This window comes from Suncus etruscus (genome assembly GCF_024139225.1).
Source record: "Suncus etruscus isolate mSunEtr1 chromosome 15 unlocalized genomic scaffold, mSunEtr1.pri.cur SUPER_15_unloc_1, whole genome shotgun sequence".
In the NCBI taxonomy this organism is placed as follows: Eukaryota; Metazoa; Chordata; class Mammalia; order Eulipotyphla; family Soricidae; genus Suncus; species Suncus etruscus.
This window is the reverse complement of record NW_026060286.1, coordinates 556,959-627,431: the sequence shown is the minus strand read 5'-3', so window position 1 is coordinate 627,431 and position 70,473 is coordinate 556,959. Positions and strand designations below refer to the sequence as shown.

At 47.1% G+C, this 70,473-nt stretch overlaps 2 protein-coding genes and 1 non-coding gene across 4 annotated transcripts; 1 reads left to right on the top strand and 2 right to left on the bottom strand.

The window, feature by feature from the left end:
- Positions 1 to 13,311: 13,311 nt before the first annotated feature.
- On the bottom strand, positions 13,312 to 69,193 carry LOC126000433 (zinc finger protein 345-like). 2 transcript variants are annotated; one of them, XM_049767723.1, is made up of 6 exons: positions 69,079 to 69,193; positions 66,486 to 66,570; positions 65,440 to 65,566; positions 27,542 to 27,622; positions 17,477 to 17,553; positions 13,312 to 15,476 (listed from the first exon to the last, which is right to left on the bottom strand). In XM_049767723.1, the coding sequence occupies exons 2-6, from the start codon at positions 66,516 to 66,518 to the stop codon at positions 13,641 to 13,643; spliced, it is 2,154 nt and encodes a 717-aa protein (XP_049623680.1). In that variant the 5' UTR covers positions 66,519 to 66,570; positions 69,079 to 69,193; the 3' UTR covers positions 13,312 to 13,640. The 2 variants fall into 2 exon arrangements, with proteins under 2 accessions (XP_049623680.1, XP_049623679.1); XM_049767722.1 differs by lacking the exons at positions 65,440 to 65,566; positions 66,486 to 66,570; positions 69,079 to 69,193 and adding exons at positions 30,869 to 30,995; positions 34,246 to 34,336.
- On the bottom strand, positions 25,947 to 26,110 carry LOC126000450 (U1 spliceosomal RNA). The gene has a single exon (XR_007492747.1). It is a non-coding gene; the product is annotated as a U1 spliceosomal RNA (small nuclear RNA).
- On the top strand, positions 39,809 to 46,788 carry LOC126000438 (zinc finger protein GLI4-like). Its single transcript, XM_049767728.1, has 4 exons — positions 39,809 to 39,981; positions 40,722 to 40,848; positions 44,633 to 44,715; positions 45,508 to 46,788. The coding sequence occupies exons 1-4, from the start codon at positions 39,856 to 39,858 to the stop codon at positions 46,759 to 46,761; spliced, it is 1,590 nt and encodes a 529-aa protein (XP_049623685.1). The 5' UTR covers positions 39,809 to 39,855; the 3' UTR covers positions 46,762 to 46,788.
- Positions 69,194 to 70,473: the final 1,280 nt, after the last annotated feature.

Here is a 70,473-nt window from a genome sequence, read left to right as displayed (position 1 = left end):
TATTTTATTTATTTATCTTACAGCATTGTCAAAGCACATACAAATTAAAATTTAAGATATGCCTTATGATATAGTCATTTATTACAAAGTAGATTAAAGTGTCCTAAGCAGGGCTCCCTGCATTGCCCTTTGATTGTGAGGTGAAAGGAGAGGACGCTCCACATCCTGACTTCAATGTAGGATATGCAGATTCCAGGATCTTTAATACAGAAACATGATACCAACAACAGAGACTGTGTGAAAAATAAAAGTGTGTTGGCACTACAGACAATGTCTTGGATTGGACGATCTAGCTTGCCTGGAGCCTAGAGTTGGTCTTGTGCCAGGAGACTTCAGGGGTCTGGTCTCTTTGTATTTAGGCCAAGGTTATTCCTTTTGATGTCCCTCATATTTTGGTGGGCCTATGCAAACAACAATTGCCACTCTAACACCATTTTTACTGTGCTCCTTTGACTCTAATCCTTAAAAAGCACCCACTTAAAATTTGAGGTTAACATAAGCTAATATGCATGTACATGGAAATGTAGAAAAATACTATGCCTGTAATGTTTAAGGAGTTATGTAAGTTTTATGGCTTTAGAGTGCCTTGTGTGCTGTTAAGAAATATTATAATGTGTTACAATCTGGGGACTTGAGGGACAAAGTAATTGTACATGGATTCTGTCTTATTTATCTTAATGTTCTTTGGCTGAAATTTCAAAGTTAAGATATCAGCAAGGGGACTTCTGAGAATTATGTTATGGGTGATTGTTCTTCCACTGTAACTTTACCTTGTCCTCTTTCTTTGCATCTTTGTTCTCAGAATTAAAAATTAAAAATTAAAAAAAAAATAAAGTGTCCTAAGAACTTAATTGCTATTTAGGAAGAAATATTCACTCATCAAATTTAAATGAAGAAAAAAAATTAAGTATTTTTTGTGGCAGCAAATGTCTGCCAGTACTGTAGTTATAGAAATAAAATTAGATGGAATAAAATAAAATAAAACAAAATTATTTTTACATCTCATTTTCAAAATGGCTTTTTACTGACTGCTGAGTTTTTTTTCTCTCTTTTTTTTTGTCTCAGATCTTCTACCTCTTGCTTAAAAAAATAACCTGGGCTAAAGAGCAATAGCATACAGGTAGGGCACTTGCCTTGCACAAACTGGGTTCAATATTCGGCAACCTGAGCCTGCTAGGAGTAGTTTCTGAGTGCAGAGCCAAAAACCAAAAACCCAAACAAAAATTAAAAACCCTATAGTTTCTAAAATCTTCTGTATTTCTATGAAATTAGTTCCATTCAATACCAATGTACTATATCTTTGAATTGTTAATTCTAGTGAGGGAAATATTCAAGGGTAGAGTACTACATGTAGTACCTTCTAAAGTTGCACTCAGATTTCAGTGAATCAAATCATAATTTTATAACAATATGTAATGGGACCTTTTCAATGGTCTTTTTTTCTGGTCATTCTTTTATTATTTTTTTCCTATGGTCAATTTTTGTTTATAGAAGAAGACAATAGTTCTTTGTTTCAATTTTTAAAGACCACATGTGCAATTCAAATATACATATTCAGTAGCCCTTAAACAAATGATTAAACATGTACATGTTATATTTGGATACTCAAGAACAATATTTAATTATTGAAATAAATAGCCTGTTTTTGCTTTGAAAATAATTTGTTTACATTTGATATTTAAGGTCCATATTTTTGCGCCTGAAAGGGTTAAGAGAAATTGTAAGTGAAATCGCAAATGTAAAGATGAATTATGTGTCCTGTTTTTCTAAAGTTTCCCCCTTTCCGCACATCTTGTTCTGTTTTGCTTCTGGCCATGCCTACGTGCTTGACCTTGCATAGGCTAACTGATGTCAAAATTGTAACTCATAAAGCAGCAGAATGTTCTTTGGAAACTTTGCAAAATATTCCAGAAAATACCCTTCCTATAGCTGCTTGCTTGTTCATTGTTTGTTCAACAGAATAAAAGCTGTGCAAGACCTTAATTCTGGGCTCTCTTCCTCTACTCCATCTTTGGAGCACGAAGTTAGCCCCAGCTAGTTGGAATAAAGCCTTGCTGCCTTGAATCACTGCCTCTGCCTCTTTGTTATGTCGCACCCCGGAGTTTGGGTTCTTGGGCCCTAACATGCCTTGGTGTATTTTTTTTCTATTTACATTCCTATATAAAAATAAAGTGTACCTACTTTCCGTGAATACTGTTGTCTATTACTAATTTAAAAAAGTGTCTATTTTCTAGGCCAGAGTGATAGCACAGTGGTAGGGCGTTTGCCTTCCACGCAGCTGCCCAGGACGAACTGGATTCGATCCCCAGCATCCCACAGGAGCGATTTCTGAGAGCAGAGCCAGGAGTGACCCCTGAATGTCACCAGGTGTGGCCTCAAACATCAAATTTAAAAAAGTCTATTTTATTATTTTGTTTGTTTGGTTTTGCTTTTAGAGCCACACCTAGCTCTGCTCTCAGAAATCACTCCTGGAAGGCTTGGGGGACAATATGGGATGCCAAGGACCAAACCATGGTTGCCTGGATCCAACCAGCAAGGCTGTGCTATCGCACAGGCCCCAGGTTTCCTTGCTGAAATGTATATTTGGGTTCATGCCACAGTTGACATTTGGCAAAACTAGGTTTGGGGGCCTGCAAAGAGACATCAGTGACTGAGCATAACTTGCATGGTCATGCTATCCAAAATAGTGCTAACTGGTGACTGTGGCCTTGTTCCTTTCCATTCCTTTTCCTTTTTCTTTTCCTTTCCTTCCTTCCTTTCCCACCTTTTTTTTTTTTTTTTTATGTTTTGGCTTTTTGGCTGTTTTTGACTTTTTGGCTTTTTGGACTATACCTGGCGGTGCTCAGGGGTTACCCCTGTTTCTACATTGACTCAGGAATTACTCCTGGTAGGCTTAGGGGACCATACAGAATGCCCAGGATCAAATTCAGCTCTGCTGCTTGCAAGGCAAAAGCCCCCTACCTTTTGTTTTTTGTTTCTCGGACACACCTTGTGTGCCCAAGACTTACTCCTCTATCTGTACTCATGAATGAGGGTTCAGGGGACCTCACTGCAGAATTTCTTCTATTTTCTTCTCCTTCCCTTCTCTATTCTTCCTTCCTTCCTTTCTTTCCTTCTTTACCTTCCTTCCTTCTTTCCTTCCATCCCTTCCTTCCTTCTTTCCTTCCATCCCTTCCTTCCTTCCATCCCCTCCTTCCTTTCCTTCTTTCCTTCCATCCCTTCCTTCCTTCCTTTATCCCTTCCTTCCTTTCTTTTTCTTTCCTTCCTTCCCTCTTTCTTTTTTTTTTTTGTTTTTCTTTTTTTGTAGGGTCACACCCGGCAGCGCTCAGGAGTTACTCCTGGCCCTATGCTCAGAAGTCACTCCTGGCAGGCTTGGGGGACCATATGGGATACCTGGATTTAAACCAATGACCTTCTGCATGAAAGCCAAATGCCTTACCTCCATGCTATCTCTCCGGCCCCACCTTCCCTCTTTCTTTCGTTCCTTCCCTCTTTCTTTCCTTCCTTCCTTATTTCTTGGGATCAAATCCAGGACCTCACTAGTTCAAGGCATGGACTCTACCATTAAGCTAGATCTCAAGTCTAACTCATTGTATCTTTAAGTCCCAATACCACCTAGTCTGAAGTAGACCTAGCAGACAGGGTCAACAATAAAGATCACATGCCCAATAGACAGAGCTCAGACATCTGGACCAGAAAGATGGGACAACAGGTTAGACTCTTGCCTTGTATGCAGCCTATCTGCGTTGGATCCCCTGCACTGCCAAGGGGATCCTGAGCACCACCAGGAGTGATCCAAAGCTCTGATTTAACCCTGAGCATGCAGAGTATGGCCTCCAAACAAGCAATAATAGGGATCCAAATTTTAGGACTGGACTGTGTACTTTTTCTCTGAAACATCTGATTTTGATCTCATGGTCTCCCAGGATTATCCCAATAAGATTCCATGAGGAACATACCAGATGTGACCCCAAAATTAAAACAATAAAACCACTACACGTGAAGATTTTCTTCATCTTTTTTTGGGGGGGTCACACCCGGCAGCGCTCAGGGGTTACTCCTGGCTCTACACTCAGGAATTGCTCCTGGCAGGCTCGGGGGACCATATGGGATGCCTGAATTTGAACCACTGTCCTTCTGCATGCAAGGCAAACATCTTACCTCCATGCTATCTCTCAGGCCCGATTTTCTTCATCTTTGTTGTAAAATTTTTTCACGTTGTAGTACTATTATCACTTTGAAATTTTTATTTCTTTTGAGGTTACACCCAGCAGCGCTCAGGGGTTGGTTATTTCTGGCTCTGCACTCAAATTGCTCCTGAGAGGCTTGGAGGACCATATGGGATGCTGGGGATTGAACCCGGGTCAACCGTGTGCTAGGCAAAAACCTTACCCACTGTGCTATTGCTCCAGCCCCCTCATTTTTAATTTTTAAATTTTTGGGGGGAGGCCACACCTGTACTCAGTATGACTCTGCATTCAGGAATTAACACCCTACCTACTGTGCTATTGCTCCAGCCCCCTTATTTTTAATTTTTAAAATTTTGAGGGGGGGGCACACCTAGCTGTACTCAGTAATCATTTCTGGCTCTGCAGTCAGGAATTAACACCTGGCAGGCTAAGAGAAACCACCAATGATTCTGGGGATCAGCCACATATAAGGCAAATGCCCTATAGAAGGTAGGGTGGAGGGACTCTGGGACTACAGCTGGTAGTTTTGAGGAGCTACTTTAGCCTCTTTTCTCAGTTTGCAGTGGTATGTGTGAACCAGAATTAGTCACATACAAGCTGAATAGGTCCATTGATATCTTGCTTTGTTTTAATTTGGGATAACTACACCCCAGTTGTGCTTAGGGCCTACTTCTGGCTCTGTGCTTGGACATGATGACTGGTGGGGCTCCAAGAACTTTATGCAGTACATAGAATCTGGTCCCGCTAAAAAAAAAAAAAAAAAGGCATAAAGCCTTAACCACTTACTGTCTCAAGCTCCAAGATACTTTTATCTTTCTCGCTTGCTTTCAAAATAAAACAAAACGAGCCAGAGCAATAGCTCAGCAATACTGCATTTGTCTTGCATGCAACTGATCCAGGATAGACCTCAGTTGGATCCCTGGCATTCCATATGGTCCCCCAAGCCAGGAACTATTTCTGACACATAACCAAGAGGAACCCCTGAGAGTCACCGCATGTGGCCCAAAAACCAAAACAATAAATAAAATAAAATTTAATAAAAGTATGCACAATTCTCCTTGGCCCATCACTTCCTAGAGCTCCACCATTGATGGCCCCTCCACTGGAAGTGGAAGTGACCTAACTTGAGGGAACTCTGTATTGGGGGGGGAGTCACATTTCTTCCATAGCCATGTTTTTCCTGCCCTGAGCTTTGTCATCAGGAAGAAACAGACCTTGGAGATGACTAAATGGCATCAATGGAAACATTTGATCTAGGAACTGGGGATGACCTTCCAATGGTGGCCTGATCCAGCTGGGTCCCTCAGTCAGGTGGCCACTTTGAGGAGGTCACCGAAAGTGCCTCTCAGGGCCAGAAACTGCTTCTGCTCACGTACCCAAAAGAACGTTCCAGAAGCTTCTACACAACCGTTTTCCGCCCTCAGCCCAACAGGCATCTTTGACTTCTCCAGACTCCAGTAACTTCAGCGTTGGGACGTGAGTGAGTGTTGGCCGCAATGTTGCAAGTGACCTTTTGTCCTTTCTCTTAAAATATGTCCTGGGGACGAAGCAATATGGCACAGCGGGGACGATGTTGGCCCTTCACGTGGCCGAGCTGACCCGGTTCAAATCCCAGCATCCCATATGGTCTCTCGAGCCTGCCTGGAGTGATTCCTGAGTGCAGAGCCAAGTGTAGCCCCTGAGCGTCACCAGGTGTGGCCTCCCCCCAAATAAACAAGCTATTTCTTAGAATTTCTGGCTTTGTTTTATTTGTGCTTTGGGGGAGCCACACCCGGCTGTGTTCAGGGGCTACTCCAGGCTCTGCACTCAGAAATCACTCCTGGTAGGCTTGGGGGACCCAATGGGATGCAGGAGATGGAACCTGGGTCGGTTGCATGCAAGGCAAATGCTCTCCCTGTTGTGCTATCGCTCCAGGCCCTGTCCTCTTAGAATGTCTTTGCTTTTTGTTGTTGTTTGTTTGTTTTTTGGGTCCCATCCAGTGCTGCTCAGGGCTGGCTTCTGGACTCAGCTCAGGAATCACTTCTGGGGCCCGGAGAGATAGCACAGCGGCGTTTGCCTTGCAAGCAGCTGATCCAGGATCAAAGGTGGTTGGTTCGAATCCCGGTGTCCCTCATGGTCTCCCATGCCTGCTAGGAGCTATTTCTGAGCAGACAGCAGACAGCCAGGAGTAACCCCTGAGCACCGCAGGGTGTGGCCCAAAAACCAAAAAAAAAAAAAAAAAAAAAAAAAAAAGGAATCACTTCTGTTGGGGCTCAGGGAACCCTTTTTTAGGCATCTCTCTCTGTGTCTCTGTCTCTCCCCCCATTGTCTTTGCACTCTTTAGTTTTCTGAACAGTTTTGGGGGTCACAACCCAGCAAGAGAAATACCTTATTCTCTCTCTCTCTCTCTCTCTCTCTCTCTCTCTCTCTCTCTCTCTCTCTCTCTCTCTCTCTCTCTCTCTCTCTCTCTCTCTCTCTCTCTCTCTCCCTCTCTCCCATTGTCTTTGCATTCTTTAGTTTTCTAATTTACAGTTTAGAGGGTCACGATCCAGAAGCTAGTGGAGTACTTACATCCCAGTGGTCTAGAAATTTTGTGGAACCTTTTCAGTGTAGAGCTTGTTCTCAGCTCCGCACCATGTTTAGGTGAATGGGCCAGGGATGTGACTCAGTGGTAGAACATTTGCCTTTCAAGCATGTGGGTAAATTCCAAATCTGGCACCACCTTATTCTCACTCAGGCCTCCAAGATTACCACCAGCACTGCCAGCTCTTGAGCAGAAAACAGCACAATGTAGGTGAAACAGTTGTGCCTATTCATTTAGATGGATAAATAATAGCAGACTGTTTAAAGGGATGTGCCATTCTTTCATTTCTTTTGGAATCAGACCCAGTTGGTTTGGGGGCCAGCCTGAAAACACAGCAGGGACAGTGTTTGCTTTGCAAGTGGCTGGCTCTGGTTCGATCCCCAGCATCCCATATGGTCCCCTGAGCCTGCCAGGAGTGATTCCTGAGCATAAAACCAGGAAGTACTCCAGAGATATTATTGGTTCAGTGCTTGGGAAACAGGTGGTGCTGAAAATATGGAAAGAAAGCTCTGTCCTGGCCCTTTGCCATTTTTCTTTCTTTCTTTCTTTCTTTCTTTCTTTCTTTCTTTCTTTCTTTCTTTCTTTCTTTCTTTCTTTCTTTCTTTCTTTCTTTCTTTCTTTCTTTCTTTCTTTCTTTCTTTCTTTCTTTCTCTCTTTCTTTCTTTCTTTTCATTTCTTTTTTTCTTTCTTCTTTCTCTTTCTTTCTTTCTTTCTTTCTTTCTTTCTTTCTTTCTTTCTTTCTTTCTTTCTTTCTTTCTTTCTTTCTTTCTTTCTTCTTTCTTTCCTTCCTTCTTTCTTTTCTTCTTTCTTTCTCCTTTCCTCCCTCCCTTTCTTTTCCCTCTCTCCCTTTGTCCTGTCCTCCCTCCCTCCTTTCTTTCTTTCTTTCTCTTTCTTTCTTTCTTTCTTTCTTTCTCTCTCTTTCTTTCTTTCTTTCTCTTTCTTTCTTTCTTTCTTTCTTTGCTTTCTTCTCTTTTCTTTCTTTCTTTCTTTCTTCTTTCTTTTCTCTTTCTTTCTTTCTTTCTTTCTTTCTTTCTTTCTTTCTTTCTTTCTTTCTTTCTTCTTTCTTTCTTTCTTTCTTTCTTTCTTTCTCCTTTCCTCCCTCCCTCCTTTCTTTTTCTCTCCCTTTTTTCCTTTCGTTTCCTTCCCTCCTTTCTTCCTCCTTTCTTTCTTTCTTTCTTTCTCTTTCTTTCTTTCTTTCTTTCTTTCTCTCTCTTTCTTTCTTTCTTTCTTTCTTTCTCTTTCTTTCTTTCTCTCTTTCTTTCTCTTCTTTCTTTCTTTCTTTTCTCTCTTTCTTTCTTTCTCTTTCTTTCTTTCTTTCTTTCTTTCTCTTTCTTTCTTTCTTCTTCTTTCTTCTTTCTTTCTTCTTTCTTTTCTTTCTTTCTTTCTTTTCTTTCTTTCTTTCTCTCTCTTTCTTTCTTTCTTTCTTTCTCTTTTTTTTTCTTTCTTTCTCTCTCTCTCTTTTTCTTTCTTTCTCTTCTTTCTTTCTTCTTCTTTTTCTTTCTTTTTCTTTCTTTCTTTCTTTCTTTCTTTCTTTCTTTCTTTCTTTCTTTCTTTCTTTCTTCTTTCTCTTTCTTTCTTTCTTTCTTTCTCTTCTTCTTTCTTTCTTTCTTTCTTTCTCTTTCTTTCTTTCTTTCTCTTCTCTCTTCTTTCTTTCTCTTTCTTTCTTTCTTTCTCTTTTTTTCTTTCTTTCTTTCTTTCTTTCTTTCTTTCTTTCTTTCTTTCTTTCTTTCTTTCTTTCTTTCTTTCTTTCTTTCTTTCTTTCTTTTTCTTTCTTTCTTTCTTTCTTTCTTTCTTTCTTTCTTTCTTTCTTTCTTTCTCTCTCCCTCCCTCCTTTCTTTTTCTCTCCCTTTTTCCTTTCGTTTCCTTCCCTCCTTTCTTCCCTCCTTTCTTTCTTTCTTTCTCTTTCTTTCTTTCTTTCTTTCTTTCTCTCTCTTTCTTTCTTTCTTTCTCTTTCTTTCTTTCTTTCTCTCTTTCTTTCTTTCTTTCTTTCTTTCTTTCTCTCTCTCTTTCTTTCTTTTTCTTTCTTTCTTTCTTTCTTTCTTTCTTTCTTTCTTTCTTTCTTTCTTTCTCTCTCTATCTTTCTTTCTTTCTCTTTCTTTCTTTCTTTATCTCTCTCTTTCTTTCTTTCTCTTTCTTTCTTTCTTTCTTTCTTTCTTTTTCTTTCTTTCTTTCTTTCTTTCTTTCTTTCTTTCTTTCTTTCTTTCTTTCTTTCTTTCTTTCTTTCTTTCTTTCTTTCTTTCTTTCTTTCTTTCTTCTTTCCTCTCTTTTCTTCCTTCTTTTTCTTTTTTCTGACTTTTTTTTTGCATCCTGACTTTGCATTCAGAAGTCACTTCTGGCTGGCTTGGGAGACCATATTGAATGCAGAGGATCAAACCTGAGTCAGCCACATACAAAGCAAACACCCTCCCCACTATGCTGTTGCTCTGACCTCACCCACTTCCCCCCTATTTATTTCATACTTTCGTTTCTGTGTGTTTGTTTTTGGGTCACACACAGTGCTGTTACTCAGGCAGTCCTGGCTTCAAACTCAAGAATCACTTATGGCAGTGCTCCGAGGACCCTATGGCAAGGGTGGCGAACACAGGAATCTCGAACCACATGTGGCTCCCAGCCAAAATGAATGTGGTTCTTTGCCTCTTATCATTATTTTGTATACTGTGGCTCTTTGCCAAGTTTGAATTTTGTTCTGCTGCTTCTGAGGAGGGACCTCTGAGGAGAGATCTCCGAGTGCGTAGTCCCGAACCCAGGCTGTGTCCTCCTGTCTCCCATCCCTCGGAAACAATTGCACGGGCCATCGAGCGGGGGACCCATGTGTCACATCTTGCCGTTAGTTCTTAGTGTGGAGGATGCAGCACACCCTCACCATCACTGCAGGATTTTGACCCTCACTCAAAATGGCAAAATGCAATATGTGTTTAATATACTATTGTTAAAATTATATGCTTTGTGTGTTTGTCTGTTTTGGCAAGTCACTGTGTGGTGTGGCTCTCTGACTCTCACAGTTTAAAATTTTGGCTCTTTGTGTCAAACTTGTTCACCACCCCTGCTCTATGGGGTGCCCAGGAGAGAAACTGGGTCTGCAAAGCACAAGGCCAGCACCTTCCCTGCTATATTATCACTCCAACCCATAGTCACTTTGTTTTGGTTTTGTGCTTGTTTGGTTTGGAGGCCACACCCAGCAGTCCTCAGAACAATTATTCCTGGACATGTTCTCTCAGGAATCACTGCTGGTGATGCTCAGGGGACCTTATGGATGAAGGAAATTAGAGTCTGCTGCCTGCAAGGCAAGTGCCTTCCAAACTTCACTACCTTTCTGGCACCTGGTTCTTTTTCCCCTGGCCCCTAGTTCTTCCTTCCATGTTTCCAGAACTATCCATACTAGGTCTTGTGTATTGTCCTGTACCATATCCTGTATATTGTCCACCAGATCTGTGGACAGATTAGGACATTTCTAGATCTAGCTGGAATTCAGGTCTTTCGTGGGACTCAGGGGGCTTATCTTTGTGTGCTTCTGACTTTTCTGTGATGTTTTCTTCCTGAAAAGCTTTTCTGCTGCCTGAGAAAGAGGTTGGGAAGATGGTGACTCACAGTACCATGAGGGATTGTACTATGGTAAGTTGGAAGTTGGGAAAATGAAAGAACGTTTCCCCAGGGTGAGTCTGTCCAGATCTTTATATTTTGTTTAGTATTTGGGGTGGGGGCTACACCTGACAGTGTGACTCGGGGATTCGTCCTGACTCGGAGTTCAAGGATTACTCGTGGCAGTGCTGGGAGGAGGCTCTTGGATGACGGTGATCTAACTCGGTTCAGCCCCATTGCAAGGCCAGTGTCCTCCCCTCTGTGCTACACTCCAGCCAGTTTCTAAGTGTAAATAAATCTGCTCAAGATCTGAATTCTCTCCTCCTCTCTGCTCACCGTGAATTCTCTAATATTGGTTCTACTACCAAGTTCAGTACTTTAACTGTAATCTTCTGTTCCTATCTTGCCAGGGGAATTCTCTTTTGTTTCCTCTGGGTTGACTCCTGGCTCTGTGCTAGGGGATCATTCCTGACAGGGCTCAATGGACCAAATAGGATATTGGGAATCAAACCTGGGTCAGTCCTAGGCAAGGGAAATGCCCTCCCTGCTATACTTTCATTGCTGAAGCCAGAATATCATTTCATGCCATCCCAGCTACCTTAGACTGATGCTCAGGGCCTGTCCCCCAGGGATGCCCTTAGAGAGGATATTGAGGCTGCTTCCTCCAAAAGGGAGAGAAGATGGAGAGGCCCTGAGTCCCTTTAGTGTTTTGGGGATCTCTTCCTCACCCCCAGGGCCTGGGGTGGTACAGGACCCTGACCCCCTTCTGAGTGTGCTGGCTTAGGACTCGGTGACCTTCTCCGATGTGGCTGTAAGATTCTCCCCGGAGGAATGGCCATACCTGGATGCCTCACAGAGGAAGCTCTGCAGAGACGTGATGCTGGAGATCTACCAGCACCTGCAGGCTGTAGGTGAGAGCCACCTCCCTGGAAACAGCGGGTTGGTGGAGGATGGTGGGGGGTGGGCGCCCCTCCCCCAGCTTGCATTTGTGGGATTTCATCTGGCCTGATTTCTGGAAAATGTGGCTTGCACTTTCCCTTACGTACCTTACCTCACTGATGTGTGTTCTCAGAATTCAGCTGGAATCTGGAATGGTCACAGTGTCTTAGTAATTTTTTACTTTTCGTTTTCATTTTTTTGTTTTGTTTTGTTTTTGGGCCACACCCGGCGGTGCTCAGGGGTTACTCCTGGCTGTCTGCTCAGAAATAGCTCCTGGCAGGCGCGGGGGACCATATGGGACACCGGGATTCGAACCAACCGCCTTTGGTCCTGGATTGGCTGCTTGCAGGCAAACATGCTATCTCTCCGGGCCCCTTGTTTTCGTTTTTTTTTTGAGCCACACTCAAGATGCTGAGGACTGGGGCCAGTGAGGTGGCGCTAGAGGTAAGGTGTCTGCCTTGCAAGCGCTAGCCAAGGAAGGACTGCGGTTCCATCCCCCAGTGTCCCATATGGTCCCCCCAAGCCAGGGGCGATTTCTGAGCACATAGCCAGGAGTAACCCCTGAGTGCCAAATAGGTGTGGCCCAAAAAACAAAATAAATAAATAAATCGCTCCTGGCAGGCACGGGGGACCATATGGGATGCCGGGATTTGAACCACCATCCTTCATGGAAAGCAAACGCCTTACCTCCATGCTATCTCTCCAGCCCCTACTTAACCCTTTTTTTTTAGGGGGGATGTGTGGTTAGGCTAAAACCAACAATGTCAGAGGTTCCTCCTAGCTTTGCACTCAGAATTACTCCTGGCAGTACTCAGGGTATCCTGTTTGATATGATCCTACACTGCTGAAGTCCACAGGGCCTTGCAGGCAAGACTCTGAAAAATATCATAGTCTTATTCATTCAGGAAGCCCAGGGGCCTATGACAAACCCCTAGGCCAGGAGAGGAAGAGCTGGGTTTGGGACCAAGTAAAGTCAGATTGAGGGCCAGGATACAAAAGGATACAGCAGAAAGCTGCCAAAGGTCTGTCCAAAATCAGGGAAAAAGCATTATCAAGGGTAGAAACATTTCAATCCACTTTTCAACTTTCTTTCAACTGCCAACCAACTCTCCTCTTGCTCTTCCAACTGTCTCCTCCAACTGCCAATATTATCCTCTTGCTACTCCAACTGCCAACAAACTCTCCCCAACTCTCTTCTAACTCCCAGCAGTGGAGAGCATTTTATAGACTCAGCAGCCAATCACAATTAGGGTATTATTTAAAGAGGCGGGCTTCTTTTATGGCTGGCTGGTACTGAATTGTTGAACTACAGTAAGGCTCGAAGGACAAAGATATTTTGAGTTTTTCTCCTTTGAGCATAGTCAATCCTGCAGTATTTGGTTACTTCGGTTATTTCCATCAACCTTCTCAAACCAGAATGACAGTGCCTAGCCTTGTTAGCCCAACCTGAGGATCAGGTGTTAGTTTAGTTCACCATCACAGAACCCATCCTATATTTTAAAAAAAATCATTTATTGAATCATTGTTTAGTAACAAATTTCATTTCAGACATATAAGTAAATGTCCCAACATCTATCCATTGCACCATTATCCCCTGACCATCAGCTATGTCACCTGCTTTCCTTCAACGAGTGCCATTCTTTCTAGTTAATAGACATTAAGTTCCAAGGCAGGGATTCCAGTTTAAGTGCTGATGAGACAGTGGTTACAGAAACCTCTATAATATAATGGCTTCCAGTTTCCCTGAACATTGGTAGCCCCAGTTGTGGTAACATTTTTCTAGTTGATGTGTAGACCTTAGAGGTTTTTATTACAGGTTGATGTCACATAGAGTATGAAATCTCATGAGAAGTTCTGTGAAAACATCATATCCTATCACACCCCTGGCACTTCTTACTCAAATGATGAGGATTTCAGGGCCTAATAACCATTCCCATATTTTGAATGGGAGGTATTTCTCCCTAATGTCATTTCCCCTATGATCGAACAATTTATAGTCAATAAGGTCTGTGGTTGGAATAAAGGCTTTCCCACATTCCTTACATGCCTAAGGTTTCCCTTCAGTATGAACTGTTATATATGGAGAAAGTATGGTGGACATTTCAAAGGTTATTCCGGACTCAATATATGTAATGGTTACTTCAAGTGTGAAGTCCCTTATGTACAGTAAGGTAAGAGATAGAGAAGATCATTCCACACTCCTGACATGCAAAGTACTTTTTATCTATGTGAATTCTCATAGGGAGAATAACTGAGTTTGAGCAAAGGCTGTGCCTCTTTTGTTTCTTACAGATAAAAGGTTTCTCTGTAGCATTCATTAATGGCAAAGATCTTTTAGGTAGTAAATTGTGAGGCTCAAGCAAAGGTCTTTAACAATTCTTATATGTATGAAGTTTCTCTCTGTGGTATCTCCTATGCAGCTTAAGACTTGAGGAGTTGGTGAAGGCCTTCCCACATTCCTTACAGACATAAGGCTTCTCTCCGGTATGAAGTCTCATATGGGCTGTGAGGGAAAAGGAGTAACTGAAGGCCTTTCCACATTCCTGACAGGCATGGGGTTTTTTGCCTGTGTGAATTCTCATGTGGATACTAAGGATCGAGGATCGGGAAAAGGCCTTCCCACATTCTTTACATATATAGGGTCTCTCCCCGGTGTGAATTCTCTGATGTCTAGATAGGTAGGATTTCTCCATAAAGGCCTTTCCACATTCCTGACAAACATAACGTCTCTCTCCAGTGTGAGTTTTCTTATGTCGAGAAAGGTCAGAGGGTGAGCCAAAGGCCTTACCACATTCCTTACAGATATAAGGCTTCTCTCCAGTATGGAATATCCTATGGGCTATAAGGGATAAAGAATAACTGAAGGCCTTTCCACAATCCTGACAGACATAAGGTTTCTTGCCTGTGTGTATTCTCATATGGATACTGAGGATGGAGGCTCGAGTGAAGGTTTTCCCACACTCCTTACATACATATGGTCTCTCCCCGGTGTGAATTCTTCTATGTTTAGAAAGTGTTGACTTCTCCATAAAGGCCTTGCCACATTCTGAACATACAAAGCGTTTCTCGCCAGTGTGTATTCTTCGATGTCTCGAGAGGTCTGAAGATGAAACAAAAGCCTTCCCACATTCACTACATGCATAAGGTCGCTCCCCAGTGTGAATTTTTGTATGTTTGGAAAGATAGGATTTCTGCATAAAGGTCTTTCCACACTCCTCACACACATAAGGTCTCTCCCCGGTATGAATTCTCCTATGCTTAGATAGGTAGGATTTGTCCATAAAGGCCTTCCCACATTCCTGGCACATGTAACGTTTGTCTCCAGTATGAATTCTGCCATGCAAAAGGAGATTTGAAGAGTACGCGAAGGCCTTTCCACATTCCTTACATATAAAAGGATTCTCTCCAGTATGAATTCGCCTATGTATGGTAAGGTTTGAGGATCGAATGAAGGCCTTCCCACACTCTTTACATATAAAAGGATTCTCTCCAGTATGAATTCGCCTATGTATAGTAAGACTTGAAGTTAGGGCAAAGGCCTTCCCACAATCCATACACGTATAAGGTTTCTCTCCAGTATGAATTTTCTTGTGCATAGTAAGGCCTGATAAATATGCAAAAGCCTTCCCACACTCCAGACATGTATGAGGTTTCTCTCCCGTATGGATTTTCCTGTGCTTCGTTAAGCTTGAGGGATAAGCAAAGACCTTCCCACATTCCTCACATGTGTAAGGTTTCTCTCCTGTGCGGACATTCATAGACTCAGGCTGGTGTGAAAGTTGACTGAAAGTGTGCTCACCTTCATAAGGATTCTGTACACGAGGAGTTTCTAAGGGAACACTGTGGTGCCTAGAACATGGGAAAGCCCACACACACTGCTTACACGTGGATGGATTCATGCCGTAGTGAACTTGCTTATGAGCCTGCAGACTTGAAGAAGTCAATAAAAACAATGCTGCACTGTGAAGGTCAAAGGGCTGCCCCATCAGAGGGGTGTCTGTCCACTGAAGGAGCAGAATAGATTCATGGGGGCTTTGCCCAGGGGATGGCTTCTTCAGAACAAGGGATCTCTCTTCATTCGGTTTCCCTTCTGAACAGATCCCTCCAGTGTCATCACTCGCATCGACATTAAGGCACAATTGCTTACTCAAGACTTTTTCATGCTGTATACCATCACACATATCCCAGCGGGGCTGGATGCTTCCCTGTTGAATAGTAAGAGGGTTATTATTTCTCTATTCCTTCATTATAACCATGTTAAAATCAAGAACTGCGGGGCCGGAGAGATAGCATGGAGGTTAGGCATTTGCCTTTCATGCAGAAGGTCATCGGTTCGAATCCCGGCGTCCCATATGGTCCCCCGAGCCTGCCAGGAGCGATTTCTGAGCATGAAGCCAGGAGTAGCCCCTGAGCGCTGCTGGGTGTGACCCAAAAACCAAAAAAAAAAAAAAAAATCAAGAACTGCATGTGTGATCACTAATGTTTACATCAGAATAAGCGAGTACAGGGGATGAGGTGCTTAAATGACATTCAGGCAACCCAAGTTCAGTTTTCTGCATGCCATGTGGTCCCCTGAGCATGACCAGAAATGAGGCCTTTGTATAGAGCCAGGAGAAAGGCCTGAACCCCTGACCACTGCTGGTATAACAAAAAACAAAACATAAAAAAGCCCAATAAAACAAACCCCCAAACCTAACATTTACATTACACAAATGAAAAATTTGATACATGGATGGCTTTTTCGTGAAATAGCCCAATGTTTCTGCAAGGACATGCAACTTCCAGGAGTCGGAAGATGCATGAGTTTTATGATTGTTTTTCTGTCTTCAGCTCAATGAGAAGGTATGTACGTGTAAGTAACTTCCTCTGAAGAAACTAAAGCATCAGTTTCTATCAACATTTAAAATATACCCAGGGGCCAGAGCGGTGGTGCAAGCAGTAGGGCATTTGCCTTGCATGTGCTAACCTAGGACAGACCACGGTTCAATCCACCAGTATCCCATATGGTCCCCCAAGCCAGGAGCAATTTCTTTTTCTTTTGTTTTTTTTTTGGGGGGGCCACACCCGTTTGACACTCAGGGGTTACTCCTGATTATGCGCTCAGAAATCACTCCTGGCTTGGGGGGACCATATGGGACGCCGGGGGATCAAACTGCTGTCCGTCCTATGCTAGTGCTTGCAAGGCAGACACCTTACCTCTAGCGCCACCTCTCCAGCCCCACGCCAGGAGCAATTTCTGAACGCATAGCAAGGAGTAACCACTGAGTGTTACGGGGCGTGGCCCAAAAAGCAAAAAAAATAAAATAAAATAAAATAAAATAAAATAAAATAAAATGGGGCCGGAGAGATAGCATGGAGGTAAGCCGTTTGCCTTTCATGCAGAAGGTCATTGTTCGAACAAATTCTGGCATCCCATATGGTCCCCCGAGCCTGCCAGGAGTGATTTCTGAGCGTGGAGCCAGGAGTAACCCCTGAGCGCTGCCAGAAGTGACCCAAAAACCATGAATAAATAAATAAATAAATAAAATACATCCAAATTTGGGGCTGAGCCACATTTCCATGGAGAGTCTAGGACTACATGTGGGAAAGCAAGGCTGGATTCCAATACAACTGCAGTTATTTAAAATAGCTGATAGAGGGACCAGAGATATAGCATAGTGGGTAGGGCATTTGCCTTGTACCTAATCAACCCGGGTTTGATCCCCAACACCCTATATGGTTCCCCTAGTACCACCAGGAATGACCCCTGGATGCAGAGCCAGAAGTAACTCATGAGTACCACCAGGTGTGGCCCAAAAATAAAATGATAAAAGTATATCACAGTCAAAGATCAGTGAGTTTTATTGTTTTGTTTTGGACAGTTTTAGGGCCACTGTACCAGGGCTCAAGGTTTACCATTGGCTGGGTGCTGAGGGTACCAGATGTGGTGTTAGGGGTCAAACCTGGGTCAGTTCTATGCAAGACAAGGCCCTGCCTTGTGTACTATGACTGAAGTCAGATATGTTTCTTTCATTGTAAAATTTGAGTTTAGCACTCTGGTGAGGCTGTCGCCCAGTACTGGGCTTTGGGGGTCCTCCAATCTGTGCGGAGGAAACACGTAAGTTTTGACAGGGATCAAACCTTGCCTCCACCTTCCAAATGAAGTGCTTGTCTCACTGATTTATACCTCGGGAATAAGAACACTTTAAAAATTAAGAATTCTTACCATTTCACACTTATTTGATGGTCCTGCTGCAAAATGAAATTGCTGAAATGGCAAATCCTGAAGCTGTGGTTCATATTCTAAAAATCAAACACAATATGTGAAGTAAAAATCAGTTGAATGAGGGGTGGGTGTGGGGCTGGAGAGATAGTATAGCAGGTCTGGCACTTGCCTTGCACAAAGCAATATAGCTTTGATCTCCAGTATTTCAAAAAGCTCCCTGAGAACCATCAGGAATTATTCCTGAGTGCCAACCCATGAGTAACCCCTGAGCATCACAAGGAGGGGACCAAACACATACACACACAAGTAATTAGTTGAACAATACAAAGTTGAATAAGGTGAAATCAGAATAAATGCATATTGTTTTAACATTTCCAACAGATTTAAAGAAAAGGGAAGATAGAAGATTGACTTGAGTTTGGCAATAACCAAGCTAGCTTTGACTGGACACACCCATCATTGTGTAATATAAAAAAATAATTGGAGTAAGAGAGTTAGTACAACAGGGAGGGGGCTTGCCTGGCAATAGGCCCATTGAGGTTCAATATCCAGCATTTCACATATTTCCTCGATTCTGCCAGGAGTGATCCCTCAGTACAGTCAGAAGTAAGCCCTAAGCACTACCATATGTGGTTCCCAAACCAAACAAACAGTACTAACTGCAGATTTTACTTTGAGAGGTCTAGACTTTGTATTTACAGAATTGACCTATTAAGACTGGGGTGGTTAAGAAGGGTGCAAGGTGCTGAGGACATGGTAAAAGGGAAGCAGCATATTAGTGCAGGTAACTACATATGCCATAAGCATCACTAACAGTACTATCAGGGCTGGAGAAACAGAACAGCTCATTGGGTCCTTGCCTTTTAGGGAACTGGCACAGGTTCAAAACCAAGCACTCTACAGAATTCCCCAAGGATAGCCAGGAGTCACCATAAGTACAAGCCAGTAGGGAACCCTGGTCAAAGCCAGGTGTGGCCCCCACCAGAAAAAAAACTCTATTACTTGACCCAAATGCACCATGAAAATAGGAGCAACCAGTAAGATGGAAGCACTACCCTGTTTCCCCAAAAATAAGACAGTGTGTAGGAGCCGGAGAGATAGCACAGCGGTAAGGCATTTGCCTTAGACGCAGAAGGACGGTGGTTCGAATCCCAGCATCCCATATGGTTCCCTGAGCCTCCCAGGAGCGATTTTTGAGCATAGAGCCAGCAACCCGAGTGCTGCCGGGTATGACCCAAAAACCGAAAAAAAAAAAAAAAAAAAAGAAAATATGAGCAATCAGTAAGATGTGAGCACTACCCTGTTTCCCCAAAAATAAGACAGTATCTTATATTAATTTTTGCTCCCAAAGATGCATTAGGTCTTATTTTCAGGGATGTCTTATTTTTCCATGAAGAAGAATATGGTACACATTTATTGTTAAATGAAAATAAAGGAAATTTATTACCTGTATACAGTATGGTAGTACAATAGTTGTTAATACAAACCAGACAAACTGTGAATCCTACAGTAGCCAGTCGGGACACCCTAGCAACCAGTTTATGGTAAATTAATTTTAATTCCGAGACAGATCCTAGGGGGTCTTATTTTGGGGGAATGCCTTATATTTCACCCAGAAGGAAACTTGTAAGTTGGTCTTATTTTCAGAGGATGTTTTGTTTTCAGGGAAACACAGTGAGTACAGTGAATTGGGTCATTGTTCTGTGTTAGATTACACTCTGCTTTTACCCAAAACAAAGGCATTCCCCAAATTCCTCTTTCTTTTCTTTAACCCCTTTGACTTATAAAAGTCTATCTGGATAGGTACTTTTGACTCTCACTTGACCCTCCCACTCCCAGTTGAATTTGTACTGATCAATAAAGGGAGGTTTCAGTTTGGGGGGCCCAGAGACCACAAGGTAAGAAGCCACCTGACTCCATGATTTTCTCCCTATGACTAGCTTGGTTTATTAATTCTTCATGGCTGCCTTGCTTCAGACCAGCTCAGCTGGGGTTAGAAATATGGCACGTGGATATATTTTTACATTTGGCAATCAAACAGGAACCCAGGGATGCAAGAAGACCCCAACCCCAACAATGACAACTGACTTGACCCTAGTGGATAATCACCATGACAGCCCCCTCAAACCGGACTGAATGTGATGTGCCTTTCACTGGAACACTGGTGCACCTGGCCCCCGCTTCTGAGAAGCTTCAGGTTGATCTGGCCTATCTACCTGCATTTATCTCTCTGGACTGAATGTGCTAAGCTCTCTAGAAATTTTCCCGTGCGTGTGCCCCAGAGGGGAGGAGTGACTTCCCAGTGGTTATGAGTTCTTGATCTAAAGGCTTCCCCAAGGCTGATAATTTATCTTTTACTACTGGCACTAAACCAAAGAGACACCCATCTCCCAAGATGATGAGCTGGCTACCATCTCTTGAGACTCAGAGTCTGAAAACTGCTCAACCAGAGATGACCCTGTACTCCAAGCCAGGTAGACAAGCCGGTGCTGGTAATCTAAATCCTGGGCGCTGTTAAATGGTTTAGCATCTGGAACAGATTTGTCAACAGAAATGACACCAAAGAAGATGCCTTTGTTCACTAGATAGTTATTAAGAGAAAAAAATCCCAGGAAGTTTCTATGTAGTGTTGGAGATGGGGAGACTGTGGAGTTTAATGTCATCAGAGAGGAGTACAGAAGCTGCAAATATATCTGGACTTGATGGAATGCCAGTGAAAGGTAGCCTATATGTTCCCAATCATAGGTTCTGCCAATTTATCCTCTGGCCTCACTCAGCTGCCCTACACCTAAGGTGGCAGAGTTCTGTACACTCTCAGGTGATACAGAATCAGTCAATGAAGGAGAGAGATATAAAGACTCTGGGCAGCATCTCAGATACCAAGAACTTCTACCAAAGGCATTTTGAGTGAAGACTTTGGCCCCCCAACCTGCAGCAACTTATCAAGGTCACTGATGGGATAGAAGCCAGAGATAGCCCTATTAGGGAAGAGAGATGAGTGAGTCCCCCCACCCAGATTCTGGCCCAGATAAAGCCTTTCCATTCCAGGCCACCTCACAGCCTACTACAGAAGGTGAAGATGAAGAAACCAAGCCCGGCCAAAGCCCAACTGAGGGGAAGCTGCTTTCAGAACTTCCTGCACCTCCAAAATTTTTGGTCACCTCCAAATATTAACTTACTTCTAGGTTACTGTCTTAATCCTATTTGCATTGGTCACTATATTGCTGGTTAAACTGTGTGTTCTACCTGAATAAATATTTTTTTTTTTTTAGTTTTTGGGTCATACCCAGCGGTGCTCAGGGGTTACTCCTGGCTGTCTGCTTAGAAATAGCTCCTGGCAGGCACGGGGGACCATCTGGGACATCGGGATTCGAACCAACCACCTTTGGTCCTGGATCGGCTGCTTGCAAGGCAAACGCCGCTGTGCTATCTCTCCGGGCCCTGAATAAATATTTTTTTGGTCACACCCAGCAGTGCTCAGGGGTTACTCCTGGCAGGCTTGGAGGACCATATAGGATGCCAGGATTCAAACCACTGTCCTTCTGTATGCAAAGCAAATGCTCTACCTTCATGCTATCTCTCCAACCCCTACCTATATAAATCTTAATAGCTATTCTTTTGTTCTATGCCTCACTGCAAACATAATTATACAACTTTAGTGGTTTAATATTAGTTTGCATAGTTCTGAGGAAATGCACAATGTTAAATTTGTAGTGGTTCTTGGCTATCTTAGTGAATGTTTCCCAATTACTATGATCCTAGTAGTGTATATCATTTAGCAACGTGTTCTAAAATTAAGTATGTCCACAAAAATATTCTAATGTCTTTGTCCACAAAAATCTATGGAAAAGAAACTGGGATACTATAGACTTATTACAGTGCGAATTATAAGAATGTCTTAACAAATTATTTTCAAACTATATATATCTGCAGAAATATTCTTATGATTTTGTTTAGAGAAGTTTATGAAAAAGGAACTTTGATGCTCTTGTATTCACTGCTCACTGTAAGGATGATTAGCAACTAGTTTCAAATTAAGTATATCTGCAGAAAGGTTCTAATGTTTCTATTCATAAAAGTCTATGAAAAGACTTTTTAATGTGTATAAGACAAGGAAATGGAAAAACTAATTCCTTTGAGAATGATGCATGCACAATCTAACTTATGACACTTTTATAGCCAAGTACGCTTACAGAAGTGATTCCTAGAAATTAAAAAATTTACTCACCATCTTACTAGCAGCTAAAGGTTTTTTCCTTTATATTTTTATATTTTCCCCAAACTTTTACTATGCCTATGCAAATTAACAGCCATTTTTCTAGTTTCTTTCTGGGAGTTTTCACCTCTTGTGGAGAAAAATAGAACAAGACATTTTTAGTCCTTGTCAATTTTTTGAACAGAAAAGGGTGAATTGTTAGATTACATTCTGCTTTTACCCAAAACAAAGGTGTTTCCCAACTTCCACTTTCTTTTCACTAACCCTTTTGATTTGTAAAAGTCCACTTGGATAGGTACTTTTTTGCCTCTCACTCAACTTCCCCTCCCAGTTGAATATGAACTGATCCATAAAGAGAGGTCTCGGTTTGACAGAGACAATAAGGTGAGAAGTCACCCAACTCCATTATTTTCTCCCTATGACTGGTTGGTTTATTAATTCTTTGCTGATACCCTGCTCAGCTGGGGTTAGAAATATGGCATGTGGATTTAAAAGTCCTGTAAGGGGCAGATCTGGGTATAATCTTTGGCACTGATAAGTTTACCAATGCATGCCAGAAGTTATACCCAAGAACAAAGTCAAAATTGAGCACCACCAGGAGTGCCCCACCCCCTCATCACAAAAGAGTAAAATGGTAGAGCAAAAAGAACAAATAATCTTTTAAACAGTACTGATGAAATATCCAGAATTTTTTTTTTTTTGGTTTTTGGGCCAGCCACACCCGTTTGACGCTCAGGGGTTACTCCTGGCTATGTGGTCAGAAATCGCTCCTGGCTTGGGGGGACCATATGGGATGCTGGGGGATCGAACCGCGGTCCGTCCTACGCTAGAGCTTGCAAGGCAGACACCTTACCTCTAGCGCCACCTTCTCGGCTTTGAAATATCCAGAGATTCTACTAGGAAAACTACTCAGAAATGGAAATGTCAATGATAGCTTGTCTTCTTAGATTGAATAGCAATAACCAAAACAAGAAAAGTAAATATAAAGACAAAAAACACTCTAGAAATCTCAAATACTGGCACACATCACAAAGAATGAGAACAAGCAATGCTGGTGTGGATGTGGAGAGAAAGAAACTGCTAGTGGGAATGCTGTCTAGTCCAGCCATTATGGAAAACAATATGGAGATTCCTCAGAAAACTGGAAATTGAGCTCCCATATGATCCAGCTATACCACTACTAGGGATATACCCTAGGAACACAAAAATACAATTCAAAAATCCCTTCCTCACACCTATATTCATTGCAGCGCTATTTACAATAGCCAGACTCTGGAAACAACCAAGATATCCTTCAAAAGAAGAATGGCTAGAGAAACTCAATGGAATATTATGCAGCTGTCAGGAAATATAAAGTCATAAAATTTTCCTATACATGGATGTACATGGAATCTATTATGGTGAGTGAAATAAGTCAGAGGGAGAGAGATAGACACAGAATAGTCTCACTCATCTATGGGTTTAAAAAAAAAAGTAAAGACATTATTGTAATAATTCCAGAGACAATAGAGTTAAGGGCCAGAAGGACTGGCTCATAAGATGAAGCTCACCACAAAAAGTGGTGAATACTGTTAGGGAAATAATTACACTAACAACTAGCATGACAATGTTAAAGAATAAGAGAAGTAGAATGCCTATCTTGAATACAGGCAGGGGAGGGGGAGGAGGGAGATCAGGTGCTTCGGTGGTGGGAATGTTACAATGATGAAGGGGAGTATTCTGTTTATGACCAAAACCCAACTACAATCATGCTTGTAACTATGGTGCTTAAATTAAAATTTTATTAAAAAAAATATGAGACTGTGCTACCTGAAAAAAAAAAAGAAAGAAAAACTGATTAGATATATTGGAGCCTGAGAGATAAAATAGTGGTAGGGAGTTTGCTTTGCATGCAGTCGATCCAGGACAAGTGGTGGTTCAAATCCCGGCATCCCATAAGGTCCCCCGTGCCTGCCAGGAGCAATTTCTAAGTGCAAAGCCAGGAGTAACCCCTGAGTGCCACGGGGTGTGACTCAAAAACCAAAAACAAACAAACAAAAAAAGAAATCTCAGTTCTGGAGGCTAGCTCTGGCTTGCATAGAGTGTGGGGGGACCCCAGGCCGAAGTCCCTCTCCCTAGCTTGGGGGACATGCTAGCAGGCCAGGGAGGCTCCCAGCCATCTCCCCCTTTCTCCCCAGACTCCAGGGGCATGCCTGGGTGCTGGCCCAGGCAGCCAGAAAGGTGGGTGCTGGGGAGGACTCCAAAGAGGGTTGGGCTGGGGCAATAACCAGCAACTTTCTTTCTCACTGGTCTCCATTTTCAAAACTACACGGGGCCTAGTATGATATAAATCAATAGGATTTTCTATGATTAATGTATGTTTTGCAGATGTAAAATGTCTATATTATATTCTGCCTTTGCCTACTGCCCTACAAGCTCATGTCTAGTCCTTCACTCCTCCACCCCCAACCATCATTACCCCACCTTTAACCCTTTTTTACCTTCAGTTCTTGACTCCTCAAGAAGCAGATAATTATCCCCACATAAAGTCAGCTGCCAAACTGCACCCTAAGTGATATGATAAGATCCCAATACTCTGTTGCTATTGATCTACTTTCAGAGGCCTCCTTCCCTCCTCCTTCCTTCATTGTGGGCCTTTGCTTTCTAAGAGACTCAGTTTTTGAGAAGTCACGGCTCAAGGATTTTTCCTGATATGGGTCCATCCCCAGCCGGTTATCAGACTGCACAAGCCAAATCACAGGCCAAAGTGATGCACCAGATTTAACACCCCCCCAACTCTTTCAGAGACATAAAAGACACACACACACACACACACACACACACCAGATTTAACACCCCCCCAACTCTTTCAGAGACATAAAAGACACACACACACACAGACATATACACACACACACACACACACACACACATCTTTTGAATATCTTGTATGTATTCCCTTAACAGCTATAACCCTTACTGAATATTCTCTATACAGTGACAATTTTCCCCACTGTTTTTTGTTTTTTGGGTTTTTTTTTTTCTTGGTTTTTGGGCCACACCCAGCAGCACTCAGGGGTTACTCCTGGCTCTATGCTCAGAAATCGCCACTGGCAGGCACAGGGAACCATATGGGATAGCGAGATTCGAACCACTGTCCTACTGCTTAAAAGGCAAAAGCCTTACCTCCATGCTATTTCTCCAGCCCCTTCCCCACTGTTTTGTGATCTGTTCAATAAGGAATTCTGGGCTCAGAGAGATAGCACAGTGGCATTTGCCTTGCAAGCAGCCGATCCAGGACCTAAGATGGTTGGTTCAAATCCCAGTGTCCCATATGGTCCCCCGTGCCTGCCAGGAGCTATTTCTGAACAGACAGCCAGGAGTAACCCCAGAGCACAGCCGTGTGTGACCCAAAAACCAAAAATAATAATAATAATAATAATAATAATAATGAATTCTGGTAGAAGAGTCCCTAGATTTAGAGCTTATGTTAGAGCCAAGTTTGGATTGTTGGACTTGTTTGGATTGGGGATTGTCGAACTTGTTCCAGTGGTCTCCATATGCACCAATAACGCCATTAAGCATTGTTCTGCTTTTGCATATGTATATTAAAATGGGAAAATACTACACATACAGGAAAGTTCTTAACTAATAGACATAGGAATACACAAATTTTATAATGCAGTGGGACCTTTCAACCTGAACACTGTCATAATGACCTGGCTCAGGCCTCAGAAGAATGGGCACTGTCCATTCACCCCTGAACCAGGATGCCATCTATGAAACAACCACAGTTGTCTATAACATCACCTGGGAGCAATCCTCTACCACAGACGACCTTACTGCTGCCCCAGCATCGACCTACTCCAAAAAGAGTTCCCTCAACATCAAGAAGACATAACAACAACAACAATCTGCTTTCAGGGCAGGGTTATCTGCTATTGCCGTCTAATTGTGAGGTAAAACTAGAGGATGCTTCACATCTTCCTGACTTTGATGTAGGCTATGCACAGATTCCAAGATCTTTAACTACAGAAACCTGACACCAACAACAGCAACTGTGCGGAAAAAATAAAAGGTTTATTGGCACTACAGACAATGACTTGGATTGGACAACCTAGTATGCCTGGAACCTAGAAATGGTCTTAGGCCAGAAAACTTCAGGGGTAAGGTCTCCTTGTATTTAGGCCAAGGCTTTTCCCTTTCCATGTCCCCCATATTTTGCTGTGCCTATGCAAACAAAAATTGCCACTCTAAGTCTGATTTTTTTTTCTTAAGGGGAGAGCAGAAACGCAGTCCCCCACTATCACAAATTATGCAGTCGAGTTTCCCACATTTGGGGAAATCGCAGGGGTCAGCACATCCCGAGTGCAATGGATAAGCCTTTCCCTGGGAAAACCACCTTCATGATCATGGTATCTCCCTTGCCAGGTAAGTATTCTAACACTGTTTTTGCAGAAGAAGAAGGAGGAGGAGGAGGAGGAGGAGGGGAGGAGGAAGCAGAGGAGGAGGAGGAGGAGGAGGAGGAGGAGAAGAAGAAGAAGAAGAAGAAGAAGAAGAAGAAGAAGAAGAAGAAGAAGAAGGAGGAGGAGGAGGAGGAAGAGGAGGAGGAGGAGGAAAGAAGGAAGAAGAAAAGAACAAGAAGAAGAAGGAGGAGGAGGAGGAAGAAGGAAGAGGAGGAGGAGGAGGAAGAAGGAGAAAGAAGAAGAAGAAGAAGAAGAAGAAGAAGAAGAAGAAGAAGAAGAAGAAGAAGAAGGAGAAAAGCTTATTAAACATTCTGCTAGGCCTTTAATTAATTAATTGGTGATTCAATGATTTTCAAAAATATACTTGCTACTGAACCATTTCTCTTCCATCTCATTAGTTTATTTTTTAAAATAACTTTGCCTTTGTTCTTCCTGAAACAAATGTGTTGTGATCAATTGGGTCAACAATGTGATTTATTTCCTTTAAATAAATTTAAAAAAAATCTCAAACACGGGGCCGGAGAGATAGGCAGCAGTAGGGCATTTGTCTTGTCTGCAGCTGACCCAGGATGGATCTGCATCGCATATGATCCCCCAAGCCAGGAGTAACCTCTGAATGTTACCTAATGTGGCCCAAAAACAAACAAAAAAAGAAATCTCAGGGGGCCATGGATGTATGCCTTGCATACAGAAGGATGGTGGTTTGAATCCCGGCATCCCATATGATCCCCTGAGCCTGCCAGGAGTGATTTTTAAGCTTAAAGCCAGGAGTAACTTCTTTTTTTTTTTTTTTTTTTTTTTTTTTTTGTGATTTTTGGGTCACACCCGGCAGTGCTCAGTGGTTACTCCTGGCTCCATGCTCAGAGATTGCTCCTGGCAGGCACAGGGGACCATATGGGACACTGGGATTCGAACCGATGACCTTCTGCATGAAAGGCAAACGCCTTACCTCCATGCTATCTCTCCGGCCCCAGGAGTAACTTCTGAGTGCTGCCGGGTGTGACTCAAAAATCAAAAACAAAGAAACAAACGAAAAAAATCTCAAACACTACATTAAAGATCAGAGGGCAAAAGCAAGCATGGAGAGATTGCAGAGGGCCCACCAAAGGCACCCCAACATGGGGCTGTGCAGCTGGGCTGAGAGCACAGAGGTTGATGAAAGCTCAGAATCTCAGGATCTGTTCCAAATGCCCACAGATAAAGAACCAGAAAGAACAAAGCCAAGACAGCAAAGCTCCAGATCATTCTGAGACTCAGTATCAAAGGTAGTGAAGGGGATCGAGAAGAGGCCCCCACCTGATCCAGAAGACCAATGCCAGTGTCCAGCACCCACATTTCATATAAGCCCACGACACTCCACACCTGCCTCACGGGGGTCTTCCGGAGGACTCTCCCCACACTCACCTGCAAACACGCCTCTTTGTAACCTCCTCAGAGATCCTCCTTCCAACCAGGAGATCAGTGCAGGCTTCACAACACAATGCCCTGCCCCAGAGGAATGATTCATGGGTTAGAGACAGGAAAAGGGACAACACCCGGCCCCCTGTGAGTCTGGGTCCCTAATGAAAGCAGCCAAATCCCAGAGCAGATGAAGAATAGAAGATCTGTTCTCCATATGCATGTTGGTTATCACGTGGATGAGAATAGGTTAAGTTTTACAATTGGGGATCAGAATCATAGTACAGTGGGGAGGGCACTTGCCATGTATGCAGCTGTCCAATCCTTGACACCAATGGGATCCTGAGTCTGATAGGAGGAATTCTTTAGCATAACACCAGATATTACTGCTCTGTATGACCCCCCATAAAAACAAGGGGCTGGAGTGATAGCACAACGGGTAGGGTGTTTGTCTTGCATGTAGAATACCTGGGTTTGGTCCCTGGAATCCTACAGGGTCCCCACTGAGTGCAGAGCCAGGAGTAACTCCTGAGCACCCCAGGGTATAGCCCCAAACCAAAAACAAAACAAATATTCAAATTTAATTCAGGAGATAATGCAAAGATGTGGCACCTGCTTAGCATACAGGAGCCTCCAATGTGATCCTCACTGTCACATGGTCTCCCAAGGACCATGAATGTAACCCTAAGCACTGAAGCAGGGCAGAGCTTCTGAGTCCACCACACTGAACACAGGAAAATCAGAACTCATTTCCTTGTGCCACTGTTGTGTATGTAAATATTTTGGGGGATTACTATGTTGCTCACCCTAAACTGATTAGGTGATTGTGCCCTACCCTAGGGTGTGACCTGGTATTCTGCCCCCACCCTAGGGTAGGACCTGATTCTGCTTCCACCATTGGTTGGTATCTGATCCCACCATTGGGTGGTACCTGACTCTGGGGTATAAGAGCAAGGGTCTGTGGAAGGCGGGGGCTTTTGCTGGCTGGAACTGAAGCTGAGTCTTTGGACTTCAGTTTTGTCTTCCGAATAAAGCGAATATTTCCACGAGCCTGACTGTCTGCGAGCTGTTTACCCGCCGTTTCACCTCAGAACCGTGGGCTAGACAGGGTGGCAGACGCGTGCTCCGAGCTGGAAGAAAAAGGCCTCATTCTCCATCCCACCATCAGTCAATCTCTTCAGGGGCTGATTTGCTACATGCCACCAATTATCTGATAGGTAAGACTTAACATTTCAGAGTTCAAATGAGGGACCTAGATAATTTATCAGGGATAGGACAGTGTTTGTCTTGCATGTGACAAAGTGTTTGCCTTGCACGTGACAAAGCCGAGTTCAATCTAAGCTAGGAGTAATTTCTGAGCACAAAGCCTGAACACTGTCAGGAAAGGCAATCACACTGTTTTTTGTCTCTGTTTTTTTAGGGGGTTTTTTTGGGGGGGCCACATCCGGTGATGCTCAGGGGTTACTCCTGGCTATGCACTCAGAAATCACTCCTGGCTCGGGAGACCATATGGGACGACGGGGGATCGAACTGTGGTCCATCCTAGGCTAGCGCTGGCAAGGCAGACGCCTTACCGATCCATGCCACAACTCTGGCCCAATCACGCTGTTTTTCAAAACTTAAAAAATAATTTAAAAGAAAATCAAAGGGCAACCGTGATAGCACAGTGGTAGGGTGTTTGCCTTGCATGTGGCCAACATACGATGGACCCAGCATCCCATATGGTCACCAGAGCCTGCCAGGAGTGATTTCTGAGTGAAGAGCCAGAAGTAATCCCCGAATGTTGCAGTATGTGGCCCAAATTCTCCTTCCACACACACAAAATAAATAAATTCAAATTGAGTCTAAGGCAATAAGCCTCAGAGTTGCTTCTGCCACATGATGTCCTGGACACCAGGAGAATGACCCCAAAGAAGGAACATAGCATGTTTATTTGTGGCACCAGTTGATAAAAAGAAAACAAGAAAACAATGTAAGTGAAATAAAAGTAAATAGACTTAGCAGTTAGGGTAGTGAAGATCTACTGTGACAATGATAGTTGGAACTGATCACTGTGGTCTAGAACTGGGTGCTTAAAGGGGATAATATGGTCTGCATGGTATTCCTTCATTAGCAATAGTGCAAACTACAGTGTCAAAGAAAAGAAAAGAGAGGGGTTGGAGTGATAGCACAGTGGTAGGGCATTTGCCTTGTAAGCAGCCAATCTAGGACAGACCCTGATTTGATCCCTGGCATCCCATATGGTCCCCCAAGCCTACCAGGAGCAATTTCTGAACACAGTGCCAGGAGTAACCCCTGAGCATGGCTGAGTGTGGTCCAAAAATCAAAATAAAGAGAGAGATAGATCGAGAAACAGAGAGTGACAAAAGTAAAAGCCTGCCTTTTGGGGAGTATGGGTGGGAGATAAACTAAAGGGAATCATGCGGGGAATGTACATTGGTGAAGGGTAGTGTACATTCTATGACAGAAACTCAACCATGAACAATTCTGTACCCATGGTGCTTAAATAAAGTCATTACATTATTTAAAAATAAATGGGAGAGATAGCACAGCAGTAAGGCATTTGCCTTAGACGCAGAAGGACAGCTGTTCAAATCCCGGCATCCTATATGGTCCCCCGAGCCTGCCAGGAGCGATTTCTGAGCATAGAGCCAGGAGTAACTCCTGAGCACTGCCAGGTGTGACCCAAAAACCAAAAAAATAAAATAAAGTAAATGGGGTTTAGTGAAAGCAGGAGGTATGAAAGCCTGAACGGTATGTGGGTCAGGTGTTTATCTTCCAGGAAGTAAACCTGGGGTTATCCACAACAATTCATATGGTCCCATGATCCAGACAGGAGTGATCCCTGAACACCAACCAGATGTAGTACAAAAACCCAAAAACAAAGGAAAGTATAAGAAATCCTCAGAGAGGGGCCGGGCGGTGGCGCTAGAGGTAAGGTGCCTGCCTTGCCTGCGCTAGCCTAGGATGGACCGCGGTTCGATCCCCCGGCGTCCCATATGGTCCCCCAAGCCAGGAGTGACTTCTGAGCACATAGCCAGGAGTAACCCCTGAGCGTCACCGGGTGTGGCCCAAAAACAAAAAAAAAAAGAAAAAAGAAAAAAAAAAAGAAATCCTCAGAGAAACAGCTATACCCATGCCTACCAAATGTCTTAGGTAGGCGAATCACTCCTGTTTTTGATCACCCATTCACAAAAGGGGGGTGACGTAAGAGATATGCTGCAACCCCATGAATGAAAAAGGGGTACCTGTCCCAGCCCCCCACTTCCTAACAGGGATCCCCAAATCCCTCCACAGGTGTGCCTGGCACAGGTGCCCCAGGGCAGCTCTCACCTACAGCCCGAAGGTGCTGGTAGGTTTCCAGCATCACGTCTCTGTAGAGCTTCCTCTGAGAGGTGTCCAGGCAAGGCCACTCCTCTGGGGTGAAGCTCACGGCCACATCGGGGAAGGTCACCGCATCCTAAGTCAGCGCACACAGGAGATGGTGTCAGGGCCTAGAACCACATTGGGCCCTGGTGATAAAGACAGGACCCTCACCCCCAAAGGACCTAGAGGGGCTCAGCACCTCTCCCCTCTGCCCTCAGGTAGAACCAGCCTTGACATCTTTTTCTCCTCCAGGCACTCCTGGCTGATGCTATTTTGATGTGGGGCCAGAGCAATAGCACAGTGGGTAGGGCATGGACCTTGGTAGGTACTGCAGGTATCTGACCCGGGCTCGATCCCCAGAATCCCATATGATTCCCCAAAACTTCCAGGGATTTCTGAGCACAGAGCTAAGAGTAACCCCTGAGCATCACTGGGTGTGGGCCAAAACCCAAAAATAAATAAATAAATAAATAAATAAATAAATAAATAAATAAATAAATAAATAAAATTATACAAACACATGGTAGTAGGGGCCAGCTCTGCACTCAGCTAACACAGATTCTATCCACACAGCAATACTTAGTCCCTTTGGTACCACTAGGCATAAATAACATCCAAACAGAAGCCAAAAAGTAACTCTGGGTGCATCCCCAAACACTACACCAACCATGCACTCCCACCCCTACAAGCCCATGTTCATGGAGAATTAGAAACACTCTATGTGTGTTTGGAAGAATCAGCACTCACGCCTCACATCTGACCTACTCCAAAGTAGGTAGAAATAACTCAACCTTACAAAAGCTATGCCTTAGCCAAAGAAACTTTGCTCTTGTTTTGCTCTTTGCACCACAACTTGAGTTAACTCCAGATATTTGTTTTTGAAAGTCAAACTGTCTGGATGAAGAGGTGGAGACTCTCAGGACAGGGAGAACCAGGGAGAAGAAAGGGATGTCCTAGACTAGAGGCTTAGTCCTGGAGTGAGAGTAGCAGGATGAAAACCTAACATGATAATTTGGGTCTGACCCCCAACACACCAACAGGTCTCAAGTGACCCTTAAGGAGTGATCCCTGTGAGCAGAGCCAAGAGGAAGAAGCCCTGAGGACCACTGCCAGCTAGAAAAGTAAAATAAGGGCCCGGAGAGATAGCACAGCAGCGTTTGCCTTGCAAGCAGCCGATCCAGGACCAAAGGTGGTTGGTTCGAATTCCAGTGTCCCATATGGTCCCCTGTGCCTGCCAGGAGCTATTTCTGAGCAGACAGCCAGGAGTAACCCCTGAGCACCACCGGGTGTGGCTCAAAAAACAAAACAAAACAAAACAAAAAAGTAAAATAAAAACAACAACAAGGGGCCAGTGAGGTGGCGCTAGAGGTAAGGTGTTTGCCTTGCAAGCGCTGGCCAAGGAAGGACCAGAGTTTGATCCCCCGGCGTCCCATATGGTCCCCCAAAGCCAGGGGCAATTTCTGAGCACTTAGCCAGGAGTAACCCATGAGCATCAAACGAGTGTGGCCCAAAAAACCAAAAAAATAAAAAATAAAAACAACAACAACAAAACAAAAAAACAAAACACCTTGGGGCCGGAGATATAGCCCAGCAGTAAGGCATTTGCCTTACACGCAGTCAATCCAGGATGGATGACGATTCTAATTCCGGCATCCCATGCGGTCCCCCATGCCTTCCAGGAGCAATTTCTGAATGCAGAACCAGGAGGAACCCCTAAGCACTGCTGGGTATGACCCAAAAAACAAAAAACAATAGAACAATTAAAAATAAAACTTGGTGGCCAGAAGTATAGCATGGCTGATAGGGTGTTTGCCTGGGACACAAACAATCCAGGTTTGACTCCTGGCATTCCATATGGTCCTGAGCCTGCCAGAAGTGATTCCTGAATACAGGAATAACCTTTGAGCTCCTTGGAGTGTGGGCCAAAAGCAAAACAAAACAAATAAAGCAAACCAACACAACCCAGAGGGCCAGAGAGATACTACAGCAGGTAGAGTGCTTGCCTTTCCACACAGCTTACCCATGTTAATCCCATAAACCCCATATTTTTTGTATTTCTGTCTGGAGTGAGCCAGATGTTCACGTGAGCCAAATGCTAAATGTGCGTGTACGCGCACGCGTGCGCGCACACACACACACACACACAACACCATACAAAAACACCAACTACCCAAAAATTAATAGAGAAATGTAGGCCCTGGAAAAAACCAAGCTGGAATGCTGTCAAACACTGAAGCTGCTCAACAGAGCTTGAAATGACTGAACACAGGTGGCACACTCCAGACTCAGTAAGAAGCACAATGGATACCTGGCCTCATGCATCTTCCTGCTACTAGGGGACAAGCAGCAAAATAAAGCAGCAGAGGATGGCACCAGGAGAGGAAGAGCATTAAGCTTTTATGACTGAAATCCAGGATTACACCATCAAATTCCACACCAACATCAAGGTCCATGGGAGCTGGAAAGGTGATGGTGTTAGAGGTAAGGTGTCTGCCTTGCGAGCGCTAGCCTAGGACAGACCGCAGTTCGATCCTCTGGTGTTCCATATGGTCCCCCAAGCCAGGGGCGATTTCTGAGTGCATAGCCAGGAGTAACCCCTGAATGTCAAACGGGTGTGGCCCAAAGGGGGAAAAAAAACCATATCAGGGTCCATGCTACCAGAGTCATCAATAATAGGGGCTGGGGGAAAAATTAGGGGCTGGAGCAGTGGCACAAGTGGTAGGGCATTTGCCTTGCATGTGCTAACCTAGGATGGGCTGCAGTTCAATCCCCCAGCATCCCATATAGTCCCCGAAGCCAGGAGCAATTTCTGAGCGCATAACCAGGAGTAACCCCTGAGCATCACCAGGTATGGCTCCCAAAAAAAGCAAAAAATAAAAAATTAAAAATGTACCAGGGGCCCGGAGAAATAGCACAGCGTTTGCCTTGCAAGCAGCCAATCCAGGACCAAAGGTGATTGGTTCGAATCCCGGTGTCCCACATGGTCCCCCGTGCCTGCCAGGAGCTATTTCTGAGCCGACAGCCAGGAGTAACCCCTGAGCACCGCCAGGTGTGACCCAAAAACCAAAAAAAAAAAAAGTACCAGGAGGTCATGCTTGAGCACTGTGAATGCAGTAAGTCCTGAGCACTGCAGGCATGGCCCATAAACCAAACTCAACAACAACAACAACAACAAAATAACAAAGACAAGAATAGCCTCAAACAGTAGAGATGGGTGCTGTGGCCAGGAGTCCCATCAAAGCCAATTCCTTTTTGAAACAACTCTGGGCCCCTCTGAACCTGTGTGGGGCCTGCACATTACTGTCCCCCCAACCTGCCCCCTTCTAAGCCCACACTGCTCCTACCTGGGGACAGGATGTCAAACGATGAGGCCCCATCTTCTCCCACCTCGATTATTCCCGAAGAGTCGCAGCAAATCCCTTTGCAGGAAGCCCTGGAGGAAAATCACAGCTGTGAGCACCAAAGAAGAGTACCACTCCTGCCCCCTGACAGGGGCTGAACACCTGGAAGCCAGTTCAGGCCTACATGGGGAGATGAGACCAGAGGCTCCTTCCTCTCCTGGGGACCTAGAGGCATGTTGGGATCAGGCTGTGAGAAGGACAGGAGCGATGGCCTCGCTCTACAGGGAGGAAACTGCAGCCTTGAGTCCAGCTTCCTGGATCCCTGGGCCCCACACAGCCTTTGGGAGCCCAAGACAGGGGCTGGTGTCGCAGTAGTCCTCAAACTATGGCCCGCGGGCCACATATTGTATTTGTATCTGTTTTGTTTCTTCATTGCAAAATAAGATATATGCAGTGTGCATAAGAATTCGTTCATAAGTTTTGTTTTTACTCTAGTCAGACCCTCCAATGGTCTGAGGGAAAGTGAACTGGCCCCCTGCTTAAAAAGTTTGAGGACCCCTGGATCACCACCACCTCTGCCCTCTGCAAAGCAAGTGGGGAGGACAAGAGCCTAGGAGCACCCTCCAGGGGTCATGGTCACTTCAGGGCCCAGGTGGACACAGGGACCACCCCAGATTTGTCCCCTTAGCCCAGGGCTCCCCTGGGTCCTGCTTTACACCAATCCCGATCTTCATATGTGCAGTTGGACTTGGACATGCCCCTTGAATACCAACACGGTAATGACTGTTGAACCTGGACACGCCCTCTAGACACAACCCTTTTATGCCACACTGGGTATAAAAGGAAAAACTTGGAGTCGGGTGCTGGGATAGTGACCCAGAGATCAGGCCTGCTGATTGTAGGACCCAGAGATAAAGCAATGGAGAGATGCTGCCTGCTTTGTATCTAAGTTTCTTCTCTTCTATCACATGTTGGTGACCCTGGGTGGGCCCCTTTGAGCCCTGCAGCACCAGGCCCTGGGCCCTGGCAGCGCTGGGCCTCTGCAAGATGCAGCTCTACAGCCCTGGCAGTCCTGGGCCTCTGCACCCAGGCATCCAGTAAGAGTTCATTTTTGTATTGTAACATTTGTACTAAGTGCTCAAATCAAGGGACAAGAGGAAGGAATCTCTAAGACTCAGCACACATGCCACCTGCATGTGGGTGGACAAAGAGTAACCCCTGAACACGACCAGATCTGGCCAAAACCCATTAAATTAAAAAACAAAGGTCATGGGCCCGGAGAGATAGCACAGCGGCGTTTGCCTTGCAAGCAGCCGATCCAGGACCAAAGGTGGTTGGTTCGAATCCCGGTGTCCCATATGGTCCCTCGTGCCTGCCAGGAGCTATTTCTGAACAGACAGCCAGGAGTAACCCCTGAGCACCGCCGGGTGTGGCCCAAAAACCAAAAACAAACAAACAAACAAATAAAGGTCACTTTTCATGAAGGGTGGGGGCCTATGGTACTGCCCGTCAAAGTGAATCTGGAGGCACTCCGAATGAAGCCCTTACACCGCTGATCGGCTGCAAACCCTGCTGTATCCCCCAAGCCCCAAGTTCTCATAAAGCTCTGCCACATCCCAGAACCTCTGCCAGAAACTTTTGAGCCCCAGAAGGTACAAAAAAGCGAAATCCAGCCGCCCTATGATCGCCCCAGCGAGCTCCGAGTCTCCCAGCAAAGACGCCGGCGCTGCTTGCTGTGCATGGGCCAATCTCGAGTCCCCGCCAGCCTGCCAGCCTGCCTGCAGCCCACACATGCACCAGCCCCCATCAGAGCTACGGGGAAACTGAGGCTCTCAGGGGGTTATTAAGCTCCAGGCTTGGGGGCTCGATTCCCCCACTGCGCCAGCCGGCGTCCATCCAAACCCGCTTATAAAATTAAATATAAAAAATTAGGGCCGTAGGGGCCAGAGAGATAGCAAGGAGATAGCATGCCTTGCATGCAGAAGGACGGTGGTTCGAATCCCGGCATCCCATATGGTCCCCCGAGCCTGCCAGGCGCGATTTCTGAGCGCTGCCGGGTGTGGCCCAAAAACAAAACAAAACAAAAATTAAATATATATTGGTTACTTTCAAGTCCGTTTTCTCCTGGGCCAGGTGATCCCGGCTCCCTCCCCGCACCTTCCAAGTTATTCTAACTCGTGTTCAATGCCGAGGTTCTGGCTGCCCTAAATCGAAATCAACGCCAGCAGTCTGTCCGGGCCACCGCCAGCTTCCTCCCCTTCGGAAGGGGGCCCCCCACTGCGGTGCCGCTTGGCAGACCGTGGATGAATCGGGGGGGGGGCATTCAAGAGTGACCACTAGGTGGCCGGAGAGGAAAATCGGCCTTCCGAGCCCCCCCCTGCTCCCCCGGGGCCCCCTTCACCGAGGCCTTACCTTCGGCCGCAAAGGCCTGGCGGCACGGCCGCGAGACCGCCCACCAGGCCGAGAGTCCCGGAGGAAAAAAAAATAAAAATAAAAAGGACCCGGATTCGGTGACGTCACCCCACTGCCAGCCATCGGTGACGTCACCCCACTGCCAGCTATCACTTTAAAGGGCAGGCTCCAGGGAGCGAGCTGGCATTTCCCTGGTGCCAAGGTGAAATTTTAAGACTTGGGTCAGGGGACCCCAACAGTTGGAGGTCTCCAGCTCGAGGAGGAATGGAAGGTGAGGGATGAGCAACTTGATGAACAATTTTCTCCCCACCTAGGGGGAAAAAAACCGCTCACGGGCCACGAATACAGACGTCTTGGAGGCCAGTGACTTGGAAGGTCTATTTGCATGGTAGGGTATGGTGGCTGCGACTGTGAATATGGGGGCGACGCCCAAAATAGAACTCAGAGCTCCCCCATAGAAAGCAAGCGGTCCAACACTGCAGTTCTACCCCACACCCAGACATATACGCATTTCCAAAACTTTTCTAAATGACCAATCCATCCTCACACGGAGAGTGCTAAGACCTCTATAGATAGATTTTAGGGTGGAGCCCAATGTCAGAATACAAAGAAAGGGGAGGTTAGCCAGAGCATTACAACTGCACGAAATGGAAAAAAAAAAAATACTACACGAAATGCACTTGCCTTACAAGCAACTGAGTGGGGCTCGACTCACACTTAGCCACGCATTCCATTGAAGCACGCTAGGAGTGATCCTGGAGCAGAGAGCCAGGATCCCAAATCAAAAACTAAATGAAGAGGAAGCTTCTGACCCTGGACCAACGGTGGTTCGAATCCCGGCATCCCATTTGATCCCCGGTGCCAGCCAGGAGCGATTTCTGAGTAGAGAGCCAGAAGTAACCCCAAAAAACAAAACAAAAAAATAAATAAATAAATAAAATAAAAAATAAATAAAAAGAAAAAAGAAGGGAAACGAGGACTGAGTGGTCGAATTTCAAAGCAAAGGGGTCCCACTTTGCCAAACTGCCTGGGCAATCCAAGTGCAGCCAGCCAGGTGACCCGTCTGGCACTGAGACTCCCCGCTAGGACCACGCCTAAAGGTTTCTTTTCCTTGCCAATAAATCGGGTCTGTCGCTTTAAGGCGCGATGAAAGGTGCCAGTGACGTCACCCACCTGGGCTGTCGGTGCGCCGCTTCGGCCTAGGGATCGGCTCCGGAGTCTGCGTGGGTGGGACTAGATAAGGGGGTCCCGGGAGAGACGTGGGGGGTCGTTGAAGGACGGCGCGGGGCCTGGCTGTGTGCGGTAGGGGTGTGGAAAAGTCACCCCCGTGTGCGCCCAGAGAAGCGTTTCTGCAGCGCCTGGCCGCTGGTCCCTGGATGTTGGGGTGAGTCGTGGAGGGAGGAGACGGTACCCCGGACTCGCTGCACCGGGCTCAGAGCATCGCTATGGAAATGCCTTTGTCTCTGCACGTTGCTTGTGGTCTTTGGGGCCGCGTCAGGGTTATTTTTTCCGAGCTCGGGAGGTCGGGGTGCCCCGCACTGAGTTCTCGGGCCTTGCAGCCAGGCATTGCGGGGATGCAGCCTGGGACTTTGGGTCTCTCCAGCCACACCCCCTAGTGCCAGGGGGCACCTTGCTGGGCCCGGGTTCCTGCTAGGCGTGTGCCCTCTGTTCTTTGTCTCCCCAAACCCAGACACTTAGGGGCTCCCAGAACTCTCCCCACCGTACGAGATCGCGGGGAGGGGATGGTAGAAGAAAAGGGGGAATGCAGCGCACTGCTAGCTGATTGTTTGAGAAGGCAGGGTAAGGGGCTTCCTGTCCCCAGCGTAGGTTGCGCTTGCATTGGTGCTATCACTGGCTTTCTCCCCTGGCCCAGGCTTTCTTCCCTCCAGCTGCTCTGTACATGCAGAATGAAGATCTCAAGGGCCTGGGGGCGGGGGGGGGGGCAAATTTGCTGGAAGCCCATGGTATTGCCTTGTGAGGTTGCTTGTAGCCCCCTAGAAGGCTCAGTCACTGAGAGCTAAATACTGGGTGCATGCTTCGGGTGGTATCCCCTGCAAGCCAGGCTGAGAGATGTGGAAAGGACAAAAATGGAAAGTTTTGATCTCTGGAAAATTTTCTGATTACTTTAGGGTGTGCTAGTTTGATGCAGGAAGAGGGGAGTGGGTTTAGGGTTCAGGTTCCTAGTTTTCTGAATTTCCAGTACCATTTGAGATAGACTTCAGATGCAGGTTGGGGTAGGGTGGATGGGGCGGGGTGCTTGTTCCAGAAGAGGAAGAAAGGAAGGAAATTTGCAGTTCCCTAAGCAGAAATAAAAAGCAATTTTCACTGAACACAACTTGAAGCCAGGCCAGTGTCCAGCCACTGAGTCCAGCCTTCCTGGACTGAGGCTCCAGGCCTAGTGTTGGGATTGAGTAAAGGCACTTGAGCCAGGAGCAGATTATGACCAGGCTGGCTGGAGTCACAGACACTCCTGGGATGGTGATGGCCTGGTGCTCCGACTCAGTGCTGAGGAGTGACCACAGCACAGAGAGAGGAGCCCATGAGTACATTGGGCAGAACCTAAAATCAAAAGTAGACAGCGAAATTAAGAACTGGAAGTCTTGGGTTAATTCAGAAGAAATTTGAGTGGAAAGAAGTTTTTTGAAGGGGCCCCACAGCCAGCTGTGCTCAGGACTTATTCCTGGCTCCAAGCTCAGGAAACACTGTTTTTTGTTTAGTTTTTTTTTTTTTTTGGGGGGGGGGGGGGTTTGGCCACACTCAGTGGTGCACAGGGGTAACTTCTGGCTGTGCGCTCAGGAATCACTCTTAGTAGGCTCGAATATGGGATGTTGGGATCGAACCAGGGTTGACTACATGCAACTAGCACATGTCTTCCCTGATGTTTTTGCTATTGATCCAGAACAGGACTTGCTCCTGGTGGAGAGGGTGCAGGGGATGGAGGGGAGCTCCTGTTCTCCTGGACAGGGGCCTTGAGCCAGAGAGGCTTGGACCCAGAGAGGATCCACTTTCCTCCTCTGTAGAATGAGACCACAGCTCCTGTCGCAATGGGCAGCCTCAATCCCCACCTGCTGCTGCATCCCCAATAATGGAAGGAGCCTCTGGCCGAATCTTCCCATGTGGGTCTATAAGCTGGTGCCTGAGGGTACGACCCATCACTGTGTTTCTAGCTTTAGTGCAGCGTTTCTGGTCAGATCAGTGGGGATGGGGGTAAGGTCATCTCAGTGTGCCCTGAGATGTGTCTTAGATTTTTTCTTCCAGGTCATCTTCACTCTTGACTTGACCAGGGCAATAAGAGAGATGATGAGTCCTGAGCCAAATCATCCTCAGGTAAGCAGGAAGTATGGCCTGGGGATAATCAGGAAGTTTGGCCTGGGATTAACTGGCCTTGGGAAATGACCCATAGGAGCACTGGCTTCTAAATTGATCACTCTTGGGTAATTTATTGATTTCCTGATTTTAGACTCACTATTTGATGCTCAGGGACTATTTCTCACTCTGCTCATGAGTGACCATTGGAGGTGATTGGGGAACCTTTTTAAGTGCAGAGAGTGAATCTGGGTTTGGTCACGTGCAAAACAAGTGTCCCACTCACTATTCTGTCTCCTGTTCTTATTCCTAGAGCATCTCAAATTTACTTAATGTTGGATTATAGGAGGAAAATATGATAAGAATATTAAAATATGATAAAAAGGGGGGGCTGGAGCCATGGTACAGTGGTAGGGCGATTGTCTTGCACGCAACTGACCCAGGGTGACTGTGGTTCAATTCTCCGGCATTCCACATGGTCCCCCAAGCCAGGAGCAATTTCTGAGCACATAGCCAGGAGCAACTCCTGAGCATCACTGAGTGTGGCCCAAAAAATGATAAAAAGGATAGTTCTGAGATCATGTTATGCCATCCCAAATTTCTAGAGGGATTTCTTCAGGCATGCCCATGGAGAGAACTTTGAGGCTGGTTCCTCCTGAGGCCAGAGGGGAGAGGCCCTGAGTTCCTCTAGTGCTCTGGGGGAAGGGGGCTCTCCTCCTCGATTTAGGCTGGACCCTGATCTCCTATGTGTACTGACTCAGGACATGGTGACTTTCTCCGATGTGGCTGTGAGCTTCTCCCCAGAGGAGTGGCTGTGCCTGAATGCCTCTCAGAGGAAGCTCTACAGAGATGTGATGCTGGAGACCTACCAGCACCTGCAGGCAATAGGTGAGAGCCACCCTGGGTGCCTTCATGGGCCATACTCATAGGGAGACCCCCAGATGTGTGGTGTATAGGAAGTGGGGTGATGAGCCAGGTGCTCTGCTCTGCTCTGGGAACCAAGTAATGGTAAACTTGTTTTGCACATTCCTGTCCTGGGTTTGACCCTTGGCACTTTATAAGACCCCTGAGCTTGACTAGGGGCACTGCCAGTCATGCCTTCTCCAAGGGGAAAAATAAAGAAAGAAATTTTTAATGTTTTATGAATCTGACTGTTTAAATTTGTGTCTAGTGCTCAGAGAGAATTAATTTGCATAGGTCAGTGGGGTGGGGTGGGCCACCCTCTACAGTGCTCAGGGGTTACTCCTGGCTCTGTGCTCAAAAATCACTCCTGGCAGCTAATCCCGGACAGACCCGGGTTCAATTCCTGGCATCACATATGGTCCTCTGAACCCTGCAAGGAGCGATTTCTGAGCGCAGAGCCAGAGTAACCCCTGAGCACTGCCAGATGTGACCTAGAAACCCAAAAGAAAAAAAAAGGAAATGAGAAAAATCAGGACTTGATTCATAGGGAAGGCTTGTCTTATTATATTTTCTGTCTTTACATCTTTGGTGGAGACACACCTAATCATCTTTTGGGGTACTCCTGGGTCAATGCTCATGGGATATTTCTGGGTCAGTGCTCTTGGTAATCACATGATGCTGGGGTTTACATCACAGCGCCCTGATGCCAACCGTTCACTCTTGCCCATTTGAGTGCTCTCTGACTCTGAGCTTTCTTGTCTTTTCCATGTCACTTACTATGGGTTTCGCCCTCCACGTGAATAGAACAGTCCACAGCCAAACCTGTGATGATCTCCTGGTTGGAAGGAGACTTGAGGGCAGTGAGGAGAGACATCATTGAAGGTGAGAGCTATGGGGGATTCATTGGTTAATTGCTTTATTGGCTCTTGTTTTAGGGGGAAAGGGGCCCATCCCTGTTTGTGTCTATTATCTTGGTGCCCAGGGTCTTTTTTTATGTAGATATTTTTAAAATAAGTTTTTTAATTTTTAAATTTTTTATAATATTTTTTATTTAAACACCTTGGTTACAAACATGATTGTGGTTGGGTTTCAGTCATATCAGATGACACCCCCCCATCACCAATGCAACATTCCCATTACCGATGACCAAATATCCCTCCTCCCCTCCCCGCCCTACCTGTACTCAAGACAGGCTTTCCACTTACCTCATATATTCTCATTGTTAGGATAGTTCGCACTGTGGCTATTTCTCTAACTAAACTTATCACTCTTTGTGGTGAGATTCATGAGGTTGGCTGTGACATCCAGCCCTCCTCTCTTTTGTCTCTGAAAATTGTTGAGAAATGTCTTTCATTTTTCTTAAAACCCACAGATGAGTGAGACCATTCTCCGTCTTTCTCTTTATCTCTGACTTATTTCACTCAGCATAATAGATTCCATGTACATTCATGTATAGGAAAATTTCATGACTTCATCTCTCCTGACGGTGCCCGGGATCTTAATACAGGCTCCACGCAGGGAGATCAACCTGAGATGCTAGGGACCGTGGGGTGGTGGATCCCATCTCAGTTCTTTACACTTACCAGGCACCTGCTCTACCAGCAAGCCACATCAGGGCCCTGGGGTGAGTATATTAGAACCCTAAGGATCACTGCAGTGAGGAGTTGCTCAGAATGACAAACAACATATCCAAACCGAGTTGACTGACAGTCTAGATCCTTGATGGCGAACCTATGGCACACGTGCCAGTGGTAGCACGCAAAGGCCTTGCAGCTGGCACGTGGGAAAGGGTCCGCAATTAAGTTATGCGGTGCGGTGGGAGGCGAGTGTGCTGGTGTCTGCTTTGCAGCTCTTCTGGCAACAGGGCTGGACTGGCCATTGGGAGGACCAGGCATCATGCAGCAGTTTGGGCACTTGGGCTCAAAAAGGTTAGCCATCACTGGTCTAGATGATTGGTCTGTTAGTATCTTCCCCTTCTCCCCCATTTCATCTGTGGGTCCAGAATGCTAGGACAGTGGGAAAGGCACATGCCTTGCACAGGGCCCACCTGGGTTTGATCCCTGCCATCCCATATGCATCCCCAAACATCACTAGGAGTATATCCAGAGTGCAGAGCCAGGAGTAAACCTTGAACAGCTCTGCTGTGGCCAAAATCCAAACATCATATTAATTAAAAAAATAATAATAAATTGGGTGTAGAGAGATAGCATGGAGGTAAAGCCTTTGCTTGCAGAAGGTCGGTGGTTCGAATTCCAGCATCCCATATGGTCTCCTGAGCCTGCCAGGAGCGATTTCTGAGCATAAAGACAGGAGTAATCCCTGAGCACTGCTAGGTGTGACCCAAAAAACAAAACAAAACAAAAAATTAATTAATTATTATTCATAATAAAGACAAAAGAAAAAACACCAAAACAAAAATGAAACTTCCATTTTTATCTAAATAGACTTGAGAACTGGAGCGATAGCAGAGAGGGGAGTGCACTAGGTTGACCAGTTTTGATCCTTAGTCACCCAAAGGGTTCCCCAAGCCCTATCAGAAGTAATTCTGGAGTGCAGAGCCAGGAGTAACTCCTGAGCATGTCCAGGTGTAGATCTTCCAAAAATAAATAAGTAGAAATAAGTAAAAATACAGTACAGATGGGGTCGGAGCCATAGTACAGAGATAGGGTATTTGCCCTGCATGTGGCCAACCCAGGATGGACCCGATTCTATCCCTGGCATCCTGTTTGTTCCCTTGAGCCTGCCAGGAGCGAATTCTGAGTGCAAAGCCAGGAGTAACTCCTGAGTGCCGCCAGGTGTGGCCCAAACTCCTCCCCAAATATATAGTACAAGGCTGGAGCAATAGTGCAGTGGGTAAGGTATATGCCTGGCATATAGCTGACCTGAGTTTGATACCTGGCACTCATCATCTCCTAGTGGTCCAGGATTAATCCCTGCCTACCAGGAATAAGCCCTTAAAAAAGCAGATGCATGGGGCCAGAGAGATAGCACAATAGCATTTGCCTTGCAAGCAGCCGACCCAGAACCTAAGGTGGTTGGTTCAAGTCCCGGTGTCCCATATGGTACCCCTTGCCTGCCAGAAGCTATTTCTGAGCAGATAGCCAGGAGTAACCCCTGAGCACTGCCAGGTATGGCCCAAAAACCAAAAACCAAAGAAAAAAAATAAATAAATAAATAAAAGAAGAAAATGTATATATATAAATATTCTAAATCTGAAGAGAGAGCAAAGGGTTAAGGAACTGGCCTTGGACTGGCCAATCCATGTTCAACCCTCAACGACACAGAGGTACTCCACGTACCAACAGGAGTATTATATGAGCATAGCCAGGATCACCTGAAAACTAAAACTGACCAACTTACTAGAGGGCTTGTAATATAGTACAATGGGTAAGGCATTTGGCTTGCAAGCAACCAAATGAGATTTGAGACCTGATACCACAAGAATAAATAAAAAAAATTTATAAATAAAATAAATTTGATACTTGATACCACAAAAATAAATGGTTGATACCTCAGCCTACCAGGACTGATCCCTGAGCACAGAGCCAAGAGTGGCCCCCCAAAAAAATAAAATGAGAAAAAAGCAAATGAAGGTTCATATCACTGCAGTTAGCTCAGTCAGCAGCCTTTCATTCTGAAAATTCATTGTTTTCTTGGTTTGTCTTTTGGTGTTGGAACCAAATCTACCTACTTCTGCATTCTTACCCTGAGAACCTTGTGTGTGTCCCTTCCTCTGCTGATTCTTCCATTTCCTCTTGTTTTCTTTTAGATTGGGAATTATTCCTTCAAAACAAAGATACGACAGTTCATGCATGTAAAGACAGAATGGAAATACTCGGTAGGATTAAGATGGTAAGAGCAATAGACTGATATTTGTTATGTTTCTCATGAAAAATTCAAAACTCAGATGATCTTACATTGAACATTAATAATAATGATCAAAAAAAACAATGATCAGTGTTCAAGTGGATTGTCTTTTGGAGCCAGAGAGACAGTACAGTGGGGAAGGCACTTGCTTTGCACGTAGCTTGAACCCCAGCATCCCAGAGAGGGTCCCATGAGCCCACCATGAGTGAATTCTGAGTTCATAACCAGGAATGATCTCTGAGCTCACAGACAAGAGTAAGTAAGACCTGAGCACTGCCAGGTGTGGCTAAAAAAAATAAAGGCAGTCCAGAGAGATAGTACAGTAGGTGGGGGTGCTTGCCTTATACCCTGGCTAACCCAGGTTCAATCCCCAGCATCCTATATGGTCCTCAAGAGCCCAGTAGAAAAGATCCCTGAGCACAGAGGCAGAAGTAAGTTCTAAACACTACTAGTTATGGTTTATAACAAAAACACAAAACACGAGGCTAGGGCGATAGCACAACAGGGAGGGAGGGAATTTGCCTTGCATGCAGCCAATTTAGATTCTATCTCCAGTATCACACATGGTCCCACAGCACCGCTAGGATTGACCCCTGAGCGCATAGCCAGGAGTAAACCCTGAGAATAGCCAGATGTGGCTCCAGTACAACAAAAGAGGAAAAACAAAGCAAAAACACCAAAAATCTAAGCCTGCACTGCTTGCTTTGGTTTGAGGTGTGGGTGGGGAGTGGGGGGTGTCAGTGCAGAGGAATCCCTGCATGTCTCTCCCTCTCACAGAGCTGCAGCCAGCCTTGCTCAGATGGATCTGCCCGTGAGCTCTGTGGAAAAGGTGCCCGTGAACTTCTGTGTCCTCAGCCTCGTGGGAACAGATGCCAAGGTGGAAAAAGCTCCCTGCAGCCCCAGCCAGCCTGTCCTGGCAAGACCATTCCTTCTCGCAGCTGTACTCAGCTCCCCCAAACACCCAAGGGAAGCATGGCCCTTCCTGGCTTCCAAGGCAGCAAAAGTTTCAGAGGGAACCTCATTCCCCTTCCTGGAGTGAACCCCAACAAAAGCCAGGCCGGTGGCAGAGACGACGGGGACCCGGGGCAGTTCCTCATTGGCGGGAAGCGGGACCACATTACCCATCACCGCTACGAGTGCCCGCAATGTGGCCGCATCTTCAGCCAGTCGTCGGGCCTGACGAAGCACATGAAAATCCACACTGGTGAGCGCCCTTACGCGTGTCAGCAGTGTGGCAAGGCCTTCACACAGTCCTACAACTTGATCGCACACATGCGGATTCACACTGGGGAAAAGCCTTACGCGTGCCACGAGTGTGGCAAAGCCTTCACTGAGTCCTCAGGCCTCCGGAAGCACCGGCGGATCCACACTGGCGAGCGTCCCTATGTATGCCAGGAGTGTGGCAAGGCCTTCACACAGTCCTCGGGCCTGAGCCAGCATATGCGCATTCATACAGGTGAGAAGCCCTACGCATGTCAAGAGTGTGGCAAGGCCTTCACCGAGTCCTCCAGCCTCACCAAGCACCTGAGCACGCACACGGGGGAGAAGCCCTATGTCTGTCAGTGGTGTGGGAAGGCCTTCACGCAGTACTCAGGCCTGAGCCAGCATATGCGCATCCACACAGGTGAGAAGCCCTACGCATGTCAAGAGTGCGGCAAGGCCTTTACCGAGTCCTCCAGCCTCACCAAGCACCTGATCACGCACACAAGGGCGAAGCCCCATGCCTATCAGTTGAGTGGGAAGGCCTTCACGCAGAGCATGTACCTGACAAAACACAAGCAGATGAGTCCCAAGGAGAAAGAGCCCACGCGTGCCAGGAACCCAGGATTGGCTTCATGCGGGCCCTGGTCCTGCACCAGCCTAGGAAAAGCCAAATGGGAGAGAAGATATTTGAAGTTCCAGCCCTCTGAACAAAGGGAAGCAGACCCAGTGTCCAGAAACTCTGTCACTCAAAGTGGGCTTGGGAATGTCACCAAAATGGGGAATCAGTTGGTGCTGTCCGCTGCTGTGTGGAATGCTGGCTTGCTCTAAGAAATGTCTCTAGCAAAAATATACTTGGTGACTTAGACTTTACAGGAAAACCATCCTAGGTTGGGGTGAGAATAGGGGTGACAGGAAATGGGACAACTCAAGGTTAGAGAGTAGGAAGGAGAGATTACATGCCTTGAACCAGAATCTTTGGGGTTTGACTTTATTTGGTTTATTTGGGGGCCACACCCAGCGATGCTCAGGGGTTATACCTGGCTTTTTGTTCAGGAATCACTCCTGGTGGGCTCGGGAGACCCTAGCATTGGTCCTCAAACTACGGCCCTCGGACCACATATTGTATTTGTATCTGTTTTGTTTCTTCATTGCAAAATAAGATATGCAGTGTACATAAGAATTCATTTATAAGTTTTGTTTGTACTATAGTCAGACCCTCCAATGGTCTGAGGGACAGTGAACTGGCCCCCTGTTTAAAAAGTTTGACGATCCCTGCATGGCAGGGGTCAAACCTAGGTTGGCTACATGTAAGCCAGAGTGCCCTCCCACTGTACTATCGCTCTGGTCCCTGAGCCAATTTTAAAAACCAAACAAAAGCCACAGGAGAGAAATCTGGTGAGTGTAAGGCAAATGTCATCATTATAAGCCATCAGCTTTTGCGACTTCCTCCATCCTAATAAAAACGGTCTGATCAAATCAAGAAAAACTGAATATGGATACATAGGGAGATGGAATCCTTTGTTTCATTATTTTGTTTTTGGCTTTTGAGCCACACCTGGTGATGTGTTACCCAGTGGTTACTTCTGACTCAGCTCTCAGGAATCACTCCTGGCTGGCTTGGGAGACCATATGGCATGTGGGGGATTGAATCCAGGTTGGCCACATGCCAGGCAAACACCTTACTCACTGTACTATTGTTTCAACCCTTTTTTGTTTGTTTTGTTGTTGTTGTTTTCCCAGACTACCTTCTCCTACCTCCTGGGAATGGAATCTTTTTATTTGGGAGGCCTAGCTCTGTGCCCAGGGATCACTCTGGTGGGATTGAGGGATGCTATGTAATGTGGGGATCAAACCTGGGCCAGCTGCAAATCTGATCTCTGGTTTATGGGCCTCCCCAGTCTTTAGCTGTACCATCCTGCTAACTTGTGATCACTGCATTTTGGCAAAGATTGTTTGACTTTTGTATGGTTCTGTAGGTCAATTACTGCTGTGTGGGTTTTTGTTTTTTTGGGTTTTTTTCTTTTTTTGAGAGGGTGGTTAGGGGCACATCTGGCAATGCTCAGGACTCAGGTGTGATTCTACTCTCAGGGTTAGTTCTGGTAGTGTTCAGGGACCATACAGGTTTCTGGTGATTGAACATGTGATTCAACCACATGCAAGCCAAATGCCCTACCCTCTCCCCCCCCCCCCATCCTCTCTCTCAAGTGTTTTGTAAGCTTTCCAAAAAGTCAGTATGGGGGATATGACTGCAGATTTTGCCAGGGGTTCCATTCATGGATTATCCCTCCCATAAAAATGTCAATGCAGGGGCCAGAGCAATAGCACAGCATAGGGTGTTTGCCTGGCATGCGGCTGACTCAGGATGGACTGCAGTTTGATCCCCAGCGTCCCATATGGTCCCACAAGCCAGGAGCGATTTCTGAGAACATAGCCAGGAGTAACTCCAGAGTGTCACTGAGTATGGTCCAAAAAAAAAAATAAATAAAAATAAAAATAGAAAGTCAATGCAAATGCAAACATATGAGCAAGCTAGGTAAAAAAATAAAAAAACAATATTCACAAACTGACGCATGTAATGCTAAGTTGACTCCAATATATCAAAATAAACCTATAAAAACAAATATGGGGGCCCAGAGAGATAGCACAGCAGCGTTTGCCTTGCAAGCAGCCGATCCAGGACCAAAGGTGGTTGGTTCATGGGGGCCCAGAGAGATAGCACAGCGGCGTTTGCCTTGCAAGCAGCCGATCCAGGACCAAAGGTGGTTGGTTCGAATCCCCGTGTCCCATATGGTCCCCCGTGCCTGCCAGGAGCTATTTCTGAGCAGACAGCCAGGAGTAACCCCTGAGCACCGCCGGGTGTGGCCCAAAAACAAAAACAAACAAATATGGGGGGGTGGAGAGATAGCATGGAGGTAAGGTGCTTGCCTTTCATGTAGAAGGTCATTGGTTCAAATCCCGGCATTGCATATGGTCCCCCATGCCTGCCAGGAGCGATTTCTGAGTGTGGAGCCAGGAGTAACCCCTGAGCACTGCCGGATGCGACCCAAAAAACAAAAACAAAACAAATATGGGAACAAATACAGAAATTCCATTTTCACGGAAATTAGATACCAAGTGGCATAATCTTGCATTTGTGGGGTGAAGTGAGGATTTTTGTTTAAGCCTCACAAGTCTTCTTTGTAGGAAATGCACCAGTAAGAACTTTTTAACTTTTTTATTTTGTTTGTTTTTGGAACACACCTGATGGTTTTCAGAGGTTACTCCTGGCTCTGTACTCAGAAATTAATCCTAGCAGGATTGGGGGACCATGTGGGATGCTGAGAATTGAACCTAGATCACCACATACCAGTCAAATACCCTCCCCACTGTGTATGGTTCTAGTAAAAACTCTTTTTTTTTGGTATTTGGGTCATACTTGGCAGTGTTCGAGGTTCCACCTGGCTCTATGCTCAGAAATCGCTCCTGGCAGGCTCAAGGGACCATATGAGATGCCGGGATTTGAACCACCAACCTTCTGCATGCAAGGCAAATGCCTTACCTCCATGCTATCTCTCTGGCTCCTCTAGAAAAGACTCTTAAGGTTTGAGCAGAAGCAATGTGATGGCAGGAAGGGTTCATGCCTTGCAGGTGTTTGGCCCCAGTTTTATCCTCTGACCTCCAAAAAGTCCTAACAAGAGTGATCGAATGTGGCCCCACCCTGCAAAATCAAAACTTCAAAGTCATAGGTTTGTAATTAGCCTTCCAGTTATCTAACTTCCAAATCCTTCAGTGATTTTAAAAAACATTTTTTCACCTTTTAGTTTTTAGTTCACATCCAGCAGTTTATTTCTGGTTCTGTACTTAGGGGAATCACTCCTGTTGGTTTCAGGGGAGACCATATGGGATGTTGGGGATTGAACCTGTGTTAGAAGCATGTAAGTCAAACACACTCCTGCTGTACTATTGCTTTGGGCCCTCAAATCTTTCACATCTTATTCTATAAAACGGAAACTCAAGATACTACAAATGATTCATTTGGGGAAATGGGATAGGAGTTGGGCCACACCCAACAGTATTTAGGGATTACTCCTGGCTCTGTGCTCAAGAATTATTCCTAGTAAGCTCAGAGGATCATATGGAATGCTGGAAAATGAAACAGGTCAGTCCCGTGAAAGGTAATAGTCCTCCCTACTTTATTCTCTCTCATCTCCATACAAATGACTTATCTAATCACCAATAGCATTTGTTGTGGGTGGAGGACATGGGACATAAATTTGGCCCAGACACATTATTTAGTCCTGAAAATGAAGTCCAGGGAGCGGAACAATAGCCCAACTGGTAAAGAATTTGCTTTCCACACCTTCAACCAAGTTTGATCCCTGCCAACCTGTAGAGTCTGGAGTAACTCCTGAGTACCCCTGTGTGTGGCCTCAAAAGAAAATAAGCATCTCCCTCCCCACACACACACAAAAAAAGGAAGAACACAAATGGAAACAGAAGACAAAAAAAAATCATCCCGGGGCCGGAGAGATAGCACAGCGGCATTTGCCTTGCAAGCAGCCGATCCAGGACCAAAGGTGGTTGGTTCAAATTCCGGTGTCCCATATGGTCCCCTGTGCCTGCCAGGAGCTATTTCTGAGCAGACAGCCAGGAGTAACCCCTGAGCAATGCCGGGTGTGGCCAAATAAATAAATAAATAAATAAATCATCCCAACTCATTACCATCCTGGGAAACATCAGACTCAGTAATTGTGGCCTTGTGTCCAAACTCACTGTGTTTTCTCCTGAAATTGCTCTTTGGGGGAACCTTCTGGGGCTGATCAAATCTAGGGTGTTCAGGAGAAGACATAGACTTGGGATGAGGCCTTGGAAAAGGCACCACAATGGCCAGAGTACATGTACAAACCTGGAAACACTTGCCCAGCTCTTCCATTTCTGGGGGGACTCAGGGGATACTGCATCATCCCTGGGTACCACAGGGTGGCAGGTGGACACAGGCACCTCTGGGTACTCCTGAAAAATTCACCACCACTTGGAACAGTGCTAAGATGATGCAAGGAGCAAAGCACAAAGATAAACTGTAAAAGGTACAGTTCAAGCCTTACTGTCTCGAGACCTTGGACTCACCTTCCTAGCATCTGGCTCACCCCAATATACTGGGACAGGGTTTAGAGCCATGCAAAAGGTTGTAGATCAGCATTTGACTCAGAGCCCAAATTCTTTTTTTATTTTTTTTAATGTTTTTTTTTTTTTTTTTCACATCGGGCGGTGTTCAGAGGTTACTCCTGGCCCTTCTCTCAAAAATCACTCCAGGCAGGCTCAGAGAACCATGTGGGATGCTGGGGATCGAGCCCAGGTTAGTTTGTGCACCCAGCTGTGTGCAAGTCAAATACCCTAACTGCTGTACTATCTCTCTGGCCCCAAGAGCCCAAAATCTTCTGGAAAAACATCACAAGGGTCACTCAGGAAACTTCTGTACCCTGGAGCATGGACGGTAAGATGCCCTGCACCAGTGCTCCCCTACTAGCAGTATTCTACTATCCCATGATAGAGATTGGGGAGGTCAAAGGCTTCTTGAAGAGCCCCCTCAAAGTCCTGAGACCAAAACCATTGCACAGGAAAACCTGGTGCACCTTCACTGAGCCCCACCCCACCCCCATCCACAGGCTTAGGACTTGCTCCCTTCACAGTAAATAAAGCCTGGATCTGTGACTTTTGCTTCTGTGTGCACCATAATGGGTCAAATCACAGAGCTGACCTAACCTTTTCTGTTCTTCATTGTGGCACCTTCAAGATGTGAGTCCCAGGGCCAAAGATAGGGTACAATGGGGGCAGGCTATGGTCTTGCATACCCTGCCATCAAACAGGGTTCCCTCAAGCAGCACCCAGGGTCATCTGTGAGCTGAGAGCCAGAATTAAGTCCTGAGCACCTGTGAACCCTGCAACAATAAAAGGTTAGAAAGAGAATTTAGCTATGGGTCTAGGATGTGGCCCACACTAGCTGGTGTAGCTGGTGTGTTTGAAGGGGAGCTTCACACACATTTTCTCTGTATGATCGGTTTCCCTTTTGCAGGGGGAAGGAGCACTTGGCAGTGCTCATGGCTGACTCTGTGCTCTCTGCTCAGAGCTCACTCCTGGTGGGGTTCTGGAGACCATATAGGGTGCTAGGGATTCAGCCCGGAACATGGAAGGCAAGTATCCTACCCACTTTTCTATTGTTGTGGCCCCTCAATTTCCACTTTTTTTTTTTTTTTTTTTTTTGGTTTTAGGGTCACACTCAGAAGTGCTCAGGGGTTACTCCTGGCTCTGAGCTCAGAAATTGCCCCTGGCAGGCTCAGGGGACCATATGGGATGCCATGATTCGAACCATCATCCTTCTGTATGAAAGGCAAATGCCTTACCTCCATGCTATCTCTCCGGCCCCTCCACTTCTTTTTTAATGTTGTCCTTCATGCGAACCTCTCATCAATTCTTTGCACTGTTAATGTCAGGCACATGCCCATGGGTTCCAGCCAATGGACCTCTGTCTCCCATGTGGCAAAGACAACTCTGCCCTCCACAACAGATCTTACCTAGAATCTGGCCCTTTAAGACACCTGCAGGAAGGGACTGGAGAGATAGCATGGAGTTAAGGCATTTACCTTTCATGCAAGAGGTCATCGGTTCGAATCCCAGCGTCCCATATGGTCCCCCGTGCCTGCCAGGAGCAATTTCTGAGCATGGAGCCAGGAGTAACCCCTGAGCACTGCCGGGTGTGTCCCAAAAACCACAAAAAAAAAAAAAAAAAAAGACACCTGCAGGAAGTGAAAGTGACAGACCTGGCTGCCAGAACTTTAGGTCTGGGTAGAGCTAGACTCCCTGATCTGGGGACCTTCAGTTTTCAAGACCAAAAGGGAGTTTTGTTTTTGCCCCATACCCAGCAGTGCTCAGGGGTTATTACTGGCTCTACACACTCAGGGATCACTCTTGTCAGTGTTCAGTGAACCCTATGGGATGCCAGGGCTCAAACCACCTTGCTGGCCCCAAGGGAAGCGAGTTCTTGAAAAACAATTTTTGGACAATGTTTTGGACCACAATGGTTTTTTTTTTTTTTTTTTTTTTTTTTTTTTTTTTTTTACCATATTCGGCGGTGCTTAGTGTTACTCTTAGTTCAGCACTCAGAAATCGATCCTGTCAGGCTCAGGGAACCATATGGGATGCTGGAGAGCAAATCCAGGTCTGTTCTGGGTACGCCATACGCAAGGCAAATGCCCTACTGCTGCACTATCACTCTAGCCCCTTTCTTTAAACTTCTTTAAATACCCTCTATTGCTCTCTGATCCCTAATCCCAAGGTACTGGGGTGAGCTCTGGGGGAAAAGCAGTTCCAGGACCCAATACACAAGGCTCAAAGCATTGCCTTAGAATTGTCTTTGCAGGGGCTGGAGCAATAGCACAGCAGTAGGGCATTTGCCTTGCATGTAGATGACCCAGGACAGACCGGGGTTCGATCCCTGGCATCCCATATGGTCCCCTGAGCCTGCCAGGAGTGATTTCTGAGCATAGAGCCAAGATTACTCTAGGTGTGGCCCCAAAACAAACAAAAAACAAAAGCAAAATAAAAAGAATTATCTCTGCAGACTAAGATTGTCTTAGGGCCCTGATGAGTTTGCTTGGAACTTGGGGGCTCTAAATGCCCTGCACAGAGCTCATGACCTTGGAGTCTTGAGTGCCGGGCAGCAGTGTGCCAGGGCTGCAGCTGGGGGCACAGGTGCTCAGGGCCTTTTCAGGCCACACCAAAGAGTGCAGGGGGATCCATGCCAGGCTGAGGTCTTCCTGCTGGGACATGCATTATGTTGGACAACCACATTCTTTATCTTTCCAAACCCAGAACTCTCCCTAGTTGAGTTGGTAGCAGGAAGGGATTGGTGAGGGCAGGGGAGGGGGCTTATGCCTGTGACCCCAGGAAGTTTAAAAGCATAGGCTAATGTGATGAGCCCTCTAAGGAGGCAGGATTAGGGGGTTCCTATCACCTACATGGTATGTGTGAATATTATGTTCAACACAGCTGCCCTTGTCCCCTTGCCTGGATCTAAGCTGCCCCATCCAGCTGGTCTGTTTTGACAGAACCACAGTCCGGGAAGGTGGCCCCAGACTGGGTGGGTGCAGAATACTGGCCAAGGGACAGGATGGTGACCTCTGAAGAATATAAGTCTTCCTGTAGGCCTCAGTGCTTGTCCTGGAAGATTGAGGGGCTGCTGGGGTTTTGCCTTCAGGAAAGTTCCAAGTGGGCTCCAGTTGGCTGCAGGTCAGGGTGAGAGGCCTTGTGTGACTTTATGAAGATCTAATGTCCACCTTCTGTCACTGGGAATCCAGAAGCACAATGGAAACTTCTGGTTTGATTTTTGTTTTGGGGTAGTGCTCAGAAGTTACTCCTGGTGGGCTCACAGGACCATATGGGATGCTGGGATCGAATCCTGTTCAGCTGTGTGCAAGGCAAACACCCTACCCACTGTGCTATTATTGCTCAGGCCCCTGGTTTCTTCTTCCCTACCACATTTCCTATGGTTCTGACCTGAACCATCCACTTCTGAAATATGGAGCATAGCCCTGGAGGAAAAGTTTTCTCTTTCTTAGAGGAGTCATTGTTTAAACAGAAGCAGCAGCTCATAGGAGCAAATGTGAATTTGTGTTCCAGGGTTCACAAAACTCCCTAATGTTTTTTTAGGGACCCACCAGGGGCCACATGGGAGATGGTATCCTGAGGCTCGTGACACCAGGAAAGTAGCTCTTTTGCTGGGCCCTGAGCTCAGGAGAAAAATTAGCCTCTGGTACCCGTATTTGCCCACATTCTCCAGGTCTGGTTTGAGGGACACACATAGTACTTAGCATTACACCTGGCTTTGTGCTCAGAGATCATTGTTGGTGGGGGGTCAGGGGGTTGTACAGGATTCCCCGGAACAGACTCGGGATAGCTGCATACAAGCAAGCTTTGTATTCTCTGTACAATCTCTCTGAGCCATATTTTCTTTTGCTTTTTTGGCATCAACACCTGGTGATGCTCAGGGTTTACTCCCAATTCTCTGCTCAGAGGTCACTCCTGGCTCGGCTCAAGAATCCCTCATGGTAGTGCTTGAGGGACCCTATGGTTGCCAAGGATCGAACTCGAGAAAGCTGCATGCAAGGAAGCCACTTTACATGCTGTCCTATAGCCCCAACCCCCTCCATTTAAGGGTATATACTCAGCAGAGCTTGGGGTCCCCTCCTGGTGGACCTTATGACTCCAGGAATCAAACTTAGGTTCCCACAAAGCATGCACTTCAGCCCTTTAACTACTTCCCTGGCCTTTTCTGGATGTGTCTGGTACCCAGAATGGAGTCCAATTCCCCAAATATGCAGGGCCTGTGCTCTACCAGAGTCGGGGTTCAACCCTGATGACACCTGGTGCTCCACTAAGCAGCAAAATGACAGACCGTGACTTCCAAACCATACAGCAAACATTTTATTGTATGCATCATAACTTATCATGAGGGTTTCCCCTCCAGTCATAGTCCACTCTGCAAGGGCTTTAATGGTCCAGAAAATTCTCTATGCTAGAATCTTGGTCAGAATTTGGCTTTTTGCCCATACCCAGTAGTGCTCTGGGCTGACCCCTGCTTCTGAGCTCAGGGATCACTCCTGGTGGGCTTGGGGGTAACATGTGGTGCCAGGAGTCGAATCTTGGCTGACCACATGTATGGTAAGTGCTTGTGGTGCAGGAGTCGAATCTTGGCTGACCACATGTATGGTAAGTGCTTTACTGGCTGTATTATCTCTCTGCCCATCTTTTTAATTTTTCTGGGGGGGGGGGGTTGAGCACTACCTGGCAATGCTCTGGCATTATCCCTAGCTCTGCACTCAGGAATTATTCCTGGTGGTAGTTGGGGAGAGGCGTATAGAATGCCGGGGATTGAACCCAGGTCAGCTGCATGCAAGGCAAGCACCCTACCCACTGGACTTCTACTCCAGCACCATCCTGGATTTTTTGTTAGTGTGTATGTTTTTTGAGTCACACCTAAGGATTTGCACGGAACTGCTCCGGGCTCTTCCTCAGGGATCACTCCTGGTGGGTCTTGGGGTACTATACGGGTTGCCAGGGATCATATGCAATTGGTTGTGTGAAAGGCAAGGCCCTCCCGCTGTACTATTGCTTCCCCACCTTATTTATTTTTAAAGGGTTACCTAGAACCCTTTCCTGCCAGTTAATACTTTCATATTTACACTATTCATACTTGTTTGTTTCTGGGCTACACCGAATGATGGTGCTCATGGCTTACTCTTGACAACACTTAGGGATTACTCCTGCTGAGGCTGGGGTGGGTGGGTGTGTGACTACCCAGGTCAGCTATATGCAAGGCAAGCACCCTACTTTGCTGTGCTGTCTCTCCAGCCCTTATATTGTTTTACTCCACCTTACCCTAATTCAGGAGTAACCCTGACAGTTTTTAAGCTTCTATATAGTGCCAGGGGTTTAAACCAGGGTTACAGGTTAGAGCAAAAGTACAGCAGCAAGGGTGCTTGCCTTTGACAAAGCCATCCAGGGTTCCATCCTGGCATCCCATATAGTCCATTAAGCACCACCAGGAGTAATTCCTGAGTGCAGAGCCAGGAGAGACCCCTGAGCATTGCCAGGGATAGCCCCAAAACCAAAACTATAACAAAACAAACACTCAAACTGCAGGGAATGCAAACGCCTTATTTAGCCCATGTAACTATCATTTAGCGCCTCTAAATTTTGGGATGGAAAAGCTCACAAGCTCTGCGTGGTAGACCGACATCAGAAGTGGTCGCCTAAGAACCCATCGTGAGTCTGAAAACTCTATAAACAAACAAAAACCTTTCTTCTCGGGGCAGAGCCATAACATAGCTGGTAAGGCGCTTGTCTTGCACGCTGCCAAAGTGGGTTTGAAACTGGCCGCTGCAAAGGATGCCCGGAGCTTGCAAAGCCAGGAGGCAGCCCTGAGCATCAACAGGCGCAACTCCCAAACTAAACGAAACCAAAACAAAACACAATAAAAAAAGAGAAATGTGGGGCCAGAGCGATAGCACAGCCTCTGTTTTGCGCACGGCTGACCCGGATTTGATCCTCAGCATCCCATAGGGTCCCCACCGAGCCTGCCAAGGAATGGATTCCTGAGCACAGAGCCGGGGTCACCCCTGAGCACCACCCGGTGTGGCCCTCAAATCAAAAGGAAGCCAGAAAACAAAAAATCCCTAAGAAAGCGGGGCCCCCTCGCCGTCCCTCTAAATCGGGCACATGGTCATGTAGTCCACCAGGTCGACGCACTGCGTGAAGACCTTGCCGCACTCCTTGCAGGCGTAGGGCTTCTCGGCCCCATGCGAGCGCTCGTGCTTCTTGAGGCGGGAGGCCGAGGGGAAGGCCTTGCAGCAGTGCTCGCACTGGAAGGGCTTCTCGCCCGTGTGGATCTTCATGTGCTCCGTCAGGCCCGAGCGCTTGGTGAAGGCCTTGGTGCACTCGGGGCAGGCGTAGGGCTTCTCGCCCGTGTGGATCTTGACGTGGCTGCTGAGGTCCGACGACTGCGTGAAGGCCTTGCCGCACTCCTTGCACACGTAGGGCTTCTCGCCCGTGTGGAAGCGCTTGTGGATGGTCACGTAGGAGGAGTTGCGGTAGGTCTTGCCGCAGATGTTGCAGCGGAAGGGCTTCTCGCCCGTGTGCGAGCGCAGGTGGATGGTGAGCAGCGGGGCGGCGGCGAAGGCCTTGCCGCAGATCTCGCAGGCGAAGGGCTTCTCGCCCGTGTGCGAGCGCTTGTGGATGGTCACGTAGGACGGGCTGCTGAAGGTCTTGGCGCACACGTCGCAGCGGAACGGCTTCTCGCCCGTGTGCGTGCGCAGGTGCTTGGTGAGGCCCGAGGCCGAGGCGAAGGCGCGGTGGCACTGGCCGCACGGGTACGGCTTGTCCGCCTGGGCCGCGCTCAGCTCGGGCGACGGCGGCGGCGGCGGGCCGGGGTCGGGCAGGGCCGGCAGCGCGGGGGCCGCCGCGCCCGCCTGCTGCTGCTCCTTGCAGCCGCACAGCTTCTCCCGGGCGTGCATCCGCATGTGCAGGCTGCGGTTGGACGACTGCGCGAAGGCCTTGCCGCACTCCTCACACACGTAGGGCTTCTCGCCCGTGTGCGTGCGCCGGTGGATGGTGAGGTCGGACGACTGCGTGAAGGCCTTGCCGCACTCGGGGCAGGCGTAGGGCTTCTCGCCCGTGTGGATGCGCATGTGCTGCCGCAGGCTGGACGACTGCGTGAAGGCCTTACCGCACTCGGGGCACACGTAGGGCTTCTCGCCCGTGTGGATGCGCAGGTGCTGGCGCAGGCTGGACGACTGCGTGAAGGCCTTGCCGCACTGCGGGCACGTGTAGGGCTTCTCGCCCGTGTGCGTCTTGGCGTGCACGCGCAGCTGCCGCGCCGTCTTGAAGGGCCGCCCGCACTCCGGGCACACGTAGGGCTTGGGGCTGCTGTGCAGCTGCCGGTGCGCCTGCAGCGACGCCGGGTTCCAGAACCACTTGGGGCAGTGCTCGCAGCGGAACGGGGGCAGCGTGTCCTGGGCCGGCGCGGGCGCCTCGCGAGCCGGCTGGGGCAACCCCAGAGCCCCGAGGAACGGGGGCCGCGGCATCCGGGGCTGGGGTGGGGGGAAGCCTGCATTGGAGGGGCGAGCATCAGGCGCCATCGCCCGCAGGGGAGGATTTCCCAAGGGATGAAGGTACAGGGGATCCCCCGACGCTTGGGCGCAGGGCTCGCTGTCACCTTCTGGGCTGCTTCCCTGGGGGGCAGAAGAGAGAGAAGATGGAGAATGCAAACATGAAGCTGGGCAGGGAATGACCCGCACGGTGGCAACCCCCAGGCCCCCTGCGCGAGTGCTGCATCTGGGGAATTCTTTGGGCTTTTTTTGTTTGTTTGTTTGTTTGTTCAGGACCTCATACAGTGGGGCTAAGGGCTCACTCCTGGCAGGGTTCACACCCTGCAAAGTGTTAGGGATCAAACCTGGGTGCACTACATGCAAAGTAAGGACCCTCCCGACTGTAATAGCAGCGCTCTGTCCCCTGACCTGGAGAATTCTTGCAAGTTGCAAACTGCAAAGATGAAGGAATTCTGTCCAATATTATCTGCCAGTTCGTGGCCAGACTACACAAGCATATACACACACCAGATTCTCTCTAAAAATCCCAAAGCCCAAGTTTCCAGCTGGATTTAAATTAGCTTCAAAGAGCAGGAGATACTATGGATGGACATCAGGCATGAAGCTGAAATGGGTTCAGTCCCTAGAGTCCCCTGAGCCCTGTCAGGATTGATACCTGAGCACAAGAGTAAGCCCTGAGCATTATCAGGTATGGCCCCAAAATCCCAACTCAAAAAATAAAATACATAAGGTAAAATAGCTTCAACCCCCATAACTTGAAACTTGGCCACCTTCAGACAGGCATAGTTGTCTCAAAGACATGAGACCATTTTCCTTTTCATTGCTCTTTCTGTGCCCAGGCAACACCATGCAATTCTGACATTTTCGGGGGGGTGGAGGGACTGTGAGCAAACAGGTTTAAAGGTTCTGTGGGATCTTACCGTCTCAAGTGTATGGCATGCCCCATCGCCAAAATCCAACAGCTGGACTTCCACATCTTCCTGTTTCACTTCTGGTGTCTTTTCTAAGATAAAACACACTGGGTAAGGGACTAGAGGGAAAGGACAGTGAGGAAGGCATTTGCCTTGCAGAAGGCTGCCCAAAATTCAACCTTGGACATCCTAAAAAGTCCTCTGAGTACAGCCAGGAGTGATGTAAAGCAAAAGTAAAAATAAAACTAATGTGAGAGTAAAACAAAACAAAATTAAAACAAAAGAGCTGACTGAACCAGAGTGATAGGACAGCAGGGAGAGTGCTTGCCTTGCACAGGACAGACCTGAGTTCATTCAATCTGGCATCTTTAGGAGTAATTCATGAGTGTAGAGCCAGAAGTGGGGTCTCCAGAACAAAAACCAAGAAGGTATAAAATGTGAAGGATAAGAAGGACATACTGGGGCCGGGAAGGTGGCGCTAGAGGTAAGGTGTCTGCCTTACAAGCGCTAGCCAAGGAACGGACCGCGGTTCGATCCCCCGGCATCCCATATGGTCCCCCCAAGCCAGGGGCAATTTCTGAGCACATGGCCAGGAGTAACCCCTGAGCGTCAAACGGGTGTGGCCCAAAAACCAAAAAAAAAAAAAAAAAAAAAAAAAGAAGGACATACTAAGGCCCGAGAATTAGCACAGCAGTAGGGTGTTTGCTTTGCATGCAGCTGACCCAGGACAGACCCAGGTTTGATCCCCGGTTTCCCAAGCCTGCCAAGAGTGACCTCTGAGCACAGAGCCAGGAATAATCCCTGAGCACCACCGAGTGTGGCCCAAAAATCAAAAAACAAAACAAACAAAAAAAACAACAACAACAAAAGGTGGGGGAAGGACATCCTAGCCAACATCCTTACAAAATGTGTGTGTGTGTGTGGGGCCGGGCGGTGGCGATGGAGGTAAGGTGCCTGCCTTGCCTGCGCTAGCCTAGGACGGACCGCAGCTCGATCCCCTGGCATCCCATATGGTCCCCCAAGAAGCCAGGAGCAACTTCTGGGTGACTCAAATGTGTAGCAGTCTGGGTTTGAGTCTGGGCCAGGCCTATTCCTCAGAGCACCACTGACCTAGTCTTGCACACACCACTAGGCAAGGAGCAAGAAATTGAAAAACTGGGACAGGAGAGATCGCATGGAGATAGGGCTTTGCCTTGCATGCAGAAGGACAGAGGTTCGAATTCCGGCATTCCATATGGTCTCCCAAGCCTGCCAGGAGCGATTTTCTGAGCATAGAGCCAGGAGTAACCCCTGAGCGCTGCTGGGTGTGACCCAAAAACCAAAAAAAAGAGAGAGAAATTAAAAAGCCAGGGTCCAGTGAGATAGGACAGCAGGGAGGGCACTTATCTTGCACATGGCTCACACAGATTCGATCCCCAGCACCCCTTAGTCCTACAGGTGTGAGCACATAAGCCCTGAGCATTGCTGGATGTGGTCCACAAAACAAAAAATAAGAACTGGAGCGACATGACAGCAAGGAAGGTGCTAGCCTGCATGAAGTCAACCTGAATCAGATCACCAGTATCCCACAGAGTCCCCCTGAGCCCCACCAAGAATGATCCTTGAATGTAGAGCCACAGAATAAACAAAGAAGGCCTAAGTGATTGGAATTTATAAAGGCCTTCTGGAAGTACATTGCTAATTTTGTCCCTCTGACTGGGGACAGGTTCCTTGGGGGCTGTACCATGGCTGCCCTGGTCAGCTACTCACCTGGACAGATGCTTCTCTCCACTGTCCTCCAGTCCTCTTGTTCCGTCCCAGTCACCGACTCAGCTAGGGTGTTCCCTGCTTGCATAGAAGGAGACATGAATGGGTAATGAGACACTGTACAGAGTCAAAAGACCGTCAGGACCAAGAGCCAGAGGCCATGGGGAGGTCCATCCCGCTCCATCCATAATTAATTAAAACAATAGGCACTTACCTGGTACCTGGCTAATTTGGGGGACCTGGGTTTGATCCCTGACAAACCCTCTACTCAAGAAAGCCCTTCTAAAAGTGATCTCTGAGCACAGACTCAGGACTAAGGTCCTGAGGACTGCAAGTGTGATATCCCATTCTTCCAAATAAAGACAGAAATTTCCCAAAATCAATCTTGTTTTCTTTGAGAGGGGGGTATTTTGGGGCCAAAGTTGGGAGTGCTTAGGGCTGACTCCTTGCTCTACACTCAGGAATCACTCCTAGCAGGGCTCTAGTGACCATATGGGGTGCCAGGGACCAAATCCAAGCTGGCAGTTTGCAAGGCAAATACCCTACTTAGCCCTGAAGACTTTTTTGGGTTTTTTTGGGGGTGGAGGGGAGTCATATCCAGCAATACTCAGAGGTTACTCCTGGCTCTGTGCTTAGAAATCGCTCCTGGCATGTACGGGGGACCATATGAGATGCCAGGATTCGAAACACCGTCATCCTGAATCGGCTGCATGCAAGGCAAATGCCCTATTGCTGTGCTATCTCTCTGGCCCCTGAAGACTTATTTTCTTTCTTTGTTTTTTGGACTGAACCAGGCAGTGCTCAGGTCTTATTCCCGGTCTGTGCTCAGGGATCACTTCTGGCCATTTAGGGCACCCTATGGAACTCTGGGAATCCATTCCAAGTCAGGCATGTTCATGTCTAGGACCTTACCCATTATACTTTTTTTTTTTTGACCACACCTAGCTGTGCTCAGGGCTTACTCCTAGGTTTGCGCTCAGGAATCACTCCTGGTGGTGCACAGAGAACCCATAGGGTGCTGGGGATCAAACCTGTATCAGCTTCATGTAAGGCAAGGGCCTTACATGCTGAAGTATCTCTTCGAACTCAAGTCTGATTTCTAAAAAAAAAAAAAAAAAAAAAAAAAGGAAATATTTTTGTTTTCTCTACTTTTTGAAGGTGGGGAGTCCTGAGGGAACTTATGGCAACACTCAGACATACTCAGGAGTTACGTTCTTGTTTGTTTTTTAGGGGTTCTTTTTGGGAGGTGCTCAGGGGTTACTCCACGCTCTGCACTCAAAAATTATTCCTGGTAGGTTCAGGGGACCATAGAGGATACTCGGGGTCAAAGCCAGATTGGCTGCACACAAGGCAAATCCCCTCCCTGCTGTGCTACCATTCTGGTCCCTCAGGGGTTACTCCTGGCTCTATGTTCAGAAATTACTCCTTCTTAGCTCAGGTGACCAGATGGGTCAGGAATTGATCCATTGTCTGCATGCTGGCAAACACCCTACCAGTTATACTCCCACTTTGCCACTCCTTTGGGGGGGGGGCATAAGAGGGGCCTCACCTTACAGTGCTCAAGGCTTTTTCCTGCCTCTGCACTCAGGGATTAGTCCTGACAGGCTTGGAAGGCCATACATGGCCTAGGGGATTGAGTCAGTTTGGCCACCTGCAAGGCAAGTTTCTCACCTATGTCTCCAGCCTCAGGAAAGTGATTTGTAAGGTGCCAAAGGGCAAAGTGATAACACCAGAAGTACAGATATTTGCACTCACTCTACCCCCAGAAGTCCCCTTCTACTGCACATGATCCCCCCAAGGAGTGAGCCCTGAGTACAAAGCTAGAATACATCCAAGCATGGCTAAGATTCCCATCTCCAAGTAATTTAAATAAGAGTAAAATAAAAAACAATAAAGAGTCTCTGATTTCTGAGGCCCAGACAGGTCACTTCTACATTGCCTGGCAAGTACCTTACAAGTTTCTGGTACAGAAATCTGGTATAGATTCTATATGCAGATTTTTTTGTTTGTTTGGTTTGGGAGCCACACCTGGAAGTACTCAGGGGTTGCTATTGGCCCTGTATTCAGGAATCACACCAGGTGATGTTTGGAGGGACCTATAGGATACCAGGGATTGAACCCAGGTTAGCCACATGCAAGGCAAGCACCCTTCCTGCCAGACTATTGCTTCAGTACAGGAGATCAACTTTGATTCAACTTTCCCATCAGCCAGGCCCCCAAAACACATGGTTCTGAGTCCCAAGACAAATGACCCAGCAAAGCTACGGACTGAATCCTGAGGGTCACTAGATGTCACCTTCAAGCAAAGACTATTTATATTACACTAGAAAATAAGATCAAAATTTAATTTAATTTTTTTTTTTTTTTTTGGTTTTTGGGCCACACCCGGTGACGCTCAGGGGTTACTCCTGGCTATGCGCTCAGAAGTTGCTCCTGGCTTGGGGGACCATATGGGACACCAGTGGATCGAACTGCGGTCCGTCCTAGGCTAGCGCAGGTAAGGCAGGCACCTTACCTTTAGCGCCACCGCCCGGCCCCTAATTTTTTTTTTGGTGGAGGGGTTGGGAGAGGTTATAGCAGGCAGTGTTCAGGGATCACTCCTGGAGGTGCTCAAGAAATCATATGGAAAAAAACAACATATGGGATGCAAGGGATGGAATCTGAGTCAGCCAAGGGCAAGGCAAGTGTCCTCCCCATGAAAGTGTCACTGATTGAACTTGTATTCCCACTTCTACAGTCTTGGAAAGCAATAGGAAATGAAGGATGAAAAAGATGAAGTTTTCAGATGCAAATACTTAGTCTAGGAAAATAGAGAAACTGAGGCATATGCAGGGGATCTAGGAGAATCTAAAGGTTATGATTAGAATATGAGAACATTGTAGGGCTGGAGAGAGAATACAGCAGAGAAGGCTCTTGTTTTGCTCACAGCTGGCCCAGGCTTGATCCCCACCATCTGAGAGAGTACTCGAGCATCACTAGGAGTCATGCATCAGGTGAGTGCATCAGGTGAGTGCAGAGCCAGGAGTGACCCATGAGCACTGCAGGGGATGCCCCCCCCAAAAAAAAAGAAAATGCAAGGATTGGGCTGAGATGACAATATAGCAGGGAGGGCACTAGCCCACACATCACTAACCCAGATTCAGACATTCCAAAACAAAAATAAAAATAGCATCCAGGGGCCGGGCGGTGGCGCTGGAGGTAAGGTTCCTGCCTTGCCTGCGCTAACCTAGGACGGACCGCGGTTCGATCCCCCGGCGTCCCATATGGTCCCCCAAGAAGCCAGGAGCAACTTCTGAGCGCATAGCCAGGAGTAACCCCTGAGCGTCACAGGGTGTGGCCCAAAAACCAAAAAAAAAAAAAAAAAAATAGCATCCAGTGCCAGAGCAACAGTACAGAAGGTAGAGCATTTGTTTTGCATGCAACTGACCCAGGTTCAATCTCTGGCATCCTATATAGTCAGTCCCCAAGCATTACCATGAGTAATTCCTAAATGCAGAGCCAGGAGTAACCCTGAAGCATCAGGGAGTGTGGCCCAAACAACCCCCTCCCAAAAAAAACACCAAAAAACTATAAAAGCAGAGCCCCAGGCCTTTCCCCAATAACAACAAGCAAATGAATTTTTCTGCATGTGGAGAACTCTGGGCTGCGAGCAAAGTATAAAGGTTCACCAAAAGCCCTTCTCTGCTTTCTCCATTCTAGAGAAGTGTGTGGGAATGGGGAATAAAGAAGGGGAGGTTGGAAAGGTGAGAGAGGGAAGGAAGGTAGGAGAAAAAGAGAAAGAAAAAGGAGGGTGGTGAGGGAAAGAGGAAGGAGGGAGGGTGGGAGAGAGGAAGAAGTTTGGAAAGTGGGAAAGAGGAGGACAGAGGGAGGAAAAGAGAGAGAGAGAAAGAGAGAGATGTGCCCATTGTCTCAGATAAACTGTCCCACCTGTGTGTGTTTGCCTGAAAACCCAGAAGCCTGGACCCCAAAGCCAGAGATTCAACCCCAGGATTGAACACAAGAATGTGCATCTGTGAAGCGAAGGACTAAAGACTGAGCCAGACACTTTACACAAAACCACACAGGATGAAAACATGATGCTGAAGGGAAGGACACCTGCCCAGACCACAAACTTAACTCCAAAGCCCGGTAGGCAGCCCAGGTCAATCTCTGGGTCTGCCCACAGGTGTGGCCTGCACAGGTGCCCCAGGCCCCAGAGCTGCTCTTACCTACTGCCCGCAGGTGCTGGTAGGTCTCCAGCATCACGTCTCTGTAGAGCTTCTTCTGAGAGGCATCCAGGCATGTCCACTCTTCTGGGGAGAAGCTCACAGCCACATCGGGGAAGGTCACCACGTCCTGAGCCAGGACATGGGGGGGGGGGGAGAATCAGGACCCAACCCCACCTCGGACCCTTGGAGTGAGGAAGTGACCCCCCCCATGGCCCTAAAGGGACTCAGGGCCCCTCCCCTCTGCCCTTAGGAGGAACCAGCTTCTATATCCTTTTCTCCATGGGCACCCCTGAGGGACAAACCCCAGAAAACACTTCCAAAGTCACGATGGCATGAAATGATCTCAGAACTATCCTAAATACTTTTTTTGTTTATTTCTGGGCCACACCCAGCAGCGCTCAGGGGTTACTCCTGGCAGTGCTTAGAAGACCATATGGGATGCTGTGAGGATCTGAGGATCGAACCCAGGTCTGCCACAAGCAAACGCCCTCCCCACTGTGCTATCTTGCTGGAGCCCCTATCCTGAGTACTTTTTTATCATATTTTCCTCCTATACTCCAAACATTAAGAAATTTAAGATGCTCTTAGAATGTGACAGAACAGTGGATAGGAACATGTCTTGCATGTGGCTAACTCAAATTCAATCTCTACACTATATATTTCCAGTGTAGCAGAGCGAGAAATAGCCCCTGAGCACCAACAGATGAGTCCAAAATCAATAAATCAGGGGCTGGAGAGATAGCATGGAGGTAAGACGTTTGCCTTTCATGCAGGAGGTCATCGGTTCAAATCCCAGCGTCCCATATGGTCCCCCGTGCCTGCCAGGAGCAATTTCTGAGCCTGGAGCCAGGAATAACCCCTGAGCACTGCCGGGTGTGACCCAAAAACCACAAAAAAAAAAAAAATCAATAAATCAATAAACTAAGAGCAATCAACTTAGAAGCCAGTGGTCCTATAGATCATTTACTAAGGCCAGTTTACCCCAGACAAGACTGCTTACCCCAAACTATACTTTCCAATTCCCCCAGGACACACTTCCTGCTTACCTGAGGACGATTTGGCTCCTCTGGACTCATCATCTTGTCTCTGTTACTTCCCTGGACAAGTCAGGAGGCTCTTTGTGAAGATAACCTGGAAGAAAATGTTTAAGACATACTGGGCACCCTGAGATGAACGCCCCTGCCCTGACCAGAAGTGCCCTTCTGGGAGTCAGAAATGCCTTGATGGGCCGCACCCCAGGCACCTGCTCACAGACCCGCATGGGGAGATGTGGCCAGATGCTCCTTCTGTTACTGGGAATACACAATCAATTGGGATTCAAGGTTCCCCATTGGGATAGCAGCACTGGTCTCACTCTACAGAGGACGAAACTGCAGCAAAGTCCTGACTCCTCCCTGGGCCCCACAGTCCCTCTGGCCCAGGCCCACTTGTCCAGGAGTTCCCATATGTCAGCGCCTACCACAGGCCAGTAGAAGGACACACCCTGGTGCTCCACCACCAGGAAAGTAGCTGAGCTACAGGGCGAGGCACCGGGGTTCAGAGTTGACAAGACCTGGGATGATCAGGACATGGTCCTGGGTCATTTTAGGGTTCAGGGGACACTGGCTGAGTCCCAGCTCCATCCCGCTGGTCTGGGGCTTCTCTGGGTCCTGTTGTGGATCCACCACCAGCACAGAGTGAGCTATGGTCTGTGTGTAGCCAAGTGCTTGAGACCTTCTCTAATGGTTTGTGCCATAGGAAAATGATGTCCCCAGCATTTTCCCAGGCCCCTCTCTGTCCTAGATTGCACCTGGAGCTTCTCACTCATGTATCTGACTCACTAGACTCACAGATCTACTCTGTGATCACTTTATTAATGTAATTGACTCTTTATACTTGTTTTGGGCCACACTCGATGATCAGGGGTTACTCCTGGTTCAGTTCAGGAATCACTCCCAGCAGGCTTGGGGACCCACTCTGCTGTGCTATCGCTCAAGCCAATAGCCTTTTTAAGAGGGTTTTACTATCAGGGCAGTGAGCTTCCTTTGTACTCCCAGGCTGACCTGTGTTTTGACAACCCCATAGGATGCCAAGTGCGGCATAAGTGACTGCTGAACCCAGAGCCAGGGGTAAGCCCTGAGCACTTTTAATTGTGACCTAGTCCACTAAAATTGGATTTCCTCTTACACTGCTGCTAAAATCAAGCAAGCACTGCAGTTACTATTTTCACTATTCTTTTCTGGTTTTAGGGTGTTCCAGAGTTCTCCGTGTGCAGTGCTCATTGGCCCCTCCTGAGCACTGCTATGTGCTTAGCACCAGGCCTTCCAATTGTCTCAGTCTCCAGCCCAAGCATAAGCTGCTCCAGACTCATGCTTTTTTTTTTGGGGGGGGGGTCACACCTGTTGGTGTTCAGGGGTTACTCCTGACTCTGTGCTCAGGAAATATTCCTGACAGTGCTGGAACCAAAGTCGGCTGCATGTAAGGCAAGTACCCTCCCCACTGTCCTATTGTTCTGGCCCAGAAACTCATGTCCCTTTACTAAAGCCCAACGCTCATGTAGGACACAGAGGAAGGTTCTTTCACCTGTGATATCTTCAGCTGGACACTTGTTAGACTATTATTATGTTTAACAACTGCTGCATTTCACTTCTCCCAAAGAACTTAGGGATTTTATTTTGTTTTCCTCTTCCAGAAAAATTGGCCTTTTTATTTTATTTTATTTTTAGATAAATCCTCACCTAAGTTTTTTCTCTCACTGATGGACTACAAACCCAGGAAACCAGGGGCCCCAACTATAACCCTCTGGGAACCCATCACACCTGTCCTCTTGCCCCTTCAAGCAGCACAGCTAAGAGAACTTCCCACCAGCTTCAAAACTCCAAGACAAGCTCCTCTCTGTCCATGACAAAAGTTCCTGCAGGCCCATTAGGGGGGATGTGTCCCAACACTTCCCAGGGTTCTGCACAGGTTTATTAAGCTGCTTTTCTGGATAGAAAGAGCAACCTCCCACCCCGCAGCTGAGGCATTGGTGTCGGGGATCCTGCTGTAGCCCCGCCAGTCTGGACTTACCAGTCTGGACTTACGTGATCACTTTGATCCACTAAACAGGCCATGGGGAGGAGCAGGGTGGGGGAGGCAGGGGAGAAGGTAGCTTTGATTTAACGGTGCTGGCACACCCCACGCGGGGGGGGGGGCAGGGGACAGGAAGATAGGACCCCCCCTAATCCTGCCTCCTTAGAGATACAACCCATCAGTCTGTGTTGAGAAGTGGCCGAGGCGGCAGGCCACAAGCCCCCCTCCTTTACCCCAAACAGCCCCTTCCCACCAGGGAGAGTTCTAGGGGCCGGTTAACTTTCTGGCTTTGGAGAGACAAAGAGCGCAGGAGTCCAACAAAGCACACATGCCCAGCAGGAACCCCGGCCTTACGGGGTGCCCCCCCAACACTCCGGGGTGTGGCCTGGATCCTGAGCGGCCTGGCAGCAGCCCTGCAACCGCCAGGCTGTAAGGCCCAGCCAGGAGCTCAGAGCGGGGCTCCCCAACACCCAGCAAACCCGACAGGGGTCCCTAAGTAAGACAACAAGCAGCGTGTAGAGACAAAGGCAATTCGATCCGAGCCCGGTGCAGAGGGTCCCGCTACCGCCTCCCCACCCCAAGACTCACCCCCACATCCGAGGACCAGCGGCCACAGAGCGTCCCAGGGTGGGTCCCGGCCGCTGGACAGGCGCTGCAGAAACGCTTCTGGGGTGCTCACCGGGGAGTGGGTCGACTTTTCCACCCCGAACACGTGGAGATTGCGCCCCCAGATTGCGCACACAGCCTGGAGATGGGGAGTTTCCGCGCAATGCAAGGAGGGCCTCCGCGCGGTCCTGGGACAAAATCGCCCTTCAATGACCCCCCTTCTCTCCCAGGGCCCCCTAATCTGATTTCTCCACCGCAAACCCAAAGGCCGATTGCTCTGCTCTACGTCACTGGCTTTCTTCGCGGAAGCGGGGACAAAAGGCCCCTGAGGATGACGTCACGTCCGCTCCCCACGCAGCCTTAAGGACTCCCCGAAGTGTCAGTGGGGTTGGCACCGCGAGGGCAGGGCTCGGTGGGCGGGGCGGGGGCGGGGCTGGAGAGGCGGAGCAACTCGGTGTACTAAGGGACCACCAGGGTTTAGGGGACCAGTTGGGGTTCCCCTTGAAGTGCTGGGCCTGTATTTGATCAAGGCTACACACATACCCTGGCTCTTTTTTTTTTTTTTTTTCAATGACATTTTGACTATTTTGTTTTTTGTTTTGTGACCAACTGGGCCATGCTCTCTGGAGAACTACTTCTGGCTCTGCACTCAGGAATTACTCCTGGAAGTGCACAGGGGAGATAGAACTCTTATCAACCCTGTGCAATACAAATGGCCTGGCCCCTCTGTCCATCTCTCCACCTGCTCTTCTTTTTTTTTTTTTTTGATTTTGTTTTTGTTTTTGAGCCACACCCAGCGACGCTCAGGGGTTACTCCTGGCTATCTGCTCAGAATAACTCCTGGCAGGCACGGGGGTGGGTGGGTGGGAGGTGGGGTGGGGGGGAACCATATGGGATGCCAGATTCAAACCAACCACCTTAGGTCCTGGATCGGTTGCTTGCAAGGCAAACACCACTGTACTATTTCTCCGGCCCCACCTGCTCTTCTTTTATATTTTTTTTACATTTCTTTTGGGGCCACACCCAGTGGTTCTCAGGGTTTAATTACCTCCTGGCCATGCACTCAGGGATTACTTCTTGAAGGCTTTTAGAACCAAATATGAGGGATGGAAACTTGGATGAGCTCTTTGCAAGGCTAGTGCCTACCCTCTACCTCCTTTCTTTCCTATTTTCCTTTTTTTTTGGGGGGGGGGGCGGGATTTGTTTTGTTTTGGGCTCATACCCAGCAATGCTCAGAGCTTAATCCTGGTTCTACATTCAGGAATCACTCCTGGCAGTGCTCAGGGAACCATATAGGGTTACTAGGGATGAACCTCAATAGGCCAAATACAAGTCAAACACTCTCACTCTGGCCCCTCATGTACTATTGCTCAACTC

Bases quoted from the DNA above. Each gene is read 5' to 3' on its own strand.
- LOC126000433 (XM_049767723.1), bottom strand. From the start codon at position 66,518: ATGATGAGTCCAGAGGAGCCAAATCGTCCTCAG. The intron at 65,567-66,485 runs GTAAGCAGGAAG...GTCCTGGCTCAG, and splicing joins AGGAGCCAAATCGTCCTCAG to GACGTGGTGACCTTCCCCGA. The intron at 15,477-17,476 runs GTAAGAATTCTT...ACTATTCAACAG, and splicing joins CATCAAATAAGTGTGAAATG to GGAAGCATCCAGCCCCGCTG.
- LOC126000438 (XM_049767728.1), top strand. From the start codon at position 39,856: ATGGGGGTAAGGTCATCTCAGTGTGCCCTGAGATGTGTCTTAGATTTT. The intron at 39,982-40,721 runs GTAAGCAGGAAG...GTACTGACTCAG, and splicing joins CTGAGCCAAATCATCCTCAG to GACATGGTGACTTTCTCCGA. The intron at 40,849-44,632 runs GTGAGAGCCACC...GTTTTCTTTTAG, and splicing joins CCAGCACCTGCAGGCAATAG to ATTGGGAATTATTCCTTCAA.